This window comes from Macaca thibetana, chromosome 18 (assembly GCF_024542745.1).
Source record: "Macaca thibetana thibetana isolate TM-01 chromosome 18, ASM2454274v1, whole genome shotgun sequence".
Taxonomy (NCBI): domain Eukaryota; kingdom Metazoa; phylum Chordata; class Mammalia; order Primates; family Cercopithecidae; genus Macaca; species Macaca thibetana.
Window position 1 is genome coordinate 28,901,829 of NC_065595.1, and position 72,089 is coordinate 28,973,917.

At 40.9% G+C, this 72,089-nt stretch overlaps 1 pseudogene; it reads left to right on the forward strand.

Moving 5' to 3' along the window:
- The first annotated feature begins 13,736 nt into the window (after positions 1-13,736).
- LOC126941086 (probable ribosome biogenesis protein RLP24) lies at positions 13,737-60,181 on the forward strand (annotated as a pseudogene).
- Positions 60,182-72,089: the final 11,908 nt, after the last annotated feature.

Consider the following 72,089-nt stretch of genomic DNA (forward strand, 5'->3'; position numbering starts at 1 on the left):
TGGACACAGAGTGGGGAACATCACACACAGGGGCCTGTGGGGGATGGGGGTCTGGGGGAGGGAGAGCATTAGGAGAAATACCTAATGTAAATGACAAGTTGATGGGTGCAGCAAACCAACATGGCACATGTATACCTATGTAACAAACCTGCACATTGTGCACATGTACCCTAGAACTTAAAGTATAATAAAAAAAAAAAATGTGTTGAATGAATGAGGTCACTCTCAGTATTTAATAAAAATAAAAATAAATATTGTCTTAAAGATTAATTATTCTGCTGGGCTTCAGGGACACCATCCTTCTATACATTAAGGAATTGTCATCTTACTGCGATTTTGTCTTTTCATGATATAGAATTTTTAAAGGAACCATCTATTACTGAGGGTGCCAATTAATTGAGCTCCAACTATCTGAGGTTTACCAGGTGTACATCGATGCTCTGTTACAGAATCCCTTCCCACTTCCCTGGTCACGCCCTCTCCTACCCTGCCTGATGCCTAATCCTGTCAAAGCCTGACCTAGGTCTATCCTTCCCTGAACACTTCCCCAATCTTCCAAGACACAGGGATAGGTTTTCCTATGAACTCTCAGAGCAAATTTGTTGGCACGATGTACTTAGCAGAAACTACCTTTTGTGTTACTGGAGTGACCAAATTTCTTATCTTCTCTAGTAGACTGGATTTTATCTTGAGGAAAGGGATGATATTGTACATCTGTTATCTTAAACTCTAATAACTGGATCATATCCATTAATATTACTACAAGGCTTCCAAGCTCCTCAGTCAGCTCAGCCCTACAAGTAGCTTCCTCAGAGACAGCCACCATGTAAAACCCAGCCACAGCATCTCAGACACATACCAGTTCTGATATCCTCCTTTAAAGACAAGCCTGCCATCAGTTGTTTTCCTCTGAGCTTTGATCTCTAAGCCTCAGTGTGGATGAGCATTTTTTGAGGCTGCCGATCCAAGCTTTGTCCACCATATAATGGACATGAATACTGAACTGGTGTTGCTGTACTGGGTTCCAGTAAACAAAGGGTATCAGCTGGTCACACCATTCTGACCACGATGAGGACCAGGAAAAAACAAAATGGCAGAATTTATCCCTAAAGCAAGTATGTATATGTGAGTGTGTTTCTGTATGTGTGATTAAAAAAAATGACCCCCCCACACTCCCGCCCAACAGGTTATAATGCCTGTCCCTGTATAGTGTTGCTTGCCAAGGTCCCAGAGGGAAAGAACAAGTTGTAATTGTACAAAATTCACTAGAACCCCAAACATGACAGTACATGAAATCTGCACATGAATTAGAACGTATAAGTCATGTGTGTTCTCCGGCCGTGGTAGCAGGGCGAATTTTTCCATCAATGAAAATAAAAATAAAGCTAAACTATGAGCGCCACCTGGTGGAGAAATTTCTCAGTGCGCTACCCTCCTCCACCGAGGGGCCAGGTGGAAATGCCAAGGGCGGGGTGCGCCCCTGGATGTGATCATCTGCTGTTGCTCATACCCCATCTCACCCAGGACATTAGGCCACTTCCTTGGCGCACAGGGAATTGGGGGTAGTTGCCTGAGTCCTAGCCCTCTGATATGAGCAGCAGCTGACACAAGACAGCGACACAGGGACAGCTGGTGTGATGCTGCTGGCTGGTACAACAAAAACAAAAGCCCCGATGCAAATTCATGAGTGTATGTATCACTCACACATTCATCCACAGGACCCCGACGCACATTCATGAGTGTGTGTGTCACTCACACACTCATCCACAGGACCCTGACGCACATTGAGTGTGTCACTCACACACTCATCCACAGGACCCCGACACACATTCATGAGTGTGTGTATCACCCACACACTCATCCATAGGACCCCGACGCACATTCATGAGTGTGTGTGTCACTCACACATACATATGACCCCGAGGGACCCTTCTCCCTTTCCCATGTCCTGCCAAGGGAGAGGCTCTGTACTCTCCCTTTCTTAACTTTATTGTCTTTTCAGGACTTCCCTTTGCCCTTGAAGGACATTGTGACCTATGTAAATTCTGGGGTGGGACTGGCTGTAAATCCTATGGCAGGGAGTAGCCAGTAAGATCTGTCCTGTTACTGGCAACAGTCTAAGGATCTCCCTGGCGAGTTGTGTCACTCACCCGTTTTGCTTTCTATCCCAGCCAGTGACACGGACTTAAATTTGTCATGCAAGTTTGAATTGCTATTCAAGACTGCAAGAGAGGCTGGAACTGGACTCCTGGGTTCAATCTTCAAAGCGTTTCTGTCTAGCAGCTGCCATTTTGGACAAGCTCCTCGGTGAGGGAATCAATGAGACAGCATTTATCTTCCTGACAGAATGGCCCCCTAAGAGGCTGTTTGTTTTTGTGCTGGCACTGAGGAAGATACAGCTTAGATCCAGGCCCTGCCTCAGTGACTTCGCAAAGGGACAGGTTTTCCTCACCACAGTGACCACACTGAAGCCACTGACAGGGCAGGAGCCTTGGGGTTGCAGGTCCGGCGGCGGGACAGAGGTTCTCAGCAGAGGCCACACTTGAGAGAGCTGCATGCTGTTCAGGCGGGAGCCTTGTCTTTGTGAGCTGGAGCTGTTGGCTGCCTGCCATTTGTACAGCCTGAAGGAGTGTGTGTCTGTGGGAAGTGCATCCGCAGAGTCAGGCAGACCTGGATTGCATCTTGGAGCAGATGCTACCATCCCTGTAACCTTTCTTAACTCACTTCACCTCCCTGGGTCTCCTAGTTACCATCTATACAATGGGGATAATATGGCTTTCCTCATGGGGTTATTATAAGATCTAATGAATACAACAGTGCCTCGCACAAGCAGGACTCAGTATTCATTCCCTACAGTTTTATCTTTGGAAAATAAGAAAACAACTATTTATGTTTGTGTATGTATGTGTTTATGATTTTTTTGCATATAGTTAATAACAATGAAAATGTACTTCTTTGGACATCAGAACTTTTTAAAACTAAAGCACATTGCTTCATTTTAGATTATCTAGAGAAATTAGCACTTAGAGGCCATGTTTTCACAATTTTTTCTTTTAGTACTTTAAAGATACAATATGATCCCTGTGCAACTGGGGTATTTTACAAACTAGGAAATCTTTTTGCAACCAATCTTATTTGTTTTTCAGATAATACTCCGTAAGTAAATAAGTTTTTGCCCTTGGTAATTTTTTTATTTCCTGCAAGGCGGAGTTCTTTTTTCTTAGTAACAGAAACATTTATTAAACACTTAGATGTGGTAGACAGTGTTCTGCTTTTTTGTGTTTTCTAAATTTATTTTAGAAACAAAATTTACTGCCCTTGGTATACAGTTTTATGAATGTTGAAAAATGCATAGTGTCACAGACCCAGCATCACCATTGATAGAGAATATTTCTATCACCTTCCACAAAAAAAAAAATTCAGTCTTGCTGTTCCTTTGTAGTCAACTCCTCCCTCACTGTCAGCCTCTGGCAACCACTGGTGCATTCCCCACTGCTCCAGTTTGCCTTTTCCATCGTGTCATTTCAGTGGAATCATACTCTTTGTATTTTGGGGCTGCCTCTTCTTTCACTTAACATAATGCATTTGAGATTCACCCATGCGGTTGAATGTATCAGTGGTTCACCCCTCTTCATTGTAGATGTCAGAACCATAGTAAGAACCATGTTCCTCCATTCCCCTGTGCCTTTTTCCTAGCTTGGTGCAGAGGCAAAAGCAAACTAACAGAATCCTTAAGAGGCTTATGTACAGGTGGACCATACTGAGGCTCTTTAGGAGATCAAAACAAATGAAACAGTCCTTGGCCTCAGGAAAGTGATCATCCCACTGGCTGGCAGGTATACAGCCAGCTGTATCACATTGGGAAGAGAAACCAGGCGGCCTCCTACCAGTGAGGAGATGAGCACAAGGGTCAAAATAGAACACTGGCGTTTGGAGACAAAGGAAGATCACTAGATGTCAAGGGAGTCTTCATGGAGAAAGAGTTGAGGTGAGCTTGAAAGTAGAGGAAGCTTTGGGCAGGTGGGCAGGACTCCAGGGAGAACAGTGTGTGCCGAGATTGGAGAACAGGGCAGGGAATTCCCGCTTGAGGCAGATAGGATCCGGATGCAAGGAAAGAAAGGCAGTCAGTGTGGCTGGAGCACCAGGAGTGAGGGGAGATTGGCAGGAAATAAGGAGGAACCCAGAGGCCAGATGAAAGGGCCATGAGGCCCCTGCATGGACTTTAGATTTACTTTGAGGCTGAGGGAGCTGCCAGAGGCGTCCAACCAGGGGAGGAGCACATCTAATGTATTAATAAGATCACTCTGGCCATGCCTCTGCACATTATGAAGGAGCCAGAGGCAGACTTGGGACCAAACAGGAGGCTTTTACTTGATCCAAGTGATAGATGATAATGCCAGAAAGTGGAGGTAAAGGTGGTCACAGGTGATCAGAATCTGGATAGATTTTGCAGGTAGAACCAAGATGATTTTCTAAAATAGGCAACTGGAAGTCCAGAATTGCATTGAGATAAGAAGATTCAAGTGGGAAGACTGGAGAGGAAATCCGAGTCCAAACAGGAGGTGCTGAAGAATTGAGATCTGATCCTTACACTGAGGGAAAATTGCTGCAGATTTTTTTTTTTTTTTTTTTTTTTTTTTTTTTTTTTTTTTTTTTGAGACGGAGTCTCGCTCTGTTTAGAGTGATCTCAGCTCACTGCAAGCTCCGCCTCCCGGGTTCACGCCATTCTCTGGAAATGGTGGGCCCGGCTAGTTTTTTGTATTTCTTAGTAGAGACGGGGTTTCACCGTGTTAGCCAGGATGGTCTCGATCTCCTGACCTCGTGATCCACCCGTCTCGGCTCCCAGGGGGATTACAGGCTTGAGGCCACCAATTGCTGCAGATTTTAAAAAGAACTGTGTGTTTTTGAAAAGTCATTCTGGAAATGGTGGGGGCTGGATTAGAAGAGAGCAAGACGAGAGTCAGGGAGGCCAATTAAGATGCTGTAGCCACAGCCCAGGTGGGAAAGGCTTCCCAAGAACAGTGGCAAAGAAAGAAGCAGAGGGGCCAGAATCACCAGGGAGGGAGAACTGGCAGAGCTGGCAAGTAACTGGAGAAGACAGAGAATGGCTTTTAGTTAACTTTGTACTGTGTTGAGTTGAAAATGCCTCTTAAACATCTCTTATGGAGACGTTGGGTAGGTTCAGGGGAGAGGTGAGGGTTGGGAATATCAATTAGGGTGTCATCTGTGTATCAATGAACAAGCACACAAGATGGGTCAGAGAGGGAAGACAGTGAAGGCAGAGTGCCATCAGTATGCCAGGCAGAGGGCCAGGCATGCGGAGAGGGAGGTCTGGGCTTGGAATAGAAGGAAAAGAGATTCTTAAAGGTTGTTTAGGCTGGGCGCGGTGGCTCATGCCTGTAGGGACTTTAGATTTACTCTGAGGGTGGCCAAGGTGGGCGGATCACTTTGGGAGGCCGAGGTGGGCGGATGACGAAGTCAGGAGATCCAGACCATCCTGGCTAACACGGTGAAACCCTGTCTCTACTAAAAATACAAAAAATTAGCCGGGTGTAGTGGCAGGTGCCTGTAGTCCCAGCTACTCGGGAGGCTGAGGCAGGAGAATGGCGTGAACCCGGGAGGCAGAGCTTGCAGTGAGCTGAGATTGCCTCACTGTACTGCAGCCTGGGAGACAGAGCAAGGCTCTGTCAAAAAAAAAAAAAAAAAAAAAAAAGGAGAAAAAACAAAAAAGATTGTTTAAAGGATGACTCTCTAGCCTGAAGGGTGAAGACAAAAAGCTCTAGGTTCAATTTTGGATGACTTCAAGGCTGACGTTGCCTTACCCGGAAGTAATTATTAATGGATTTTTGTTTAAATTTCTCTGCAGACAATATAGATAGAATTGGAGGTCACTATGTTAAGTGAAATAAGTTAGGCAACAGAAAGACAGACTTTACATATTCTTACTTATTTCTGGAAGTTAAAAACAGAAATATTTGAACTCGTGGAGATACAGAGTAGGATTGTTACCAGAGGCTGGGAAGGGTAGTGGGTGGCAGGGTGGGGATGGATGGCTAATGGATACAAAAAAATAGAAAGAATGAATAAGATGTAGTATTTGATAGAACAACAGGGTGACTATAGTCAACAATAATTTAATTGTACATTTAAAAATAACTAGAGAGTATAATTGTATTGTTTGTAACACAAAGGATAAATGCTTGAGAGGATGGATACCTCATTTACCATGATGTGATTATTATGCATTGCACGCCTGTATCAAAGTATCTCACATACCCCATAAAAATACATACCTACTATGTACCAACAAAAATTAAAATTAAAAAAAATAAAATAAATTTCATTGTAGAATTTTTTTAATAACTGATGAAAGTACATGCTTCATATTATCAAAGAGGAGTTTATTAAATATTTTTGCCTTAGTGGAAAGAACCCAAACTTTTGTCTCATGGTATTTTATCACCAAATGTTGATGTCCGTTCAACTCCAGGGCCTGAGAATCTCCTACTCCTCTGCCTTCCTCATGTATCTTGAACAGTTCAAATCTATAAACTGGCTCTAATTGTTTCAAAAGTGGGCAGCATGCAGAGTTGGAATAAATTCAAATTCAAATGTCCAAGTTCACCTTTCTGCTTTAATGAATATGATTGAATATTTCAGCTTTGATCATGATTTGTAAGGCCACAGGGTCATCATCTTAAATATCAGTGTTCTTTGTCCCCCATGGAGAGAGACAGATGACTGAAGATGGCTGCTCCACTGAGTCTAGCACTTGCACGCACAGTTGTGGACTATTTGGCTTATATATTTTTAAGAATTCCCTTTGCTTAATGCAAGCAAATCCTTGTGGTCTAATCATTTCCCGAGGGGATGCAAATTCTTCCAAGTTGGGTCTCTTCCTCTTAATGCAGGAGCCTCCTCAAGACAAGGAACCTTGTCTCTAGGATTGATCCGCTTATCACCACCACCCAGACCAGACACCTGAGAGTCATCTTCTGTCTCTCCAACATCCACTCCATTCACCAGCTCTGCCAGTTCTCCTTCTTCAGTGACTCTGGCCCCTCTGCTCCTTTCTATCCCCCCTTTGCCACTGTTCTGGGGAAGGCTTTCCCACCCGGGCTATGGCTACAACATTTTACTTGGCCTCTCTGGCTGTCATCTCATTCTCCTCTAACCCTGCCCCCACCACTTCCAGAATGATCTTTCAAAAATGCACAGTCCTGTTTAAAATCTGCAGCAATTTTCATTCAGTTGGAGGATCAGGTCTCAAATCCTCAGCACCTCCTGTTTGGACTCAGTTTTCCTGTCTAGTCTTCTCTTTTATCAAAATCCTAATGTGCTTCAGAACTCCCAATTATAAAAATGCTTTCAGTTTCCCTAAACAGCGTCATTCCCTCAGTGCTTTTATACAAATGCTCCCTATGCTTTGACTAAGCTACAGCCTCTCTCATCAATGATCTTCATCATTCTTCAAGATTCAACTCAAGCATCGGTTTCATTGGCTTGTCTTCCCAACTATCTCCACCAGTGCTAGACTGGGTACTTCTATCCTCCTTACTGCCATAGACTATTACCTTCCCTCCATCCCGCCCCTTATCCCACTGAATCATAACTTTTAGACTTATGCCTTGCAACACACATGTGCCCATGTGCACATGCACACTCATACATAATAGAGAATCCTTTACCTGTTTTATTCCATGTACCTAGCATAGCGTTGCATGGTGCAGTAAACATTTACAAACTCTGAATTAAATGAATAAAATAATAAGCTTATTAATGTATGAATGAATCAATTAAGGATTGAGGTTTATTGGGCCCTGACCATGTGAGATATTAATGTAAGGAGCTAAATGCATATAGAAATATATTTCCTCTTTAAATCCTTTAAACAGCCATTCATTTTTTTCCCTCTCCATAAAGGTCTTTCATTTAAAACTTTCCACATAAGAACTTCTATCAATAGAACAAAGCCAGAACCCATGGCAGAGATGTATAAACTCTACCCATTACCAACCGATGGCATTAGCAGCTACTTTTATACCAACACTTTTAACTCTTGGAACAAACTGACTTCAATAATCTTTTCTAATCCAGACTTTTCAAAAGTCAAGAAATCTGTCTAGTACATACCTGTACAGAAGCCTCAAAGGGTAAGTACTTGCCAAAAATCCTCCTTCACCACCAGGGACTATTGAAGCATGTGGAATGCGAGTGCAGAGAAAATAGAACCAGAGGGTCCAGCTCACTTTGGCTCAGAGCCTGACCCACTCAAATGCTGAGAAGAGCTTCGTGGTGCAGTATGATTTAGAGAGGCTCTGGGAAGGCCTTCCTGTTTCAAGATGTCTCCCCACCCAAGGGCCACAATCTTTGATCTCCATCAACAGAAACATGCCCCTTGAGGTTCCACATTTGTCTTTTTTTTTTTCCCCCCCCAAGATGGAGTCTCACACTGTCACTTAGGCTGGAGTGCAGTGGCACAATCTCAGCTCACTGCAACCTCCGCCTCCCGGGTTCAAGCAGTTCTCCTGCCTCAGCCTCCTGAGTAGCTGGGATTACAGGCGCACACCACCATGCCCAGCTAATTTTTTAATTTTTAGTAGAGACAGGGTTTCACAATGTTGGTAAGCCTGGTGTCAAACTCCTGACCTCGTGATCTGCTCACCTCGGCCTCCCAAAGTGCTGGGATTACAGGAATGAGCTACCATGCCTGGCCCACATTCATCTTTCTAATAGCAAGTGTTCCTAGGAGGGGCAGTAAGGCAAACTTCAACCACCCAACACAGGAATCACTTTCTCCAGAATAAGAGGTCCCTCGTGTAGCCCACGGGTACAATGGGAACCTGGAACAGAAAGAAAAGACATAGAAAGGGCAGCGGGCCACCAAAGTTACACCTGACTTACCTTCACAGCCATGCTTGTCCTGGTTCCCTGCTGTCTGTTTTTATTGCTGTGGGTGTCCTTGGATTAAAGAAGTTCTCTACACTGGCCTTTCCACCCCCACTAAACAAAAAGGACTGAAGATTGTTGGTTTTGTTATTGTGGTTGTTGTTGTTGTTGTTATTGTTTTGTCTTGAAACCCCAACTCTCCTGTGACTTCTACAAGGTCCTGGCCAAAGTCCGTGTTTGAATAAGATTTCAAAACCATGTGAATCAAACTACATGAGAAATTTTCCAGCCTTGCTGAAGTATGTGCATCCAATGACGAATGAAATGGCCTCGTGATCCCTTTCAAAGTCATGATTGTTCTCAGAGGTTCCATGAAACTGTCATCTCCCCCCAGAAGACAGAGTAAACCTGCTTTTCAGGAAATGATACTACCCAGTTGATAGGTACATGCAACTCGACTGCAGTCTCCAGGGTGTGCAACGAAGCTGATTTGCACTGATCTCCAATGATGCCTATGAATAATGCACATTTCAAACATGTCCTAAATAACAGTTTAAATAGAAAGAGATGGTGTTATGTCATGTCTTCCAGGGGATGGGTTCAAAGTGCACAGCAAACAAATTAAACAGATGAAGAAAGCAGGGCAGAGGGGGAACTCATCAGAGAAAGGCAGCATTAATGAAGGGATGCACTCAGTGGGAAGAGGCTCAAGGTAGCTGAGGCAGTGGTCTTGCAAAAGGTTTTGATAACAATAAGGTACTAACTGCATCAGTGTGATGTTTGATAAGGCCACCGTTGAAGCAGGCAGTTCTTGACAAGGCAGGATCTGGGGAGGCAGGGAGCACATGGCGGGAGAGTGGAAGGCATATGCTCTATCAGAAAGGATTAAGAGCAACCCCCAGGTGACCTTTAAATCCTAGGAAAAGCCTACCAGCCACTTAGCATGCTGGTATTTCTCCTGACTGCTTGTAGAAGCTATCAAAGTTTGCTGGGTGGCTTGGATTATCAAAATTGGCCCATCTGCTCTCTCTGATGCAAAATCACTGCTCCCGGTGGAAGGCAGGTATGCAGTAGCATCACTGGTGTCACTGAAGCAGTGTGCGGTACCTGTGTTCAGGCGTTTGCCCTGTCAGTATGTATCATGGCTTCCTGCAAGCCCACCTCCAGCCGCCATGAGAGCTAGGCTACCTTTGGCCTTAACACTAACTTGCTCAAAGGCCCACAGATGCTGTGTTCAAGAAGGGCATAAAGAGTAAGCAAAACAAAAAATTATTACTAAAACAATCGTAAAGCAGAGAGCCAAAATGGATTCAGTCACTTTCTCTTTGGTTTTCCAGGTCAGCTTTGAGTTGTTGCCTGTGATGAAAGGAGATAGGGTTGGGTGTCATGCAGATACTGAATGCCTACCTGTAAGCCAGCAGCCTTAGCCAGGTGCCAGGATAGAAGCAGGTGCCTGGCAATGGGTAGAGAGTGATTCTCAAGTGCTCCAGCCAGGTTGCCTGGCCAGGAGTTTAGCACAGGCCAAAAAGAGGAAAGAGTGGCCAAGTACAAAAACTAGATGTTCATTGCAGGAATATCTGCAATAACAGACGGTAGTAGATTCCAAGAGGAGCCTGCTGGGAATCATGTGCCCCTAAACCTCAAAGAAAAAAAGTGGGACCCCTGACATATACCAGAGTTCTGACTCAAGCCTATGAGAAGGCTGATCACTCTTTCCTGAGTTCCCTGCTCAGGGTGTGTCCAGGACCCAAGAGGAAGGCAGAACCTTCCTCTCAGTGCTCAAAGCTGGAAAGCAGAGCCAGGTAGAGAATGACATCTTCTAGAGAGTTCACACCAGACCAAGGAGCAAACGTTTCTGAGCACCTGCCCAGGGGCATCCTTCTGCTAGGGGCTGGAGACAAAGTTCTGAGTCTCAGAAGAATGACATCTTCAAGAGAGTTCACACTGGACAAAGGAGAAAGTGTTCCTGAGCAGGTGCCCGGGGGCAGCACTCTGTTAGGGGCAGGAGATAAAGTTCTGAGTCTCAGGCTTAAAAGCAAGTGAAGGAGACAGCAACAAAACAATACAGAAAATCGCATAATGTTTACTGCAGCATTTGTAGGAGCACCTCAAAAACAGCCAGTCAGGATGCAGGGTTTTGATTCCACAACTATCAGTCAGAATTTCAGTATCCACTAAAAGCCTTTGATTGTGGGTCCCAAGGAAGCATTTGCTGTGATAATGGGTATTCAGACATCTCGATTAATGACTGGCTCCCATGCTGTGCCTAATCCCCATTCTCAAACAGAAGCAGGTGAATTTCTTATCTTCTGGTGGGAAGAGGCAGTGAGGAAGTGACTGATTTGTGACCATTTAGACTTTCTTCATTCGGCTCCTTGTGACGGTACAGACCAACTGAAAAGCACTGTTTTCATTACCTCCCAACTGCCCACATTTATATTGTTGAATTTTTGGATCCCACTCATCTTGTTATCTTGTTTAGTGCATTCTGACTGAAGAGATACCTTGTTACTCTACTTGTGGGTAAGAGTAAGAGAATATAATAGCAGTTCAACAATATATATTTATAACCAAGTGCCCCCATTTTTTTTCTAAGAAAAAATGAATGAGTTACTTTTTAAAAAATTATTAGCTCTTCTTTTCTCCTTTCGCATTTCACCCTGTTCCCTGCTTCCTACTTAGCCCTTTAGAAATGCGAATATACCCTTTCACCTCACCTTCACCAGATATTCCCTATGGAGGACATTCATCTAACTCTGTACTCCAAGAGAGATCGCTCCTCTGGAGTTGACAGTCGATTTGCAGAAGGAAGCATGCCCACCATGGAACTCTCACCCTCCAGGGGAGTGCTGCAGGACTTTCACTCACCAGGAGGGCATGTTGAAAGCATGCCTACTTGGCCACTTTTACAACTTATTTCTTCCCAGGAAGGTGCCAGCTCAACTGCCCAATAGATAAGGCATCAAGCTAGCATGGGGACACCCTGTCCTTGCTTGCTTCCTCCTCTGCCTTATAAAAGTACCCACTTTATGCTCCAAAAGCAAAGTGCCACATTTAAGGCAGGACATCTGTGTCTCTTCCCCTAAGCTAGCTTCAGAATAACTCACATTTTTTATACCATACCTTGCTCTTGTTCATTGGACTCTGCATGCAGCAAGCAACTAACCTGCTGTTCAGTTACATATTCAATGTGAACTGTTAGGCACAGCACTAGGTATGGGTGTGAGCAAGACAAGCAGTCCCCTACCACTAGGAATTCATAGGCCAGAGGCAAAGGCAGGCATGAAATAAGTAATATGAATACAAGTGGTATAGAGAGAAAGCACAAGATGTATGCAGTAGCATTTAGAAGAATAAATAATATTAATCTAACTTTTATTGTCCCATTTTTACTTTAAAAAAAAAGAAAGAAAAAAGGAATCAAAGAAGGAAGGAAGGGAGAGAAGGAGGAAATGAAGGAAGAAAAGGAGGATAAAACATTTTAAGACAGGCATAATGGTAAGTGGCAACTGGCACCTGACATTAGTGACAAAGAGGTAATAGGGTGTGGTGAGGGCTGTGGTAAACCTAAAGCTTATCCCAGGTCTAAAGGAAATTCCTTTAGCTAATTGCTTCCAAGTACAATAGCAGGACTGTTATTTCCAGATCTTCCATTAAGGGGAAAAAAAAAAACAAAACAAAACTCAAATTCTGATTTGTTTTAGGTGAACTCTCCTGAATTATAAATGTTGACTGATATTTAAAAATTAATAAATTATATGCAGGCCAAACCAAACACCTCAGCAGGTGGGAGTCAACCCTTCAGGAGCCAATTTGCAATCCCTGCTTTAAATGCTCTCATGGAAGGGTATGGATCGCAGAGTGTGGTGCCAGGCAGATCCCATTGTTTCAGACCCTGCTCTTTCTCCACAGCACGACAAATGCCTCACACCAATTTCACATTCCTTATGTGTTTCTGCGTACAAACTGCTTTAGCATTTTACCTTAGCTTTTGCTAAGTCAGAAAACTATCTTTTGGGTAGGACATTGGACTAAATAACTTTGAAGGGCGCTTCTGAATCCCATTGATAATCCACATCTTGAAATTAGGAGAATAATGACAGAATAAGGATAAAGCCAAGAATGCATTAAGTGCTTCATTTCCAGTGAGTTCATTTGTGGTATTTGCTTTGAATTACTCACAGTATTGTTACAACGGGTAGCTAGCCAGGCTATGAGGAGGGCAGGAAAGGGCTCCTCCATACCCGCACCAGGAAAGTCAGGTGACCATCAGGTGCGAGTCAGGCGGTTGTTAACTATCTCTATAAAATAATAATTGGTGACAGCCAGCATCAGAGAAAGACAGTCTCCCTATACAGATAATAAAAACACCTATAACTGGTGATCGGCAGCTTTCAGGAGTTGGGTGAGTGAGCTCGAGCATGCGCATTAAGAGATGAAGTGCACATAAACACCATGGAATACTATGCAGCCATAAAAAAGGATGAGTTCACGTCCTTTGTAGGGACATGGATGCAGCTGGAAACCAACATTCTCAGCAAACTATTGCAAGATAGCAAGAACAGAAAACCAAACACTCCATGTTCTCACTCATAGGTGGGAAATGAACAATGAGAACACTTGGACACAGGAAGGGGAACATCACACACCAGGGCCTGTTGTGGGGTCGGGGGAGGGGGAAGGGATAGCATTAGGAGATATACCTAATGTAAATGACGAGTTAATGGATGCAGCACACTAACATGGCACATGTATACATATGTAACAAACCTGCATGTTGTGCACATGCACCCTAGAACATAAAGTATAATTTTAAAAATAAATTAATTTAAAAAAAGAGAGACGAAATGGCAGCACAAGACCTTCTGGGGGCACTCCACCGGAAAAGGGAACAAAGCCTCAGGCGAGCATGCGTACACCTCCTCAAACACACTGCGCATGCTCACCTCCCAAGCACAAGGAGCGCATTGCACATGCAGGCGGCCCACCCTAAGGGAAGAATCATGGGAAAAGTGACACTATATCCTGGAAGTATGCCAATAAAGAACACCCGAAGTCAGAAGGTCAAACGCTGCACTTGACCTCCAAAGTGCCCGATTTTCCAAGTGTACTTTTTTCCCCTGCTCTAAAGCTTTTTAATAAACTTCCACTCCTGCTCTGAAACTTGCCTTGATCTCTTTTTCTGCCTTTTGCCCCTCAGTCGAATTCTTTCTTCTGAGGAGGCAAGAATTGAGGTTGCTGTAGACCTGTATGGTTTGCCACCAGTAATCAACAAAATTGTTGAACCCTAACAGTATTCAATCATATTATTTATATAGGAAAGATTATCACCTGTTCATCTCCCCATCCACTTTTTCCTGATGCTCGTGCTAGAGATTATAGACTTCCCTGATAACTAAGGGCATTTTACTTTGCTGGTCAACCATAAACATCCCCCATAGGGTGAACATGTGCCAAATAGGGCAGGATGTGTGTCCAGAGCACCACATCTACCGTGTGTCAGGGTGGGCTCTGAAGTGGGCATAGTTTTTTCAGAAATTTACCATTTAGCCAGAGAGAGAAACGATCTTCTGATGAAAGTGTTAGCAGAAAAGCCAGTGCTCACTTACGGACAAAATAAAGCTGGGAGAGGGATGAGAGGTGCTGCGGAGGTGGAGTATTTTTCATAGCAGAGGTGGCTTGAACTGGGCCCCTTGGGGAGGTGAGTCATACTTGAAAATACTGAGGGGGGGAAAGCAGGTGAAGTACAAGTCATTTCCCTCTTTTGATTTTTAGGTTTTAACTCCGTTTGGCAGACTGAGAGAATGCAGTCGAGAAAGCTGTGGGAAAGACACTGAAGGGCAGGAAAGGAGAACCCAGGACAACCCAGTCCCAGCCCTGTTTTCTACTCTCTGCCTCAGGCCCCAAGACCATGTGACCGGGGTGCAAATCATGCAGTATCTGGGTAGCAAACAGCACTGTAAGCCAAATAGAATAAGAGCCTCTGCTCTCTGCTGCCTGATTTACATATCTCTGGGCTGCAAGCAGAAGCCCCAGGTCTACAGTGCAAGGCTTTGAAGGTTTCCCTCAGGCACCCTCTATGAGAGGACCCTGCTGGCTGGACTTGGCTCCCAGCCATGGCCAGGCCAAGGAGCAGAGGGGAGACAGGGGAAGGCAGAGGATGCCTAGAAGCAGCCCCCTCCTCCTATTTGCCTGAAGGTCTGGAGGGCACTTTCCAGAACCAGTACAGGCAAAACAATGAAAGTCATCTGCAGGCAGAGGCAGCACAGTGGGGTGTGTGGAGAGTCACAATGGGGAGGCGGAGTGGGGAAGGAAGAGAGAGAAGGCTGGAGGGAGATCCCATTTGGAAATAAGGAGAAGGCTTTGAACTTGCAGATCTCTCCAACTGAGGCAAAACTCACACTAAACCAGCCCCAGCTGGGTGCCGCAGGAGCCTGTGAATAAATTTGAGGGGGAGAATGAGATGACAGTTCCCCCTTCTTAATGCATTCACCCCAAGGTGCTGCTGGGCATCTGTTCCATAATTAACCAGACTCTCCCCTCCACCACCCCCTCCTTCCCCTTCACCTCCTCCTGTGGCTGTTCAAACATTTGTCATAATTATTCCCCCGCCCTACTTTTCCAAGGAGCCCTTTGGAAGGAGTTTGCTGTCTGGCTCTTTTTTCTTCCTCCACCTCCCCAGTTCTAGGCAGGGTGACAGCCATCCTGGGCTAGAAAGGGTTTGTGAGCATCCCACTTCCCAGAGGCCACTGTGGTATCCCATCCTTCTCACCCCAGTCAATCAGTGGAACATCTGTTCTCCCCTCAGTGAGGCTCAGTGGGGCAGGAAAGCGGAAGGGCATAGCAGGGTATCAGGGGGCGGGGGGGGAGGCATTTTCCATCAACATGTGATCTCTACCTCCCTCCCCCATGATCTGATACGAAAATCACAGTAGTAATGAAAACTGATGGGACAATGTGGCACATAGAAAATCCTGAGAACTTCTTTCCAATAACAATATTATATTATGAATGATAATATGTATTTGAAATGGAAGATCACAGGAAGTTGTCTGGTTATCGTTTATTCTCAGCTTCTGTGGCCACATGTAACACATACTGGGCATTCAATACATAATTGTTGAAGACATGGATCACTGCTTTATCAAGTACTTTACAAAAGTTGTCTCTACACACAATACTCACGAGAAATAAGTAATAGAATCCCCACTTTAAGGTGAAGAAAATTGAGGCACAGAGAGGTTGAGCAACTTCCCCAAGGTCACACAGCTAGTAAGAGACTAAGTCATGATTTGAATACCACGCCCACAGTCTTTCTGTTATTCTATGCTGTCAGGCCACTTCCTTGCATGAAACACTTCAAGAGGAGGTCCCTGATAATGGATTTGCTGTTTCCTCTAGCTATCGTATCATTTTACTGACTCCCACTTATTTTTCAAGTTCAAAGACTCAGTGAAGACATCTACTGATGTGTCTTTTATTGATGAATCTTTTATTACCATGAATCATAGTTTGCTTAATTCAATATCACTATTTCATGTCACAAATACTTAGCACATGGTAGATATTCAATAAATGTTTTTAAATTTCTATTTTACAGATAACATTCCTGAGATTCAGAGATGGGACTAACTTACCCAAGACCATACAACTGGGCTATGTAAGAACTACAACTTAAATCTAGAGCTTTTGACTATGAGTACAGGAAGCTTTCCAGTAACCCATCAACCACTGAGCCACTGAAATGATGAGAACATAAATTCATTCTCTATTAACAAATGAAGTTTATATAATTATAGAATTGTGGTGATTTCTATTTTTTTTCTGACAGCTTCTTAATATATATGACCAACTAATAATCATAAACTTGAGTTATTTCAATTTTTATCATAATAAAAGTAATATGTTTATTAGAATATTAGAGAACAATGAGAAAAAATTAAATCAAGAATCTCAAACATTTAAAATTAAATAAACAATTCCCTATTTACTTCAACAGTTTCCCTATTTACTACTTAAAAATCATTATTTAATATGCCTTGATAATTATTTTTTAATGACTAAAAAATATCTGCCGTATAGAATGTCAATGAATCATTGCCCCCCAATTGCTGGAAAATGTTTGACTTAAAAAAAAAAAAAAATCATACTACAGGCCAGTTGCGGTGGCTCACGCCTGTAATCCCAGCACTTTGGGAGGTTGAGGCGGGCAGATCATGAGGTCAGGAATATGAGACCAGGCTGGCCAACATGGTGAAACTCCGTCTCTACCAAAAATACAAAAATTAGCCAGGCGTGGTGTAGCACGCCTGTAGTCCTGGGTACTCAGCAGGCTGAGGCAGAAGAATCACTTGAACCCCGGAGACAGAGTTTGAAGTGAGCGGGATCACACCACTGCACTCCAGCATGGACAACAGAGTGAGACTCTATCTCAAAAAAAAAAAAAAAAAAAAAATCATAATACAAAGCACATTGTTTTCTTTCTGAATTTCAGAACACTTTTTTGGAATAGTTTTCTAGGAAAGAAATTATTGAGTCAATGGTTATGAACATTTTCAAGGCTGTTAACATAGATTGCCAAATTGCTTTCCAAATGAGTTGTACTAATTTTTGTTCCCACTAACAGTGATTTGGATATTTCCATCACTTTAAATTTACTAATTTATTTAAAACACACACACACTTAATCACAATGTTTGGAATTGCAATATGAAAGAAATTTTAGAGATGATTTAGCTGGCCTCTTCTACTACCTCTTTTATACATTAGGCAACTGAGGTCCAGTCAGTTCAACGGCTTGCTCAAAGTCACAAAAACATAGAGGGTTGAGCTGAGCTAGGGCCAGGTCTTCTGACCCCTACTTCTCTGCACTGTCTCCCAGAGATCTGAAAATCATTTGGGAGCCTATTTATCTGCTCAACAGAAGTGTTGCAGAGTTGCCATCACATGATGTCTTAATTTGGATTATGCCTTCAAGGGAAGCAGCTCTTGAAATATCTGAACCAGGCAAGTAACAAATTTCCCCATCATGGTGAGAAAAGGGTATTTCCTGATAGCACTCTTCTATCTGCCAGGGTTCTGCAGGGAACCTTGTATCTACTTATCACTTCTTGCTGGCTCAGGCTTCTGGAACTCTGTTAGCCCTGCTTGACACGCACCTTGGCAGCTTTTACTGCATCCTTCCTGTGAGCTTCTGCTTTCCCTGTCCCTGCTCAGCATGATGGCAGCCTACCTCATTTTCAACCTCGGGCCAAGCAGAAGTGTTGCTCCTGCCCATCTGCCATGTTGGCCAAATTTCCCTGATTGCTAAGTAATTCCGGATCTTCTCAGGAGGGCTGAGTGAGCTGCAAGTTAAGCCTCTCCTCCAAGGCCTTGCCTGGCTCTCAGTCATTATCAGAACTATAGCGGAGGTATGCAGATACTCTTCCTCCACCAGGGGCCAGATGCCCACTTTGGGCTGGTTGCTCCCTCAAAATGTAGCCTGCACAGCTCTATGGGAGGCAGAATGCATACATCACCCACATAGCATCCTAGGTGACTTTAATACCCAGCCTCTAAACCACGTTATGCCATGGCCATGCAAATCCTTCTAAAATATTGCTCACATTGACTTGTTTCTACTTAGAAACCTATCCATTACTATGAGTCAAAATGACTAACTTGGCTTTTAAGCCCCTTCCTATATGTAACGTTTGTCTCCCACTAGTTACTCCTAGTTCATTGTATGCCAGCCTAGAGAGAAAAGGCATACAAAGAAAGGGGAGAGAGGCCGAATGACATGAGAGCGTCACAGGCAAAGTGAGGATACTACTCAGCCTGATTGTAGAAGAGAAAGCCTGTTCTGGAGATAGTAAGGGGGTTGTACTGTCTACTTTGCCTAGAATGTTCTTTCTCATCTTCTCCCTGGTGGACCACTCATTCTTCACAGCCCAGTTCCTAAGCCACCTCTGAAGCTTTCCATAACCTACCCTGCCTCCAAACTTCCATTGCTTTCCTGACTCATCTTAAAGTTCCCAGTCCATACCTCTGCTATGCCATTTTGCACACTAAATAACACATTTTGTAAATGCCTTACTCTCCCACCACTAAATATGCATACTTTTTTTTTTTTTTTTTTTTTTTGAGACGGAGTCTGGCTCTGTCGCCCAGCCTGGAGTGCAATCTCAGCTCACTGCAAGCTCTGCCTCCCAGGTTCACGCCATTCTCCTGCCTCAGCCTCCTGAGTAGCTGGGACTACAGACGCCTGCCACCACGCCCGGCTAATTTTTTGTATTTTTAGTAGAGATGAGGTTTCACTGTGTTAGCCGGGATGGTCTTAATCTCCTGACTTTATGATCCACCCTCCTCGGCCTCCCAAAGTGCTGGGATTACAGACGTGAGCCACCACACCCGGTCTATGCATACTATTTTTTTTTTTTAACATGGGCCTATGTCTGTTTATCTTTTTTATCCCCAGTGTCTAGTACTTCTCTTGCAATGGGTGGATGACCAAAACATGTGCAAAAATAATGAAAACAATATGTAAGTCAGGATTATTCCTGGATGGAATGAATGAAAGAGTGAATGAATGAATTAGTTAGAGAGGTATGACTGGAAAAGACTTGCTTGAGGAATTCTCCAGGCATTTGTTGTAACTGTGCTACCTGGGATGGACACAGATATTGGTAACATAAATTGGCACTTTTTAAATAGGATATGGGCATGCAGTCACGTGACTGGTAGCTTTGCAGAACATTAAACATGGGATATAATAAATAAAGATTGATCAATAAACAAGCTTGACAGTTTTCTTTAGAAGAGCCTGAGACTAAAATTGCAACATGTAAGCTCTAGAGCCTGAATATTCTATATGCCCTTGGCCAGTTAGAAGCAATTCTATTTTTTTCCATAGCACAGCACACATTATGGACCATAGGTGGTCATTTCTAGGAACCTGTGACATTCCCTAGCCAGTCTCCTATCTATTAAGGAGAGGACAGTTTGAATACAGAGCTGACCATTCCATAGCCAGGAGAAAATTCAGAGATTAAGGTTCCATACATCTCTTGACCTGATCACTAGATGATTTGCCAGCACTAAAAACATTCATGGCAGAATTACGTCTGGTCAGGCATTTGAAGAAGTCTTCATACACTGTAATTTAAGGATCTTTGGGAAAAATGAGACACTGTCATTTAACATAATCTTTAAATCGAACGGAGTCATTCTTGCCAAGTGGCCTAAGGGCTGCTGGTGGAACATCAGTCAGTTTTTGCCCTTCTCTTTTAGACGCATGTCTGCATTTTGTAATTGAATCTACATGTGGCACTTGGGTATTTTTAAAATCTAGAGGTTGGAAATACTTATTGGAAGAGGCTGGTTTACAGGTTGGGGGCTTGGCATTGGCAGCAGCTAAGGGACTCCGAGAACATGGCAGAATTAGGGTTGGCCAGAGGCAGAGGGAATGTGGAAAAGGCCAGGTTTGGCTTAAGAGCCTAGCGTCAGCTGCTATAACCTGGCAAAGGGATAAGTAATTTTTTCACAGCCAGCAGTAAAATGAAACTTATGGAAACAATAAAGTTAATGTTCTGTTAGCCAGTAAGTCAAATTGGAGAAGATTAGATTTTTCCAACCATGCCTGAAAATCAAGGTAGTTTGGTGGTCTAAGGATAGCCAGGAAATTATTGATATTTCAGGCTCAGAGTTAATGATAAACATCAAAGATTGGCAAACTACGGCCCCAGGTCAAATCCAACGCAATGCAGATTTATAGATTCACCAGGAAAGAATGATTTTTACATTTTTAAACAGTTGAAAAGGAAAATCAAAAGAATACTATGTTGTGACACATGAAATCATATGAAATTTGGATTTCAGTGTCTATAGATAAGGTTTTCTTGAAACTCAGCCACACTTATTTGTTTAAGTAGTATCTAAAGCTGCTTTTGTGCCACAATGGCAGTCAAGAGACTGCAAAAGAGAGCACATAGCTTGCAAAGACTCAAATATGTATTTACCATCTCGTCCTTTTCAGTAGTTTGCTGACTTCTCATATACATGGTCAAATTAGATAAGCTCAGGGCCCATTCCTGGTGAGGTGAAGGCAACCTGTAACACAGCACAAGCAACAAAGTTTCAGGTGAGAAAAGAATTTAGAAGAACCCTGGTTCAGCCTTCTAGTCCATAGAACGTCCTGCAAGAGCCGTCCAGGCATGTGGACTAACAATTTTAGGAATCTCAGCTCATTCTTAAACACCTTCACTCTACCTATTCGAGAAAAATGTTTCTAATGTTGAAAGAAAACAATCCCTACCCCCATCCCAGCATGGGCTTTTTTACCTATAAATGTTTTCTACACTGAAAGGGCATTAATCACAGTGTTTCTTGGTCAAGGAGTGGACTCCTACGCCATTCCATGGCTTAACACTTTATGTCTGAAGGAACTTTAACATTCATTGTCTAATTCTGCCCTTAAAACATCTTCCCAGGAGCGGGCCTGCATAATTATTCTTCATACAGATGAAGAATCTGAAGGTTGATGTGTTGCCCCACCACAAATTCACATGTTGAAGCTTTAACTCTCAATGTTATTTACTGTACTTGGAATGCAGCCTTTAGAGAGGTAATTAAGGTTAAATGAGGTCGTAATGGCAAGGCCTTAATTCAATAGTACTGGTGTTTTATAGGAAGAGGAAGAGACACTGTAGGGCTCCCCTGACCCGCGCAGAGAAAAGACCATCTGAAGACCTAAGGAGAAGGCACCAGCTACAAGCCTAGAAGAGAACCTGCATCAGAAACCAACCCTGATGGTACCTGAATCTTGGACTTCTAGCTTACAGAGCTGTGAGAAAATAAATGTCTCTGTTTAAGCCACCCAGTTTGTGCTATTTTCTTATGGCAGCCCTCACAAACTAATACAAATAACAAGGTTAAATAACATGTTCAAAACGATGCAGCTTCCCAGCAGCAGAACAGAGACCAATCACTCACTTCAAAAATATTTATTAAACACCTACTAAGTGCAAGGAGTCTTCTGGGGGAGATAAGGATTACTCAAAGAATCAAAGCAATACAAATTTTAAAAGAGCTACCACAGATACATGGTTCACTGAGCTGTAAACAAGATGAAGTGATTTCTTCAGGTTGGTAAAGGAGGCTACCCTAAGACACAGATGAACTGAGATCTGAAAAGTGAAGAAAAGTTTATTAACCGAAGGAGGAGAAGAGTGAATTTCTAAAGAGAGGCCATGTGCAAAGATCCTACAGTAGCCAAAAGCATGTTGTGTTCAAGGAAATGAAAGAAGGTCAATGTGACTGGAATAGAAAGAGGTGTGAATAGCACACCATGAGGCTGAAAAAGCAAGAATTGGCCAGACTTCTTGTGGCCTTGTCAGCCATGTTAAGTGATGGTGTCTTTATTTTAAGAGCATTTGGAAGTGTTAAAGCACTTTCAACATGAGAATGACTCTTTTACAATTTCCCATTAGAAATAAAAACTCTGACTGCAGTGTGGAAAACAAGAGGTTGGAGAAAGTCAAGGGGGCTACAGGAAGACCAGTTAAAAGACGATTACAGTTGACAAAATGAGGGATGCATGTAGCTTGGACCACTAAGGTTGCTTTAAAGACATAGAGAAGGAAATGGTTACGAGACCTATTTATGTGGTAAAAACATTACGACTTTTGATTGATGGAGGATGGTATCAAGAGGAAGATGTCAAGTGTGACTTCTTGATCTCTGTACATTTATTAGAATGGAAGAGGTGACGGTAACATTTACTGAGATGTGACATAGTACAAGAAAATGTTGATGCCTTTCAGTCAAAGACCAGCAAGTACAGGCCTGCAGCTGAATAAGACTGGGCACGCTGACTTGTTGCAACAAGAGAGAGTGCACACAGTGGGGAAGCATAGAAGATCTCAGAAAGAGACTGTTAGGCGGGACTATTACAGAACTCAGGCTTCTTTTAGGTGATTTGGAGATGATACAAGGAAATGGGAGTTCGCTCTGCTTTGAATGCTGTCAGGAAGCAGAGATATTTCTATAATTGGGTATCTTCATAATTCTTACCCAGATGGCTGAATGAAGCTAAAGTTGTGATTATGATTGGTAATGACAAAATAGGCATGTGTATCCAGGAGGAGGTGATGTTTGCTCATTTTTGTGTTAAGGACAATTATGCTTTTGGATCGTGTTTTTGTCCTGTCTGAGTGGCCTTACCTGATGTTGGTGTGCTTTGACATTGTTTATGTGCCACAAGGGAACACCACAGCCTAGTTGTAAATGCAGGAAGTGCCTAGGAAAGTGACAGCCTAATGCATAAAACCAGGTGAGTTCCTTGCTGTAAGGGCTACTTTTCTCATTCTCAGGCCCTGCTTTTGGCCAAAGGCAGAAAGGGGGGCCTGATACTCATCTAGAATATTCATGTCTCACCATTGCTGAGTTTTTGCTGGTTAGGTGATTGTACCAGCCATGTGGTCTATACCCCACAGGTATGGGACCAGGTTTGTTCCCTTTCTTGAAGGACAAGTTGCTTATCATCTGACAAGACGGTGGTTGCACAGTAGCATTTATGACTCTGGGCAAGATATATCAGCCCACTGCAACACAGGCAATTACCCGAAACAGAAACAGAAATGGTTATTAGTTCTTGTAATAGACCCTGAAGACAGGGCCCTAGATTACCAAACCTAGGCAATGAAAACATGTCTCAAATTTCAAATGGTCTTTTCTAGAGATCCAAGAGGCTTTTTTCTTAGCCTAATTATAGATTGTTCTTCCTAGGTGCAACTAAAAGTGTTTGCTACAGCATAAATTTCTCCCTGGCCAGCTAAGAGGAAATTAAGACTACATGATTACTCATGACAACATTAGCTAATGAATCTAAATGTAAACTGTTTAGTTGGGCTTCCAGAGCAGAAGTTGTATAACTCATGATATCCTATAGGGTGATAGATAAGTTCAAGATCACCCTTTTTATGGGCATGGTCTAGAGACTGTTTTCTGTAACTGCCACTGTATCATCACTTAATTAGCATCCCCTGCAATGCTCTAAATTCTTTCCTACCTTACATCTAGCCATAACAGAAAAGTCCATCATAATGTGCTTCCCTTTTCCTTGAAAAATATATGGGGATATAAAAATTACAGTTGTTCCTCCTTATTGGATGGGGATTGGTTCCAGAATCCCCCACCCTCTAACCAAAGATACCAAAATCTGAGGATGCTCAAGTCTCTGATATAAAATGGTGTCGTATTTGCATATAACCTATGCACATCTTCCTTATACCTAATACCTAATACAATGTAAATGCTCTATAAGTCGCTATTATACTGTATTTTATTCATATTAATTTTATTGTTGTACTATTGTTTTTTATTGTTTTTTCCCAAATATTTTCATTTTATCCCTAGTAGCATCTGTGGATGTAGAACCATGCATACAGAGGGCTGACTGTATATATTTCAAAAAGTTTTATTTATTTCACTCTTATTTACTGAGCCAAAACTATTGAAAGACAACAGACCAAAAATACTGAATATAAAAATATATATATAGTTTCTTCTTCATTAAAGATAAATAATCAAGTTGAGCTTCCCATGAGTGCAATGGTTTCCATCCCATGTAGAGAAAACGCAGACTGCATATCATGGCCTATAAGGTTCTCCATGATCTGACCTGGTTTCTCCCAACCTTACCCCTGACGCAATCCTCCATATTCACAACACTCAAGCCACATCACCCTTCTCTCGATTGCTTGACCTATTCCAGTGTTCTTATTCCTGTCTCCAGGCTTCACACACCCTGCAGGGAATACTTTTCCTCTAGCATTCACAGTGCTGATTCCTACTCATATATTACCCCAGCTCACATATCACTTCCTCCAAGAAGTGAACTCCCCCACCTAAATCAGTACCTTCAACTCATTCTTCCTCAGGTACTTCAGTTATCACAATCAGATCTGATTTATAACAATCTATAATCTATAACAATTTAAATATTGGGTGATAGATTATATGACCCCATATTTATATATTAGATATTAGATATAATAGATATATATTAGATATTATATATTCTATAACAAATATTATATATTATATATAGATTATATATTATATATTATATATAATATGTATATATTATAATATTATATAATATATAATATCATATTATATATAATATATAATATGTATATATTATATTATATTATATGTATATATTATATTATATTATTATATCTGATATATATCATATATAATATATTATATATGATATATTATATATAACAATATATAACATATATAATAATATAATATATACATATTATATATAATAATATAATATTATAATATATACATATTATAATATTATATATCTATTATATCTAATATATCTATTATAGCGAACATATAATATGTATTATATCTAATATATATAATATCTATCACCTGATCAGATCCAATCTGATCAATGTCTGTCTCCTCCCTCTAATGATAAGCAAACTTTTTCTGTAATGGGCCAGATAATATCTCAGGCTCTGTGTGCCATACATTCTCTGGCAACTACTCAGCTCTGACATTGTAGTGCAAAGCAATCATAGATAATATATAAAATAATGACCATGACTATGTTCCAATAAAATTTCGTTTAAAAAAATAAGCAGCAGCAGTATCTGGCTCATGGGTCATGGGTTCACAACCCCTGCTCCAGACTGACTATAACTTCATATAAGCAGAGAGCATGTCCATTTTGCCACATTATATGCTTAGTATCCAGCACAGGATAAGTGCTCAAACAAATACTTATTGAAGACATGCATGAATTTGTTATAGCAAATCCCTAGAACACTGCAACAATGACTTTAAGATAATTCCTCTACCTTCTTTCCTGTCCTTCCCCAGTTAACTCTGAATACTCAAATCACGACCATCTGTCTCACCCATTGTTTTGATCAGATTACTTCCCTGCTGAGGAGCTGAAGTTAATTTTCTATTGCATTGTGCATAAAATTTAATTATTTTAATCGCTTAGGAGAGCATTTGCTGTCATAGAAAAGGGATTTGATCCTGAAGTCAAAGACATGGCTTAGAATCTCAGTTTTACCATTTACAAGTTTTATGACCTTTGGGTTAAACTACACAGGAGATATTTAACTCATGTAATGGAAAATCCAGAGACACAGTGAGAATCGGAGCATTTAATCAAGAGCCTAAATGGTGTCATTAAGGCTCTATGTCTTTAGGTCTCGTTTCTCTGCCTTCTGCAGTGTCAGTTTCTTTGCCAGTTGGGTTTATCTTATAAGATCAAATGGCTACATTCGTTTCAGGCTTCATATCTGCATATTACACCAACCTGAGTATTGCAGAGAAACGGAGATGCTTCTTTCTGAGAACCTCCCAAACAGACCTCTCTCTGTGGTTTTTCCTGCTTAAATGGACCATTTCCCTATTCTTGAACCACTCTCTGAGGCCAAGGGGAATGCCATGAGTGGCTTAGATCTGGGTCATCAAAATCAGTCACTAAGGTGAAGGGCATGTCCTGATTGGCATGGATCTTTCAAGACCCAACCCTGACACTGGTGTTCAGTCCTTATAAGTGCATGGCCCTGCAAATAACAATCATTTCAAATTAGTTAACTTCTCCTGTTCACACTACCTGTATGTAAAAGAAAAATGATACCAATTCTGAACTTATTACGATAATTAAATGATTAAATAGAGTGATATACATACTATATATGTGTGTGTGTATTGCATTGCGCATAAAATTTAACTATTTTAATCACTTAGGAAAGCACTTGCTGTCATAAAAAGGGATTGCATCCCGAAGTAAAAGACCTGGTTTAAAAATCTCAGTTTTATCATTATAAAATGTATGACCTTTGTGTTAAAATACACAGGGGATATTTAATTCATGTAATAGAAAGTCCAAAGACACTGAGTTTCAGAGCATTTAATCAAGAGCCTCAGTGGTGTCATTAAAGGCTCTATGTCTTTAACTGTCTTTTTCCTGCCTTTTGCATATATAACCCTCTATACTGCAGGGAGAGGGAGAGACAGCAAGAGTAAGCAAGCTTGGTGCATGATGGATATCGCATAAACGGTGTTACTTCCTCAGCCCTCTTTCTCTCAAGGTGCTTCAAATGACTTCTACCCATTGTGTCCTGTCATTACCTAACAAGTCTGATTTGTTTAACTGGACCCTGATTCACACTCTGGGTATGAAAATCCTAAATTGTAATTAAGTGTGTAGAAACTTTAAAACCAGCAAAAACACCACTCTTCCTTCAAACCCATGACCTTTGTCATTATTCCCAATATTATCCTTATCACCACCACCACTGACATCAGTAGAAATCACCAATTAAGCAAGTTCTTTGGCTTGACTAAGTCTGATTGCAGCTACCTGTTGAATCTGGTGTTTTTGGAGGATTGGGAGGGACTGGGCCAGCTTCTTTGGTAGCCCCTTGCCAGAGAAAGGAAAAGTCGTCAGGAACATAGTGTGCAAGCAGGAGAGGGAAGAGCAAAGAGGCAAAATGCTACGTATTTGTAGATTGACTAGTAAAAATCCTGACATTGTAAAATGCTTATAAACACTTGCTTTACCTTCCAACAGAATGTCAAAGTGTTATCTGTGGAAGAAAAATTCTCCTGTGGGCAGATGTATGGGAAGACATATGATGGCACATTTCAGGCTGTTACCCCACTACTCACAACCTGCAGCTTCCCAGTGGGCATCATCCTAGGCATCAACCTACCTCCTAGTAAATCAGCCAAGCTCAGCCCCTCCAAATCTTATTACAAATCCATGGCCTGCTGTGTCCTTTCCTCTGGCTGTAGAGGAGGTGGGGTGAGTGCAGGGAGGGGCTGTCAGTGCCAAGAAAAGCAGGCAATGGTCCCCTTGTTGAAGCTGGGCTAAAGCAGTTTCAGTGCAGGATGAATTTTGCTAAAATTATCCCTGTTGAAATTATATATTCCAGTTTAATGTTTCAAACCCCTGATTGATTGCTCAAGTTTGAGCTGTGATAACAGTGGTTGGTGCTCTTCAAGAGGCTGAAAATGCCAGCTCTTGGGAAAATGACAGTTCTTTGAAAAATAATCAGGTTCACGGCACATCTCTCTTCAATAGAAAGATTACCCCTGGGTTCACAAAATTATCTATGATGGCCTTTTTCCCCAGCACTCATGGTCCTTTACTACTAACTAGAGATCCTGTGAAAAGAGAAGAACCATTTCATTTTAACTTCCTGTTGATGTCCATTATTCTTTCACTACTCCCCTCATCACAAAGGATATTTTGCTAGAAAATAAATTCTTTCTGTATGGTTTGAACATTTCTTTCCTGGAAAGTATAGGATAGGGTTAGATGACCCCCTGGTGTTCCTTTGTATCCTTGGAATTTTGTGAGTCTAGGATTCCTGGTCTGGAATTGTCAGAAATATATTGTATTATGCCGTTTCTGCTACTTATGAAATTAATCAACATTGATGGCAAGAGCTACAGAGAAGGAAGATGAGCAATAATAGAGATGCTGCTGCTGCTGCTAACATGGGGGTGAAGAATTCTTCCTTGGGGGGCAGGAGGGCAGGTTTAAAGTGTAATAATCTTTTAAATTTAATTTCCAAAGAACCTGCTGACCTTTGCTTCCTCTTACTGAAAGTTAGAAATAACAAATTAAAAATCCACAAGGGTAGAAGTGATGGCATTAAGATAAGAGTGCTAGCTTTGAATATTTGTAAACTATGGCTTAGATCCAGGACCTCCAGGCCTAAGATAAATATAATACGTTTGAAATCAATTAATTAAAGATCCAGTATTTTTTGGCCCCTGAAGAAAAGCCATAGAAGTGATTATTTCTTGTAAGTTTCCAAGCTTTTAGTCTTCTATCAACTCCTTAGGATAAAGTGAGCATTCATTCCCTCCAAACACAAAGGCTACAATCCATGTAACTGAGTTGACGATTACACATGGGCCCATGTAGATGTATTTATGACTGGTATGATATACAGCTCTTTGTTTCAAATATTAAAAGCAAGATGATTCTGGCACATCATAAGTAAGTACAAAGATAGGCTTATCTAGCCAAATGATGAAAATAAATTTAATAATAAAAGCCCACCAGGAAAAAACAGCTGCTCATCTGAATCTAAAGGAAACTTTTCCTGCCATCTGCTGTTGTTAGCATTTTATATTGCCATATTTGCCTGCTCTCTTCCAGAGCCTAGCAGTGCTAAGCACCTCATATTGAGTAAGCAACTAGGCAGGAGAACAGAGCAGTTAGAGGGATGGGCATGAATACAAAAGGCACTTCCCTATCTCCAGACTCAGAGTGCCATTTTTACCAACAGAGTAGACGTCAGCAGGGCAGGTATCAAAGCAGGACTTCTCCAGGAAAGCTTTCGTCATGGGACTGAAAGACAAAAAAGAACTATGGAAGTGAAGACTTGGGTGAGCTCAGAGATCACAGGGGCCATCAGATAGAGTCACTTGGCTACACCAGTCTCCTACTGCCCTCCCCACAAGTACCATGCAACATGAAACTAGTTGGGTCTAAGGCTGTGACAGAGAGGGTCTGCCGAGAGGAAGAACACATGCATGAAGGCATTGTCAGCAAATGCACTGAGCCATTTATAAACATTCCAAAGCCTGGGACAGTGTAGAAGCACATTAGAGGAGAAACAGGATCTTCATAAATAAAGAATCAGGCATGGCTTGGACTGTTCTCCCTGCTAAGAAGGAAGGAAAATCCTACCATGGATTAGGCTCAGTCCCCAAAGGGGCTGCAGTATGGCCATGTTTCTCAGAGGGAGAATAACCAAGCTGTGAAAAGGGCTCAGACCTTCCCCAAGAAAGATGGTTTGGACCCCTGTGAAGACGTTCCATGAACTCCCCATACAAAATAGAACTCCTGATGGGAATCTTGGCAGAAAACTTTCAACCAGAGAAGGCCTGATTAACTGCCATCTTTGGACACCTAGTAGGGCTCACACAGGGCCCATAGCAGGGTTTCTCCAAGACCTGTGCTTAGCAGGAGCCTAAGTCAGCTGGAAGAACAGTTGAAGATAGGCTGGATGAGCCATGTCTGCATGTTCTGCGCCTGTCCATGACATACAGCTGTGTCTGGCAAAGAAGAACCACATGTTGACAATAAAAACTGATGAGATTGTTGGGTGATATTGGTCCATGAAGGGATAGGCTAGTAGTTGGCACAGCTCCATCCAGATGGTCATTATAGAAAGATAGACCCTGATGGCTGCGGCGGAAATTGGCCTGGAGCATGGAGATACAGTTCTTAAGGTTTTCATTTTGGTTTGTTTTGGTTTGTTTTTTGTTGAGAGGGAAAGTGGGAAAGAGGGTTCAGGTATATACATAAAATGAAAGCTATAGGTCAGCTTCTCCCCTGAAGAAATGCATAGGTATGTGATTTGGCTTCAAATCTGGGGAGCTCACAGAAGCCTGAAGTCTGTGTGTGTGCCCAAGGTTAAGAATCCCTGCTCAGAGATGTTTTCTGATAGAACAGATGAGGATATATATACATATATATATATACACACACACACATACACACACCATGTTCTCACTTATAAGTGGGAACTAAATATTGGGTACTCATGGGCATAAATATGGTAACAATAGACACCAGGCACTACTGGGAGAGAGGGAGAAGGGCAAGAATTAAAAAAATATCTGTTGGATGCTATGCTCACTACCTGGTTACAGGATCAATTGTATCCCAAACCCTAGCATCATGCAAGACACCTATGTAACAAACCTGCACATGTATCCACCAAATCTGAAATAAAAGTTGAAATTCAAAAAAGGAAAAGAAGATCTTAAGAATCCAACCAGACTAGGTGGGGTGGCTCACACTTGTAATCCCAACATTTTGGGAGGCCAAGGCAGGCAGATCACTAGATCAAGAGATCAAGACCATCCTGGCCAACATCCTGTCTCTACTAAAAATGCAAAAATTAGTTGGACATGGTGGCATATGATTGTAGCCCCAGCTACTCGGGAGGCGGAGGCAGGAGAATCACTTGAACACAGGAAGCAGAGGTTGCAGTGAGCCAAGATCATGCCACTGCACTCCAGCCTGGTGACAGAGCGAGACTCTGACAAAAAAAAAAAAAATCCAACCAAATTTCAAGGCCAGTTCAAAAAGGTACCAGAAACAAACTGATCACTAGGTCATTCTGTCAATTGATTAAGGACCCAAAGGGGTGGATGGAGCTTAGAGTGTCTGACTGACAGAAAGAAGGGATAGTACCTCCTTTGGCTCAGGCAATTCTGCATGTACTTTATACCACTTAATGCCTCTCAATGATTCTCATATTATTGATGAAGAAATCAAGGTTCAGAGAGTTTAGAGAACCTGTACAGGATTGTAGAGCAAATAAGGAAAGGACCCAAGCACAAAATGCAGGCAAGTTGACTCAACACTTAGACATTTTTTAAACTCACACCACACAATCTTCCCTTTATATGCCAACCTTGGATTACACAGAGAAATAAATTCACTCATTGTTTTTTAAAAAACCAATCTGAGTATATATTGCCTTCAATAATCTAGAATAAAAGATTTATTCAGATGCAACGAAGAGAAAGAAATACAAAATATCACGTAAATGAACTGGCAACTTGTAAAGCTTAGGCCAATGGGCAGTGGGCAACCAGAACAGGACCTTGTCACGCAATGTGGAATAGCCAGAGAGGCTTCCAAGGGGAAATGGTGTTTTGAGTCAGCTCTAAAACCCAGCAGAATCCTGAATTGACTCAACCTTATATAGAACCTGGGTTTAAATAGACTAAAATATTCTAAAAGTTAACCTCAAATATTACTTTTGATATGCAAGAATATTTATGGAAGGCAGAAAATGGAATTCTTGAACACAGAAAAGTTTCTCAGTTCTTAAACCTCAATTCCTTGACAGTCTTTGATAAATAATAGCTAATTTCATTGAGCACTTATTATCTGCCAGGTACTGTATTAATTCACTTAATCCTCAAAAAATTAATGGATTGCAATTATTACCATCCACGTTTTAAAATGACATTAACTTGGCCAAGACAGAACAGGTAGGAAATGGAAGAGGCAGGATTTAGACCCTGATAGTCCAGCACTGATGGGCTTCTTCTAACTATAGTCCATGTTGACAAATTGGCGTGGTTGGGAGTTTGGGGAACCTGGGTTAGTATACCACATTGACAGGGCCAAGGGAAATCTAGAAACATTATATGTGACAAAGGACTTGCTATGCACTGGGGTGCACAAATTATTATGTTGTGAAAGTAAAAGTCATCAGATTATCAGTTTTTGAGTAAACTACCTGAAACCGAAGGAGAAGGAATATCTATTTAACAGATCTTTCCCTCTGGCAAACAACTATGTTCCCTGGAGAGGGGTTCTCCCATTTGAAATCATGTTTATTCCAACCCTGAGCAGTGTTTTTTTCTTAGAGTCCAGCAAATAGTCCTGAAGGGAGCTGACCTTGTTTTAAGGGCCTCTCTTAAATCAAGGGTCTCTTGTTTGTTACATTCCCTACTTTAATCACACTTTAATCTTTGAGGTCCTACACTTTCAAAGCTGGATTGACTTACAAAAAAAAAACAAAAGAGAAGAGAAAGATTTATAAATATGTATAAATGCCTACTCCATGAGCCCCAAATATGAGACAGATCTCAGTTAATTTAGAAAGTTTGTTTTGCCAATTTAGAAAGTTTGTGACACAGCCTCAGGAGGTCCTGATGACATGTGCCCAAGGTGGTCAGGGCATAGCTTGGTTTTATACATTTTAGGCAGACATGAGACATCAGCCAATACATGTAAGATGTATGTTGGTTCTGTCCAGAAGGTGGGATAACTCAAAGCAAGGAGGGGGCTTCCAGGTCACAGGTAGGTGAGAGACAAATGGTTGCATTCTTTTGAGTTTCTGATTAACCTTTCTGAAAGAGACAATCAGATATGCATCCATCTCAGAGAGCAGAGGGGTGACATTGAGTAGAATGGGAGGAAGGTTTGCCCTAAGCAGTTCCCAGCTTGACTTTTCCCTTTAGCTTAATGAGTTGGAGGCCCCAAGATTTATTTTCCTTGTTCACGTTTTCCCCCTTTTCTTTTTACAATCTTTTGGAGAAAGAATTTAAGAAGAAAAGGAGTCTCTGGTCTCAGGTTTCATCTGATCTCTCATGGTTAGGACAGTTTTTTCCTGGACAGGAGGGTCCCAAGTTATTAGGAAAACTCATTTTTAGCAGGTTGTGAAGCCTTATGTCTTATGAAGAGAAAATAAGCATGGGAAAGTAGATAAACAACAACAAACAAAAGAATAATCCTGGAAAATCGATATAGGCCACATTACTCTGAAGTCCATACATCAGTAGGCAAGAATGAGAGTTGGCTTATGTATGTAAATAGGTTGCTATTATTTTCTTCTGAAGCTTAAGTTGTCTAGTGTCAGTTCACAGGGCTTTAAGAAAACACAACTTAAAAAACTGGAAAAATTCCCTTTGAAAACTGGCACAAGACAGGGATGCCCTCTCTCACCACTCCTATTCAACATAGTGTTGGAAGTTCTGGCTAGGGCAATCAGGCAAGAGAAAGAAATCAAGGGTATTCAGTTAGGAAAAGAAGAAGTCAAATTGTCCCTCTTTGCAGATGACATGATTGTATATTTAGAAAACCCCATTGTCTCAGCCCAAAATCTCCTTAAGCTGATAAGCAACTTCAGCAAAGTCTCAGGATACAAAATTAATGTGCAAAAATCACAAGCATTCTTATACACCAGTAACAGACAAACAGAGAGCCAAATCAGGAATGAACTTCCATTCACAATTGCTTCAAAGAGAATCAAATACCTAGGAATCCAACTTACAAGGGATGTCAAGGACCTCTTCAAGGAGAACTACAAACCACTGCTCAGTGAAATAAAAGAGGACACAAACAAATGGAAGAACATACCATGCTCTTGGATAGGAAGAATCAATATCGTGAAAATGGCCATACTGCCCAAGGTAATTTATAGATTCAATGCCATCCCCATCAAGCTACCAATGAGTTTCTTCACAGAATTGGAAAAAACTGCTTTAAAGTTCATATGGAACCAAAAAAGAGCCCGCATCTCCAAGACAATCCTAAGTCAAAAGAACAAAGCTGGAGGCATCACGCTACCTGACTTCAAACTATACTACAAGGCTACAGTAACCAAAACAGCATGGTACTGGTACCAAAACAGAGATATAGACCAATGGAACAGAACAGAGTCCTCAGAAATAATACCACACATCTACAGCCATCTGATCTTTGACAAACCTGAGAGAAACAAGAAATGGGGAAAGGATTCCCTATTTAATAAATGGTGCTGGGAAAATTGGCTAGCCATAAGTAGAAAGCTGAAACTGGATCCTTTCCTTACTCCTTATATGAAAATTAATTCAAGATGGATTAAAGACTTAAATGTTAGACCTAATACCATAAAAACCCTAGAGGAAAACCTAGGTAGTACCATTCAGGACATAGGCATGGGCAAAGACTTCATGTCTAAAATACCAAAAGCAATGGCAGCAAAAGCCAAAATTGACAAATGGGATCTCATTAAACTAAAGAGCTTCTGCACAGCAAAAGAAACTACCATCAGAGTGAACAGGCAACCTATAGAATGGGAGAAAATTTTTGCAATCTACTCATCTGACAAAGGGCTAATATCCAGAACCTACAAAGAACTCAAACAAATTTACAAGAAAAAAACAAACAACCCCATCAAAAAGTGGGCAAAGGATATGAACAGACATTTCTCAAAAGAAGACATTCATACAGCCAACAGACACATGAAAAAATGCTCATCATCACTGGCCATCAGAGAAATGCAAATCAAAACCACAATGAGATGCCATCTCACACCACTTAGAATGGCGATCATTAAAAAGTCAGGAAACAACAGGTGCTGAAGAGGATGTGGAGAAATAGGAACACTTTTACACTGTTGGTGGGATTGTAAACTAGTTCAACCATTATGGAAAACAGTATGGCGATTCCTCAAGGATCTAGAACTAGATGTACCATATGACCCAGCCATCCCATTACTGAGTATAAACCAAAAGGATTATAAATCATGCTGCTATAAAGACACAGGCACACGTATGTTTATTGCGGCACTATTCACAAGAGCAAAGACTTGGAATCAACCCAAATGTCCATCAGTGACAGATTGGATTAAGAAAATGTGGCACATATACACCATGGAATACTATGCAGCCATAAAAAAGGATGAGTTTGTGTCCTTTGTAGGGACATGGATGCAGCTGGAAACCATCATTCTTAGCAAACTATCACAAGAACAGAAAACCAAACACCGCATGTTCTCACTCATAGGTGGGAACTGAACAATGAGATCACTTGGACTCGGGAAGGGGAACATCACACACCGGGGCCTATCATGGGGGGGGGGGGAGGGATTGCATTGGGAGTTATACCTGATGTAAATGATGAGTTGATGGGTGCTGACAAGTTGATGGGTGCAGCACACCAACATGGCACAAGTATACATATGTAACAAACCTGCACGTTATGCACATGTACCCTAGAACTCAAAGTATAATAATAATAATAATAAAAAAGGAAACCCCACTTAGTTTTCAGTAATTTCAAATTAGAAAAAATTGGGGGGAAAAGGAAAATATCGCGAGAACCCACTCCCGATGTTTACCGTGGGATCTTTTCTATTTCCTAAGTGTCTTGGCTGGGTTGGGAAATAAAGGGAAGGAGCACAAGAGAGAGAAATTTAAAGCTGGGTGTCCAGAGGAGACATCACATGTCGGCAGGATCCATGATGTTCCCTGAGCCATAAAACCAGCAAGTTTTTTATCAGCAATTTTCTAAAGGGGAGGGAGTGCACGAATAGGGTGTGGGTCACAGAGATCTTATACTTTACAAGGTAACAAAATATTCCAAAGCAAATGGAGGCAGGGCGATATCACAGGACCACTGCATGACGTGAAATTAAAATTTTAATGAAGTTTCGGGCACACATTGTCACTGATAACATCTTATCAGGAAACAGGGTTTGGGAGCAGACAACCTGTCTGACCAAAATTTATTAGGCGGGAATTTCCTCCACCTAATAAGCCTGGGAGCACTACACGAGATGGGGCTTATTTCATCCCTTCAGCTTCAACCATTAAAGCAGCACGCCTTAAAGGGGCCTTATAGACATAAGCCTACCATCAGGGTGCATTCTCTTTCTCAGGGATGTTCCTTGCAAGAAAAAGAATTCAGCAATATTTCTCCTATTTGCTTTTGAAAGAGGAGAAATATAGCTCTGTTCTGTCCGGCTCACTGGCGGCCAGTTCAAAGTTACCTCTCTTGTTTCCTGAACATTACTGTTATCCTGTTCTTTTTGTGCAGTTGACACAATTTGTGCAGTTGACACAATCACAGGGTCCTGAAGCGACATTCATCTTCCTCAGCTTATGAAGAAGATGATGGGATTAAGAGATTAAAGTAAAGACAGGCATAGAAAATCACAAGGATATTCACTGGGGAAGTGATAAGTGTCCATTAAATCTTCACAATTTATGTTCAGAGATTACAGTACACAGGCGTAAGAAATTATAAAAGTATTAATTTTGGGAACTAATAAATGTCCATGAAATCTTCACAATTTATGTTTTTCTGCTGCGGCTTCAGCTGGTCCCTCCATTTGGGGGTCCTTGACTTCCCGCAACAGGAAAAGAAGAAAAAAGCAGAAAAAATTTGAAAACATTATTTTGGAGACTTGTAGCCAGGTAAAATTGGAGTTCAATCCAAACTGTAGAAAAATAATAAAAATTGAAAAACATTAGGCAAGACTAGAATCAACAAAAGGTATACTGTAGTTTTGAAACATAATTTTTTCTCTCTGATTTCCCATTTTAAAGTAAAATTATGGTAGTACCAATTTGCTTTATTATACTTGGCCAGATTACTTCTATAAAGTGCAGCAAGAATAATTACTTTTCACATGGGCTTTTTAAATTGGTTTTGATGGAACTTTGTTCCATAGAAGGAGTCTCAGATGAGACTATTTTAAAGCTGAGCCCAGCTGTGGATTTGTACCATCAAATACCTATGAGTTGGGTGAATTCCTCTCTTCTTGAGGTCCCAAGATGACTTGGGTCTCCTTGGCCTGTCAGAAAGCAACATTCTTTACTTAACCTGTGTCAGGAACCCTGTACCAGGACAAGGAAAAAAAGGTATGAGGCCAGTTTTCCCAAGGGGAAAACGCTTTAAGTTTGATTCCTTAAAGGAAAGCACACTATTCCAGCGAAAGCCTTGGTAAAATAATTAGTTTCTCTAATTGTGTCTGTTACAAATGAAAACAGATTCTTATTGCACTTATGTAAATAACTATATTTCCGTAAGTTAAGAATACTCACACAGTTTCCAAATTCTGGTAGAGAGAAACAAATAAGCTCCAAATTTTGTTCATAGAAGTACAGTGTACCTAATTGTTAAAACCTGTCAATACCTCAAAAGAAAAGTTTCTCTGATAAATGAAAAAAAGGATCAGCCACATTTTAAGCAAAAAGTCAAAAGGATTTCTTCAGTCTTCTATTAGTTCAGTCTATGCAGTTAACTCCTGTTCTGCTTGATATTCATGAATATTTCAGCTCTCCATGATGACAGAAAGTTTTCCCTCTATTCTGCTGTCAGAATCTCCAAAGTTATCGGAGATTTGCATTCAAGAACACCTATTAGAGTTTTATAGCTGATTATAAAACCACTGTCTAAAGAGGACCAAAAAGAGACAACAATTGTCCATGGATGACAAAAAGTTTTAGGGCAGCTATAGCCAAAGACACATTTGACAAGGTAATTTCTTACCTCTGTGGTACACAATAATTTAACATGTGTTATGTTATACAACAATTATAATTATTGCTGATAATATATACTAAGTCATATTACAATTATAGGAGTTTCCCATAATTTTGGAACACATACCAATAACATATTTATACAAATACAGCCCAAAGAAAGCCAAACACCATTTCCTATTTGACAATACTTCTTGTATAATTTTTATACCAAATAAGCCAAATATGTCATTTTTGGATTTTAAAGAACCTGATATTTTAAAGAATTAACTAGGTCTGAAAGAGACATAATTTATAATTTGATTTTGGAAAGTTTGTTGAATATCAAAGGTATAAAACACTTGATACCACAAAATAGGATCAAAGGTCATTGTCAAATAAGTCATTCATTTAACCAAAGTGATAACTCAAGGATTTCCAAAAAAAGGTGAAAACTTTCATCCTTTCAGAGAAGAGACAAATTTCCAAACAATAAGCCCTGATAAAACAGCATTAAGCCAATTAAATTTGTTTTTCAGAATGTTATAAATAATCTATAAAATTTTAATCTTAACCATAAGATATAACTTCCCTAGGCCTTTTATAACCTTAAAACCTTTGCTAAGGAGTCAGTTAGTGCTTTAAGAAAACCTTGTTAATTTGCCACAGGGACCCATATGCTGGTCTTACATCAATGTGCCTTTGACATTAATGATCAATTTATAGAGAATCAGAACTTATTTTGTCTCTCAAAATCGACCCTTACAATCTCACATGCCCACCTCTTCCACAGTATTCCCTGGGCCTCAAGGAGTTGAAATAGCTTTAATATCTGACCCCATGTCTCAGGAACACATTTTATTTTGATTGGCATCTTCTATCAGGCCTAAAGATGAAGCATTAGTTGCTGTCAGTTTTTAAGATTTAGCAGGACTTGGTGTCATTTTTAGACCCAGGAGTCGAAGCCTTGTAACTCAATGTCACAAAAACTTTAAAAGCACATACAGAAAGATATACAGTGTAATAACCTTAATTTAAAAGAAAAAAGTGTTTTGGCTGGGTGTGGTGGCCCACACCTGTAATCTTAGCACTTTGGGAGGCCTAGGCAAGCAGATCACATGAGGTCAGGAGTTTGAGACCTAAGTGGCCAACATGGTGAAACCCTGTCTCTACTAAAAATACAAAAACTAGCTGGTGTGGTGGGGTGTATCTGTAATCCCAGTTACTGTAGAGGCTAAGGCAGGAGAATCACTTGAACCCAGGAGGCAGAGGTTGCAGTGAGCCAAGATCTTGCCATTGCACTCCAGTCTGGACAACAGAATGAGATTCCATCTCAAAAATAAATAAAAATAAAATTTTTAATCTCAGTTGATTTCTAAGTAAACTAAAATTTAATAATAATGGCATAGGAATGATTTCAATAAAATGCAAAATCTGTTAGGCCAGTTAACAAAAGGCAAAAGAAAATGTTTTCTGCAGTGCACAGAATATTATGTTGGAAGAAAACATTTCCTTTAGAGCTTTAAGAAAACTTTGTTAGCATCAGGCCACAACAAACAGAACCTGAGGAAAAAAACTTACATGAGCTGGAAATGAGTTGAAGGAGAGCATTACTATTTTGCACCTTTTAAAAGGGGAGAAAAAAACTGAAAACAGTGAGATGCAATAAAAGTTGAACTTTGGGTTAAAAAAATTAAAATCTCACAGTTTGTTAAATCAACACCTTAAGAAAATTTCATTGTTTTAATCAATTCTTTAGTGTATAAGTGTTTTTTTTAAACATCAAACCCAATCTCTAGAAAGACCATTATAATTTCCCTTTAATTATAGACAACCTGATCATATAAAAGTGTTTGTTTTTTTAAAAAAATAAATCCTCCTATTGTGACTTACACAGACCATTCATGACATGCTTTGACTTTCTGGTTTGTCCTGAACATCTCTCTTTCTTAAATAATCAGTCATTTTATTCTAGGGCTAAATTTACCCTACAAGATTCTTTCTTATATAAAATTATTTCTCTTCAAGCTTTCTCGACAAAATCTACCTCTTTACTTCTATAACTTTCTTTCCATCTTTCTTATTTTTTGGTTCCTTTTACCTTGTTTTATATATAACTTTTAAATAAGCTTTGAATTAGGCAAAAATCATGCACCTTTTTCAAAAGGATGCTTTTTTAAAAAAAGAATGTTTTGCTACAATATATTTTATTGGAAAGTAACCAAATAATGAACTAACTTTAGGAAAAACTTAATTTATATGTAAGCTGATAACAAAGATGATAACAGTCCTTTCCCAAAACAAACCCCCTTCCTGCCCGAGGACTAGACTGTCTAAAGCCACAAGATTAGAAGTTATGGTTATTTTACTAAACAATTCAAGATTTAGCTGTTTTCATTAGGCCAATATCATTGTCTTATTCATTAAAAATTACACAAGCAAAGATCCTTCTGTTTTGGGCTGGGTTTACAGTTTTGTAACTGCTATGCCAAATTTTGACACCTTGCAGTATTTGGCAGGGATAAGTGTGAAATTGCTTGATCAATAAATAAATACAAAAATATATGCTGGCAATTAAGACATTTCTAATATTACTTGGCTGATAATTTTAAAGCTATCTTATTTATTAAAGTGTTTACTTAGTCACATAAACTTGAAAAAGTATTTGACTAGTATTTCCTTTTTTTTGATAAAGTATTTGATTTAAATGCTTTTATTTTTCTTTAAGCTAATTAATTAGAGCTATTTTATATATATTTTAGTAGTGAAACACTGTGTACACAACACATAAATATATAGATATATTAGGCATACTGATAGAAGTGCATCTTATAGATTCATAAGACCTCCTTTTTTTTCCTATCTTAGACTTGCAAATTCTTAATAACCTGTTTCATTACCCTGGCAGTTGTCAGCTATATGGCCCTAAATCTGCATACTGAAGCAAACAACTCTTAGATGAAAAATCAGATAGCAAAATTTACATCTCAAGGTACAAAGAGAAAAAGTCTCGTGGTGCTAGAAGGAGATTAAAGATGGATGTCAATTAAACATAAAATTATAGAAATCTATCATAGCATTGTATAAGGAGACCAATTTTATTTAGATAGGGACTACCTACATTTTAACCAGATCTCTGGGCTCTGGGTAGAGCCCACACTGAATCCTGGGTCTCTAAAGAGGGAGAATTAGTATGAGAGTAGACCATGTGATGCTTTCACAGTGCACTTAAAAAATTTTTTTAAACAAAGACATTTCTAAGTGTCAAAACTACACTTTTCCTTAAAAACCCAAGAATAGTCTTTGTTGGAATAACATTTTAGTCAAAAAAAAGGTCATGTAACACAACACAAAAGCAAACCGTTTAAGAGTTGAGACAAGCTTGTCTATTTATACTCTTGGGGTTCCATAAGGAAAAACAGAGTTTTCTCCCCAAAAGGGAGCCTGGCGCCTTCTGTTTTCTTTAAGGAATTCCAGGCTATTATAAACTATTTTAGGTCCCTTATGCAGCAGAGGATGCAAGAGAAAGGAGAGACAGGATAAGTAAATGAAAAAAACAGAATTCTGTCAACTAAAAAGAAAAAACTTTTGCTCAAAACAGGACAAGGTCCTAGGCGAGAAAAAAAATACACATGAAGGCCTTTTATATACAAGCACACACACATACACATGCACATCTTGGATGTTAGCTTTAAATTAAGCTGACTTTTAACCATTGAGCTCCTTTAAACAAATCTTTTTAAATCTTGTTACTATATTTCAGCTAGGACAAACTGCTGCTATTTCAGAAGTACCAAGTATCAAACCAGAAAGGCTTGATTTAGGAACCAAAACCAGGTTTTCGTGGTGAAAAAAAAGAAGGCAGAACCTTAGCCATGAAACTGCAGCATGGGGTGACAGTCATTGCTTTTTCAGTTAGGCCAAGCTAGCAAACAGATGGCCTTGTTATGTAAATAAAGCCCCGTAAGTAGTCACAATAAAAAATATTTCCTCTTTTTTTTTTTTTTTCCTTTTGCTGGCCATTTTCTCCCCTCACCACACCACCTTTGTTGTGTATGTGGGAATTTAGCCAGTTCAGAGGCCTTGCTCCCCATAATTTGGAACTTCCCTTCAATTTGATCAAGTTGGATAGAGTTGATGAAACCCAATGGGAAAAAGACTGAAACAACAAAAACAGACACAAATAAACAACAAAAAGAACCAGTTAAGCAAAACAAACAAATGATTGCACAACTTGTATGATTACTGAGCATTCTAATAGTAAGGAGAAAATAAGATCAGCTGGTTTTTAATCTTAAAGTCAGCCAAGACAAACCCCAGTTCAGTTACTTTAGCCACGACAGACCCCAATTCAGGAAGGGATTGGTGTCAAGCTGAAGACTACTCTCTATCATCCTAGAAGCAGGAAAAAAACAACAACTCATCTTCTCTGTTAGAAGTTAGCTCAAACTTCATAAAGGAAAAGGAGTTACCTGCCTTCTATCATCGTGGAAGCAGGAAAAACTTCCCTTTCTTGTGTTGGAAGCAAGTAAAACTCCAAAAAAAAAGAGGAATTGTACAGCAAAATAAATTTTAGATCTCAACCAAATTTGGGGAGCTTAGGGATTCTCTGGAGGGATGTGCTCTCAGCCCTCAGTAAATTATCCTATTGGTTTGAGCCATAAAGTTAGCTCATGTCGGTACCAAGCATCAGTAGAAGATTCGTCAAAGGTCAGGGCCATCTCTACTCAGATTCCCTGTTGTTACCAAATGTGAACCCCAAATATCTGAGACAGTCTCAGTTAATTTAAAAATTATATTTTGCCAAGGTTAAGAGTGCATGCCCATGACATAACCGCGGGAAATCCTGATAACATGTGCCCAAAGTGGTCAGGACAGAGCTTGGTTTTATACATTTTGGGGAGACATAAGACATCAATCAATATATGTAAGATGTACATTGGTTCTGTCCAGAAAGGTGAGACAATTCAAAGCAGGGAGGAGGTTTCCAGGTCACAGGTAGGTGAGAGACAAATGATTGCATTCTTTTGAGTTTCCGATTGGCCTTTCCAAATGAGGCAATCAGATATGCATCTAGCTCACTGAGCAGAGGGATGACTTTGAATAGAATGAGAGGCAGGTTTGCCCTAAGCAGTTCCCAGCTTGACTTTCCCTTTAGCTTGGTGATTTGGGGGCCCCAAGATTTATTTTCCTTTCACAATCCATATGTACATGAAAATCCATCTTAGAGAATGGTGCACACCTCTGGTTCCATAAAAGGACAGGGGCTTGTGTATAGGCAGCTCAGACAATGGCTCCAATGATTCAGCAAGATTCACCCCAAAATTGATGGTTGATGCTTAGCTGCCTTTGTGGTCCAATCTTCTACAGTATAATGACTCGAAATCCATCACCTCCAAAATGTCCATGTTTCTCAATGGTATGATATGAATTTACACTTTTTGGTCAACACTTTTCAGTGATTTTCTTTCGCTCATTTTCCATACGCTTATTTATCTCTAAGGTTTTCTCAGTGTTCTTTTATATATCCTGACTTACATACATAAAAATGCTAGTGCTGCTGGCATTCTCAACTCCATGTTCATACATTCAAGTCCTTGGCATGTTAATAATAAGAGCAAATGAAGTGCTGGATATATGCCAAGTGATGGTCTAAGCAACTACATATATTTACTCATTTAAATTTTTGTGACAACCTCATGAATTCAGATTGTTTTATAAAGAAATGGGAACACAGAATGTTCCAGCCATTGCCCAGTGTGTATTGGCCAACAATATATTTATACTTAAACCCTAATGTCTCTCTTGTAGCTTTAACTTATTCACATTATATTACTAACTTCTACACATATACTAGTACAAATGTTAGGGCAAGAAAGTTTCCCAAAATATCAAAAACATAAGGCAGTAATAATAATTGCTACCATTTATGGAGCTATTGACATTTCATATACCTTACAGTTTCAATGGCAACCCTGCAAAGCTATACAGTTGACTGTGTTTTTTTAAAACCCTGTTAGACAAGTCAGATAAATCAAGTAGATTTTGTAAAATCATCAGGAGGTCTGTAGAGATTTGAACACAGATCTGATCTCTCACTACAATTCATCACCTTACTATTAACACAGTGGGCACAACCAGCCTAGTATAGTCAAAAATCCACTTGGATAAAGTATAATTATTTTAGAACTTCTTTTTTTAAAAAATTGTTTTTTAGATGGAGTCTTGCTCTGTCACCTAGGCTGGGGTGCAGTGGCATGATCTTGGCTCACTTCAACCTCCACCTCCTGGATTTAAGCAATTCTCCTGCCTCACCCTCCTGAGTATCTGGGATTACAGGCACGTACCACCATGCCTGGCTAATTTATTTATACTTTTAATACACATGGGGTTTCCCTATGTTGGTCAAGCTGGTCTCGAACTCCTGACCTCATGATCCACCTGCCTTGGCCTCCCAAAGTGCTGGGATTACAGGTGTGAGCCACTGAACCTGGCTTTTTATTTTAGAACTTCTAACATCTGAAAAAAGAAGTGTTGCTCACAATTAGACATGAACTCTAGGCCTTAGGAAAAATGGTTTCTAAAAGTTCAGAGAAAAGGTGGGTATCACTCCTGACACTATAAAAGTTAAAATGTCTGAAAGAGGAAGGAAGGTTCCCAGAAAAGAATTCAATCAGAATAATAACAAATGACACTGATCATGAAGGAAAAAACGAAGCTTTTTTTTAAAAAAAAAAAAAGAAAAAGAAGAAGAAGAAGCAGCTCTACAAATATATCTCTAATGATCTCATATTTTTTTTTAAGAAATGCCCGAAATAATGAAAGGAGGCACATATAACAAAGCAATACAAACTAGCCATAATGATACTATGAAAAAATGGAGCCCAAACTGCACTGAGACTTAACAGGACAGTGTAAGAGCACTAAAAGAGGGCATTGCACTGGTTTCAGAGCAGAAAGAAGAATGAGGAATGGAATAACCCAGTGCTTAGGGGCAAATGGTGTCATATTGAAAGCAAACAGAGAGAAACAGGACAATTCAACTTCTATATTGCTTTCTCTATCAAAGAAAGCAATCTCCAAACTGGGATGGCTAGAACAAATACGGTTAGTAGGAAATTGAAACCTGAGATAGGTAAGAAGACAATAAGAAAAAACCTAGCCACTCTAAATGAGTTCAAGTCCACAGAACCAAGTGAATGACTTTCATCCTACTCCACCAAAGAAAGGTGTGGACTGTGGAGCAGCTGCAGGGAGAATTGTAGGATTAGGGAGAACAGGAACATGCTCCAGTTTTTTTTTTTTTTTTTTTTTTTTTTTTTTTTGAGACGGAGTCTCCCTCTGTCGCCCAGCCCAGGCTGGAGTGCAGTGGCGCGATCTCGGCTCACTGCAAGCTCCGCCTCCCAGGTTCACGCCATTCTCCTGCCTCAGCCTCGCGAGTAGCTGGGACTACAGGCGCCCACAACCGCGCCCGGCTAATTTTTTGTATTTTTAGTAGAGACGGGGTTTCACCGTGGTCTCGATCTCCTGACCTTGTGATCCGCCCGCCTCGGCCTCCCAAAGTGCTGGGATTACAGGCGTGAGCCACCGCGCCCGGCCTATGCTCCAGTTTTTTAAAAAGCATGGAATGGTTGTATTACATAAAGTTGTAAAATATCAATGCCCAGCAAAATTTTAAAAGTTTAAATATATTTTAATATTTAAAAGATAACTACTAAACAAAATTACTTGTGCCAACATAATTCTTATAAAATAAGCTTTACCAAACTAACTTTGTTTCCGTGTTGAGAAGTTACCATGGGACGTCAACACAGTTTTCTGGGTTGCAATTTCAAGAAGTCATCCTCAAACTATCCCTATGGACAATATAGATACACACAGATTGAAAGATGGTTAGATAGTGAAGAGTTTCTTAACTAGTTGACTATCTGGAGATATAGGCTATTTATACATTCAATTCTGTCCACCTAGGAAGCAGTGTGCAGTGATGGAGGGGTGCTCTTCTTGCTCTGGAGAGACAGCTCGTATATTTGGCACATTTTTATTACTCATATGACTATATAGAAATTAGACACATGATATTTTGATGCAGTCATTTTGAAGACAAGTTGACAGCCCTAAGAAACAACTTAATGTTAAGAAACTATTTAAAGTAGCAATTAACACAACTACACACAAACTTCATTCCTGATCTTTATTCCATTTCTGAGCTATTTTAGAAATGCAGTCAGGTCAAGCCCAGGAATGGGACAGGGCTCTGAGATATCCATTACTAGAGGATAAAAAATGATACATTTTAAGAAATATTTTGATATAAAATATAAGCTATTTTGAGGCATCCATTTTGATATGACCAAATCAAAATAACCACATCAAGATGACTGCGGGAAAATCCTTTTCCATGTATTTATCTGCATCACAGATTTTAAAACTCCACTGCAATAAGGACAAATCTCTCCAGCATATCACCATAAGTTTACTTTCTAGGTTGGCCATAACTCATTATGCTTCTAATATTTGTGAGGATAGAAAGATGGAGGAATAGGTGGTATGCTGGCTGGAGGGTCAGTATTTGATAGCTCTCGCCTAAGCCAGATGGTGTCTTCTCACACATAGGGAAGATAAGTAAGTAGACCACATGTCATTCCAGGTTCTTTGGTGCAAGCAACAGAAATAGACCCTGGCTAACCAAAGCAAGAAAAGATTTTGTAGGAAGAAGACTGTGCAGTGAATGCAACAGCAGAAAAAGTGAACAACGAGATCCTGAGAATGCCAAGAATCAGAGTAGCTTCAGGATGTCAGTAGACAGCCCAAAGACTGCATCTGCAGGGAACTGCCATATACAGCTTCAGATCCACCATCCATCTGTCCCTCAGTGTTTCTACTCAAGTTTCAGAGTTTGTCTCTTGTGCCCTCCCGTGTGATCAGGGCTCCTGGAGTCATGTGACTGAGAGACAGCCACATGGATGGAAGCGGGCAATTTCCCCAAGGGAAAAAGAAGGGCACCATTACCAGAAGAAAGAGGCAGTATGCCAGGAAAGAGAGAAAAATAATACACAAGTATATCCACTAGAGACTTGTACTTCAGTCAAACACTCATTTTCAAAAATACAGGTTTTGCCTCACCTGCTTCATGTAAATAAAGGATGTTGTTGACTGCAAGCTCAGTAACTGCGAACAGTGTTTATGCCACACGTATTTGATTTTAATAACACTTTACTGTCAATGCAAGGGTGAGGCTAGCTACATCACTTGGCTTTATTCCGGTCTTATGTAGAGTCTAGTTTTCAATGATTGGTTTTACACTTTGGGAAGAACACTATGAAGGTATTTGTCTCAGGCCCCATTCCCTCTTTTCTGTCCTCTTCTCTGTAATCTAGAGGCCTTGGGACTCTGGAAAGTTAATTTCTGCAAGTCTCTTGCCAGTGGTTTTCAGTTAGGGTCTGCCAATGGAAAGCACAGCAAGAAACTGGAATATGGGAGGAGGGAAGAAGCAGCTCTCTTCCTGAATCCATGTTCTCTCCACATCCTTCCAGCAGCAGGTGGCAGCTCATGTCCAAGGTCTTTTGGCAGTTTCCACGTCTGCATGGAAAACCTCTTCCTTGGAGCCAGTGCCAGCCTCACCTGCTGAGATGCTGCATGTTAGTGATGCCAGCAGCAGCCACGGTGGTCCCAGCATTAGCCAGGCAGTGCCCCTTCAGATGTCCTAGCACCAGCAGCTCAATACCCCTTGGCAATACCAACGCTGTCCATGGTACCTCTGCCACAGTTGCCACTCTGCTTTGGGTGATCCCCACCCCCACCCCACTGGGATTCCAGGCAACAGGACACTTCTTATTCATTCTCCAGCTGTAGGAATGGAAGTCACTTCCTGAACTTACTAATCTTTGGGTTTTCTCACTTTTGCCTTTATTAATTTTTTAATTACTATTATTAATTAATTAATATAATTGCCTTATATTAATTTCCCTTTATTGGAAATATTGAGAGTATTTATAGCTTCTTTTCACACTTGAAATGTGCATTTTGTACAAAGGAAGACTTAAAGAACGTGATAACTGGCTTCAACTATCTGAAGGGCTTTCATCTGAAAAGGGGACTACATTTATCCCAGTTTCTTGCTGTGCTTTCCATTGGCAGACCCTAACTGTGTAGCTCCAAAGGGTAGAAATGGGATTAGTGAGCAGAAGTTTCAAGGAAGGGGTTTCAGCTCCAAATAAGGAACAGTCCTCTAAGCACTTGAACTGCCCACGATGGAATGTACTGGGTTCCTTCTATTGAGGGATAGTCAAGTAAACAATGGGTTTCCAGTCCTCAGAGACGCTGGAGGGGAACCTACCGGAGTGACAAGCTGGATCAAATCAACTCTCACAGGCCTTAGAGTTCCCCAGAAGAACTATAGACTTTAATGAGAGGTTTGATCATTTTCTACTGGAGCTGTAACACAAAGCTAGGATGTTTAGTGACCTGCAGAAAAACGTAACATTTATCTTCTGGGGTCTATCTTGGTCCCAGACTAATTTAAAACAATGACTCTTATCCCCAAACTGAAGAAATTCAATCTCTACTATTTTACACCCCACTGAAAGTTGACACCAGTTAGTATAAAGAAGCCCCTCATTTGCTTTCCTTTCTACTCCCACTAGGTCCATTCTCTGTGTCTGGGATTTATGCCCCGAGAGCTTTAGGGAGTTGGGGACAAAGATGACTGCAGTCTCTAGCTAATGGAATCAAAGTGCTCTAGTTCTCTGAAGAGAATTGTTCCTCATTGTGAATCTTGCTTGATGGATTCAAATCTCTGAATTCTTCTATCCCAGCCCAAGGCTTCCCGTCTCAGCCTTGGAATTGCAAGGGATGGGTAGGCAGTTGTGAGGGAACCAGACAAGATGTCAAAACCTTAACAAGATTATCTTCCTGCCATCACGAAAATCCCAACCACCCTTCCAATTATTACTACAGCTGTCAACAAGTATTGCACATCTGCAGAGCTCCCACCTTTCTGATGTTTGGGGCACATGTGATGAGTCTCAAACCAGCTGTTCTCCATCCAGTAGTTTTCCTTTCCCAGTATAAAATGACCTTGAGTCTCACAATGGCAGTTTGGGGGTAAAGGGGACAGAGAAAGCCATTCCCTCTTGGGTACAGTTCAACAAAATAGAGAAACATAAAATTCTAACTTCTAATATTCTCAGAAAATGGTTAAGTTCTGGCAAACTGAAGAAAGCATTCTCACATTTTCATTGTCAAGACAGGAACATTGGACTGGAGAGGAAATGCGATGGCTTAATCCAAAGCAACATACCACAGATATAACAGGACCAGAAATGAAACTGGAGTTCATTTTGACCCAGTCCAGGGAGTACCCCTCCCACCCCCACCTTATCGCTTCAAATAATCCTACATTACAAAAGAGAAAACTATGGAATTCAGTGTTTCAGTGTCTCAGTCTAGGTGCTTAGCAAGTGAAGGTTCAAACTGACAGCAGGATTTCAGTGACCTGGAAATAGCGTCTTTTGCAATCCAGCCCCTTGTAGATTTTATTCTACTTCCTCTTATTTCATCCCCAAATTCTTCCTATTTGTCCCATGTCATGGGGTGCCTGCCCAGAAGACAAAGAGAAAATACCCCAAAAGTGGAGGGCATACCGACTTGTCTACGAGTGCTCAACTCTCTGGGCACTTGTCATGGTTTAGGGACAGCAGGGTTAAAATACCTACATGCCTGGAGGCCTCAAATTCCAACAGTAGTAAACAATAATTTTGTATACAACATCGTCTTTCTAAAGCTTTGCACACCCACCCTCCCCACCCCAAATTAGGACTGTAAGACCATGTTCTCTTAATGAAAAACTCTCGATTAGTTCCTGAACTGAAGGAGTAAGTCTAGGCAGAGGACGGTGCTAAAAGGGAAGAAATGGGGATGAATCCAGAATATCATGGTGTGGCAGGAGGTGTGTGCATAGGGGCTGGTGTTTTCTCATGGGGGGGCCCACCTATGGGATCGAATCCCTCCAGGAGTAAGGAAACCCCTTCATCTTCCAGCCCCTGAGATTTGAATTGAATGTTTATCCATCTGCTCTGTTTCTTCCTCAGATCACTCTCTCACTACACCTCATATCGTTCCCCTCCCTGCCCCTTTCTGTTCTTCAACCCTCTCTCTGCCCACCCCACCCCCTCCAGTCTGAGGCAGCCACCTGGGGACCCTGCTATCCAATAATTAGCCAGGGCAGCTGCTAAACCAAACCAACTCCAGAGATCCGCAGCTGTCAGAGCGGAGTCCTGCCTGGAGGAGGGGGAAGCCAGGGGAGGCCCGCCAAGCCTTCTCAGGTGGCCAGATGACGCCTAATTAGCCCCCCTGCTCCGGAGGCCTCACCAGATGGGCAAATGCCTGGAAGCCTTGGGGAGCCAGCGAGACACTCTGGGAACTCCCGGCGTGCTGATTCCTTTCCAGCTGCCTCTTGGGCAGTGGGGGAGGACGGTTAAAATAGTAATTGGCACCTTGGGTTAAGGGGCCTTGCCTTTCCCTACCATGAGGGAAGATGCTCTGCTTCCCCGTGGGCAGCCCCTTACTCACCCTTCTCCACCAGCCTGGGTTCTGAGTTGTTGATGCTGTTGATTGAAAATGTGTGCTTTTAAAAAACAATGCACACCAGAGGAGTTGGCACTGGGAATATTTTTCTAAATCTAAACTATGTGCACCATGAATTCATGAAAAGCAAAATTTAACTAGGAGGGAAACTTGAGGGAAATACATAGGTTTCATTCTTTTTCTCTCCAGCCTGCAAAAGTGAGCAGCAAACAGTGTGGCAGAGGAAGGGTGAAGCAGTTAATAACTTAAACTTGACAGACTGCTATTTCTGGGCAAGGAAGAAGTTGGGAACCAAAAAGTAAGGGGAAGGGGCACACTGCGGAAGGCACAGGTTTTATATTTCAGAGTGTGACCAATGCCCGCAAGAGAATCCTGTGGTTCTGCTAATCAACCCGGCCACTGCACCACTGGCTACCCACAATGTGGCCATATCTACAAGCAAAGAAGGTCGTCAGGATCCACGCAGGAGAGCAGAATCTTACGGTGCCCTCCTCCCATTGTGCTCTGTCATCATTAGAAGGAGTTTACCTTTCAGGACCCAGCAAGGCAGGACTGGAAAAAGTGGGAATGAAGGTTGCAAACACTAAGGGGGAAAAATGCAAGAAGCAGCACTGAGAATGTGCCACACGACCTCTTTGCCCTTCCCTTTTACTGGCTTCCCTAACTCTCCTTTTGTGTGACAAAGGATGTCTTTGCCTTTTGATGAAGACAAAGACATCTGCGGTGTTCAAGCTCTTGACTCAAACATCCTTGTTGTAGAAAAATAAAGGTTAGGAAAACAGAAGATATCTGCCTGCTACCACAGCCCTCACGCCTCGGTTTGTGATACCCTGCAAGCGTCCATACGGATTCGGAGAGGCCGCCCGTGTGTTTCATCTGGTGGTTTCCTTTTTTAAGGAGTCGCAAAGTGAACTCACATCAGAATTGGTTACCTTATAATCACCCTCTAGCCCAGTAATGATTGTTTTCTAATTAAAATATGAGGAAAAACTTTCAGAATAAAATGCAATAAGACTGAGAAAATAAGCATACAAATAATTCATTATAATATTCCTTATTTACCCTTGTGATCAATGTCCCTTATTTATGGGACCAATGTGAGGATGGATTACATTTTTGGCCAGCAGAGGACCAAGCTGACAGCCGAACGTCTTTGAGCAATCTCAGCTCTCTGTAGTTTCTGGAGTATAACATATTTTCTGCCAGCTTTGGCTGATACAGTGGACATTAATTGTTAATTCTTCAACAGCCATCTGCTGAAACGCAGATTCCCTGCAAATCTGGGGAAACAGCACCACCTAGCAGCCTTTGCTACAAATGCTTCAAAGCTGGGTTCATTGTTGACTGGGCTAGGTGGAAAGAAGAGACAGTTCTTTTGGGGTGGACTAAGTTGGAAAGATGCTCCCCACAAATCCACCTCTGGTACCTGTGAGAATAATCAGTTTGCAAAAGTCTGGGCTCCATTTTGCTTCAGGAAGGCAGCTCAGCTTTCTACTCCAGATGGATCAGCAGAGTTTCATAACATTACATTAGCATAGAGCATTTTATCCAGAAGACACCGTGGGGCCAGAGGTTTAACAGATGGGGAAATTGATGCGAGGGAGAAAAATGTATCTCTTCAAGGGCACACAGCTACTGTGTATTTAAGTCAGGCTCAGAAGCCAGAACCAATTCTACCATTCCCAGAATAGGAACAACTATTTATCAAAGGCTAGCTAAAGATGAAGGCAGGAATAAGACACAGAAGTTAGAGCATCCATCAGTAAGCAGAAGGGATGGGTATCTTTCTGAGTCTATAATATAATATCGGGGTATGGCAAGATGCACATTACACCCAAGGGCAGATTTTGACCTATGTCTAGGACACAGGCACATGCTATGAACAAATCTTTGAGCAGCCAAACACTGATTTGGACTTATCTTAGTCTGCTTAGGCTTCTATAACAAAATACCTTAAGATGAGTAATTTATAAATCATAGAAATTTATTGCTAATAGTTCTCAGGGCTGGCAAGTCCAAAATCAAGGCATCAGCAAATTTGGTGTGTGGTGAAGGCCTGTTTCTCATAGGTGGTGCCTTCTGTGTGTCCTCACATAGTGCAGGGGGAGTGGGGTTTGCTCAAGCCTCTTTTATAAGGGCACTAATACCATTCACCAGGATGGAGCCCTTACGACTTAGTCACTTCCCATATGCCCCACCTATCAATACCATCACATTGGTTATTAGATTCCATCGTATAAATTGGGAGAGATACCAACATCCAGACCGTAGCAGGACCGTTCCTCAACCCAGCTGCCCTGTGCTCTGACCAGTCAAATTTTTCCCACGGAGAACAACGGTGGCAGGTTTTAATTTTAGAAACAGAGGTTTTCAGATTTTTCTCCTCCAAAGGGTCTTTGTAACTTTAATTTCAAATGTGTCAGACTCTCTTTCTCTCTGTCAGTGAAGGAATAACTTGTAGACTCCTCCTGTCGAAGCTGGAAGAGACCTCGGGGAGACTTCAGCCAGCAGGGCTCACCCCTGAATACATATTTGAATCACCAGAGGAGATATAAAAACATCAGTGCCTGGCCCCCACCCCAGACCAATTAAATCAAAATCTCTAGCGTAGGGCTTAAGTATTCATCCTTTTTAAGTTCCCTGAGTGACCCCAATATGCAGCCAAAGAATCAGTGACTTCAAACTCGACTTCTCTTCTTAGAGATGAGTAAACCAAAGTTCAGAAAGACAAAGGAATGTGCCCAGGAAGCCATGTGGAAGTGATGGCAGAACTGAGACTGGTTTTCTCTTCCTTGCCCTTCGCTGCCTGCTCTGGTCTACACCAGAGTCCCTGCCTCAGCCTCAGTTGTGTAGCATGCTAGGCCCTATGGGCAAGCAGCAAGACAACCAGAGTGGGTTGACCTCTTCACACACAGCCCCTCAGACATCACCGTCTGTGTGTGACCATCTGTGTATGGGAAGTACCCTGAGCACTGGGCACCCAGCACCTGGGAAACTGAAAGATGATGGGCTAAAGGGTTCTAACCAGTATGGGACCTCTGCCCACACTGATGACATTTCCTTTCCAACTCTGGCTTCTGAAACTGGAGAAATAACCCAGGGTAGATTTGTAGAACACTCCAGGTCCAAGAGAAGAGAAGAACCAAGAGAAGAACCAAGAGAAGAACCAGAGCCAAACTCCACTGTTCACATAACTGGCAGACAGTAGTGACAGTAGCACAGTTTGGGGTCTCCAGTGTCCAGGACTTCCCCCAAAGTCTGGTTATATTTCCTTCCCTCATTAACAGTCACCCTAATAAACAGCCACAGGTCCTTGCCAGAAGGTTGGGAGGACAACTGACAGTGTACATTGTTGGCTATGTGGCAGGATCTCCTTATGGAGACTGGTCCTCCTCTCTTCCAGAGGTGCTGAGTCTGTGAACTGGTTCAAATCTATGAATTGGGTGAGGGGCTAGGACCTACTATTGTGGTGATTCCATTAGCCAGATCTAGAGCTTTTCCATCTATGCAACAGGTGAGACTGCTTTAGTCTGCCCATCTATTTCTGCTCAAGGAATATCATGATCAACCGCCAAGACAGTGATTTCTGTGGGTCATACTTGCTGGGCGAGGTGTCAGAGCCCTAGCATTGGAAAGTGGTCATCTCACGGGTTAATAAGAGAATTTACTGATGACAGTATAGGTTTGAAGAAGGAAAGTTTTATTAAGAAGAAAGAATGCTGCAGAAGAGTGCAGCGGGGCTCCTCAGAGAGACAGGACTGAGTGAGCCTGCGGATTTTTCCTTAAGCGTATTTATGGACCTTAAAGTGGGAGCTAAATGGTAGTTTGCATGATAAATGATTTCATTTGTAGACATTTTGGTGCCTTAATGTCAGCAGGAGTTACACAATGAGTTTCAGCAGGCATGGATTCTAGAGATGTATGGAAATTCTAGTTACTTATAAATTTTAAGTTGAAAAGAGGCCTGGAACCAGGTGCAGACTTTAGATAATAGGGAGGTCTAATTACTTCTAAATTCCTTGAATAAGCAGTCTTCTGGCTCCAGATAGCCTGCTTGATGGTTACCAGGTGGTTTTTGCTCTCCTCAATACTATTCTGATGACCACTTCTGCTCTGATAACCTTTACGGTAGCCACACCCATCTTGCCTTTGGCAATTAAATAGTGCCTCTTGGTCCCTGCCAGCCCCTCTCATCATCACCACTACAGTCAGAGTCCTATCCAATGGCAGCCATGCCCAGTGCCACTTCTGGCCCACTACAGAGCTACTCAAGGATGCTGGGCTTCCTCTCACAAGTGTGTCTCAGCAGCCTTGGGAAAGGAAGTGGCCTCTGGACCCTCTGTGGGGATGCAGTTGGGGAGTGGGTGAGCCGGTCTCCTACAATAAATCTGTTCTCCCCAAGCCTTTGGATACTTCTGCTTCACTGACGACATCCAACATTGTCCTATTTCCACTTGTTGGAAAAGTCTGGTCCAAGAGCTGTTGCTTTATTGTCTTCGTGACAAATCAAAAACACCTGAGAGTCCATTTTGTATCCAAATCACATCTCCCTGGCTGTTTCTCAAACTTTAAAATAATTCAAACATCCCATGTTAGACAGAGTGCCCCAGGTTTTATAAAAATGCCTGCTCACAGGCCATGAAATAAATAAAGGCATCAATACCAAACATTTAGAAGAGAAGGGTAACTCAGGCAATCTTAGCATAAGATCCTCTAGGGTGAGGTCTGCTGTGACCAGGAGCATCCTGGCAGGACTTTAGCATGAAGATTCCAGCTTGAGCTCCCCTGACCCACCCCCGAGTTCCACCTTCTTCCTTCAATCAGGGAAGTTTAAAAAAGGAAGGTGAGGAATTTGGGCCTCTTGGAGCGGAAATAGTTCCAGAGCCTGTAACCCCTTCACCCTTGATTTTAACTTTTGACATTCCTGAGAGTAAAACACAGAGGTTTTAAGGGGTAGTGGTGTTAGTGTCACGTACAGGAATCTGCATCTGACTCCCCACTACACCTAGGGGTGACCTTGCCTGCAAGCCATTTTTTTTTTTTTTTTTTTTTGACTTGAGTGTTTTGGCCAAACTAACACAGGCTGTCAAATGATTCATTCTGGGAATCTTTTAAAACTGTGAGTCAGATCATGTAGTTCCTCTGTGAAACCTTGGGTTGGCTTCACATTTCACTCAGAATAAAGCACATAGATTATTCCACTGGATGCAGGCCCTTGGTGCTCAGCACCCCTTCCCTCCCTGACTCATTTCCTACCCCCAACCCTCCCACCTCGGCCCCTGGCTCACTGCCGTCCAGACACACTGGTCTCCTTGCTCTTCTTCAAACACACCTGGACCCTCGCACTGGCCTTTCCCTCTGCTTAGCGTGCCCCTCCCCCTGACCTCTTAATCTTTGCCTGAATGTCACCTAAGTGCCACGCTGATGGGCCCATTTTAAAGGGCATACCCCGCCCCATTTCTGCTGCTTTTTTCCACGGCACATGTCACCTTCTAATATATTGTACACTTTATTTATTTTGTTATTGTCTGTCTCCCCCACTGGAATGAAAGTTCCAATAGGGCAGACAGGTTTATCTCTGTTGTCCCTGCTAAATTCCTAACCCCTAGAAAATGTCTGGCATGGCAGGTGATCAATAATGATCCATGGGGCCAGGTGCAGTGGCTCACGCCTGTAGTCCCAGCACTTTGGGAGGCTGAGGCGAGTGGATCACTTGAGGTCAGAAGTTTGAGACCAGCATGGCCAACATGGTGAAATCCCATCTCTACTAAAAACACAAAATTTTCCGGGAGTGCTGGTGCGTGCCTGTAATCTCAGCTACTCAGGAGGCTAAGGCAGGAGAACTCTTGAACCCGGGAGGCAGAGGTTGCAGTGAGCCAAGATGGTGCCACTGCACTCCAGCCTGGGTGACAGAGTGAGACTCCCTCTCAAAAAAAACAAAAAAAAAAAAAAAACCCAAACAAAGAAAAAACAATAATGGTCCATGGAAGAGCTAGTTGTGTGGCCTGTTTGCCTGCTTTCCTTCTCTACCGAACCGGAAAAATCTTGCTGTGATTAATTTGATTACTGTGTTTAGAAATTGTCCCAGCCTGGTAAAACATACAAACCCAGCAATTAACATGGCTACATCATTTCTTTTTAAAATTATTTCATTATAAACACACATGGGTGGTTAAAGCGAGACGTTTTCACTCCACCTAAGTTTGCCATATGTTTCTTGTAAAAATAAGTTAATCTTGTCCCGCTGATAATGGGCTTCATCATTTGCTTGGGGGAGGCTTCAAGTAAAATGATGATTGTAACGCCTTGCACACTAAATGTATAATGACTTTACAAAAGTGGCCCGCATTTGACCACACAGATAGGCCTTGAGTGAGAATTCTATACCTGAAGATAAGCAGCATTTCTTTACAACAAGAGGAGGACACACTTCCCAGGCCCTCATATTAATGTTCTTTTTGCCAAATGAAAGCTTTAGCCCATGAATTGCTTGGTTTCTACAGTCTATGTTGAATTGAGACAGCTTTGTTATATTCTGGAAATTGATTACAAAGTAGATACATTGATGAATTGGAAAATTAATTGGATCAAAGTTATTCTTTATTTGCCAGATGCTGACTTAGACCTCCATAGACATGTTGAATATACGAAGGAAACAGTTGGGGACACTGTAGAGATAGGAATTAGGGGGCACTGGATGTCAGGAAAGAGGGACTCCAGCCAAGCTTCAGGGATAAGGTGCACTGAGGGCAAGACCAGAGGGAGGAGGAAGCCACGCACGTGGAGAAGGGAGAGCACTGCGGAGAGCACACAGGCAAAAGCCCTGAGGGGGAAATCAGTTTGATGCCTCAGCCTCCTTTTTGACTTCTCTCGTTTCTCCCCTTGGCTGGAATCCAGACTCCTCATCCCGGCCCAAAAGCCAGCCTCCCTTTCTGGGAGATCCAGGGACTTCCCAGCCCTCGGTCTGACTGGACATCTCAGAGTAACTCTGCCCCAAAAACTGTGGTTTCCATGGGCTCTAAAACTAGTTCTCCAGGTAAACAAAACTGCTTTGTTCACCCACATACAGGAAACTGCAGATTCCTGGCCTTTCAACACAGGTTTTCCTCTGCCGGCAAACTCCAGCATTCAGCAGAGGTGTTGGCAAGACTCCATCTGTTTCCTGGCAGAAGCCCCAAACCACCCCACCTCACAGACACAAAGGAGCTCAAACCATGAAAGGTAAGGAAGAGAAAGGTAAGGAAGAGCGGAGCTCCATGAAGGACAAGCTGTGTGTGTTCATTCTGTTCCATTTCTCACAGGCTTGGTACATATCATCATGAATGAGCAAGCTGTACTCCCACCTCCATCCTCATCCCTGCCATGTGGGGATGGAAAGAGGGGAGTCCCCTCCTCCAGAGCCAGGCTAGGATTACAGATTAGGGACATGAAGTCCAGGCCAGCCCCCACTCTGCAGCAGGCTCACCCCACCCTGGAGGGAAAGCATGACGGGTAGTGGGAGAAAGAAGCCAGGCCGTGTGCCCAACAACTTTTCCAATGGCCAACAGTGTGCAGGCTATAGGCTCTGCTGAAATGGATCCAGGTTTGTGAAAACATGAATGTTTTTAACTATTGTTTTCAATTTATCTCAGCCTCAGTTCTAGCACTTCCCAATTCCGTGCTCATAAGCAAGATTGGCTACTTATTTGAACAGAAATAGCATACAGAGGAAATTTAAAGGATTCTAGAAAGTCAAGGTGAACCAAAATCTCACTGAGTTATCCACTGCCCTCTCTCTGCAGTCTTTTCCTATTGTGGGGCTGCTGTATGCATTGTGTCAGGTACCTTCTACTTCTAACTTTATTTAACTGTCATGGCAACGACATGAGATGAGTCTTAGTGTTCACATCTTACAGAGGAAAGAACTGAGGCTCAGAAAGGTAGAGACACCTGCCCTAACTCACACAGCTGTGAAAAAGCTGGACCTGAACAAAAGGAGTGTATGGTTTTAGGGTGAAAATAGACTGTTCTTTGTGAAATCCATGCAAAGATGCCTGAAAGAGGAATAAATATTTACTGGATAGTTGTGGATGATTTAAATTTTGTAATCCACCCTCTTAGGATGAAAGCACACGGTATCAGGATTGCATTATGTTCCTGGTAGGAAGTGGGTCAACAGAAGTAGGAAGGGTGCTGAAAAGATGCAAGCCCAGAAGAGGTCTTTGCTGACTCCATGTGTTTGTTTGCCCCGGGCTGCCTGAGCTGGCTTTTCATCTCAGGGATAAGGTGAGAGATGCCTGCATTAGTCAGCACTTGCACATAGTCCAGCTTCCTATCCTGCCTGGCAACAGGCTGGCCTGATGCATGAAGTAGAAAGCCACCCAAGCAGTGGGAAAGGAAGGAAACCAATAGGCCTGCCATTAACAATCTACCCACCCCACGGCTTGAAATTTCCGCTCATTTCACAGATGCAAACACAGAGGCACAGAGGGAAAAAAGAAAAAAAACTGGTCCAGAAGACATCATCAGTCAGGGAGGAATCAGGACTAAAAAGAATGGAGCAACTCACCTAGAGCTCATCTATCCATCCATCCATCCATCCATCCAGATTCATCAAAACAGTGAAGTCCTTGCAGTCATGGAGTTGATGTTCAAGTGAAGGAGGTAGATTACAAACTAATAGATATACAATACAGTGTAAGGTGATAGAGAAGAATATAAATGAGTCAGGGGAAAACCTCCCTGGGGTAACTTTGAGCAGAGACCTGAATTAAGTGACCAGCAAGGGCAAGGTTACTAAAGAGGAAACATAGTTGGGGTGTGCAGCAAACATCAAGGAGGCCAGAATGCTTGGACTGAATTCAATCTCGAGAAACAGCAGGGTAGAAAATTATGTTGGTAGAGAACTGGTGCTGGATTGTAAAGAAACTTTATATGTGAGGAACAGGAATTTGGATTTTTTAAATAGTAATATACAGCCACTCTCAAGTTCGCCTTTGGTCAGTGGAAACCCACATGGGTTCAACATGCATATCAAAAGTGTTATTTCTGGCCGGGAGCGGTGGCTCACGCCTGTAATCCCAGCACAGCACCTTGGGAGGCTGAGGTGGATGGATCACGAGGTCAGGAGATTGAGACCATCCTGGCTAACATGGTGAAACCCTGTCTCTACTAAAAACACAAAAAAATTAGCCGGGCGTGGTGGCGGGTGCCTGTAGTCCCAGCTACTCGGGAGGCCGAGGCAGGAGAATGGCGTAAACCCGGGAGGCGGAGCTTGCAGTGAGCCGAGATCGTGCCACTGCACTCCAGCCTGGGCGACAGAGCGAGACTCCGTCTCAAAAAAAAAAAAAAAAAAAAAAAAAAAAAAAAAAAGCGTTATTTCTATTCAGGGCCCATCTACCCTGGCCACGGCTTGATGTTTGTCCAAAATGATTGCCAGGTGTTCAGATTTTGTAAATCTAAATGTCATAAAAACTTTAAAAAGAAGCGCAATCCTCGCAAAGTTGGGTGACCAAAGCATTCCGGAAAGCAGCTGGTAAAAACTTACAGTACATAATTCATTTGAATTTGAAAAATGTAGAAATGAACCTATCACATACCAGCAAGAGCTATGGAATAAAACTATTGATGCCACGAAGAGAGTTGAAGAGATCAAACAGAAATGCCAAGCTAAATGTATAATGAACAGATTGAAGAAGAATAAAGAGCTACAGAAAGTTCAGGATATCAAAGAAGTCAAGCAAAACATCCATCTTATCCGAGCCCCTCTTGCAGGCAAGGGAAGCAGTTGGAAGAGAAAATGGTACAGCAGTTACAAGGGAATGTGGACATGAAGATGCTTCCTAAACATCTCTGTAACCATTTCTTTTATGTACACTTGAAAATGCCCTTTGGAGACTTGGAACTGCTAAATTATTAGTTTATTTTTTACGTAAGATCACTTAAATGAAAAGAGATTAACATATATCTTTCCAAAAAACATCAGATATACAGATGTTAAATTGCATCTCAGTGTTAAATCTTCACTGATAGATGTACTTACGTAAATCATGAAAATTCTACTTAAAACTATAGAAGTGAATTGTGGACATAAAATGCTTATGCCATTTGGATAATGGCACTAGGCAGCATTTGTATAATAACTAATGGCAAAAATTCGTGGCTAGTGATGTATAAAATAAAATATTCTCTGCAGTAAAATATTCCCTTTATTAATGTTATAGAAGGGGGATACAACAAGGAACTGACAATTTGTATGACAGTGTCAAATATTATTTTGATTTTAGTATTTCCTGTTTGGTTTATTTGCATCTTAGAAGAGCATAATGACATTGTTTGATGAAACCTAATTATGCTGGACTGTTTTGACCTGGTTTAACCCTTCTGATAGGTAGTTGAGGATGAGAACTGAATAATCTTTGCCTGGAGTGACCCTACACTCTAGAATTTCCAATTTGGAGAATACTCAGTTCTAACCTGTGATTCCTGGTAGAACAAACTTTATTTTTCTAGCCGAGCAATGATCTAGAAGGAGAGGAATCCCAGTGCCTTTTAAAAGCTATTATGTGATTTTCTTTTTAAAAAGCTCCTGTTTTTGGAAAGTAGAATTTATGGGTACAGCATTTGTTCATTTTTTGCACATAAAATAATACCATTTAAAAAGTAAATAAGAAAAGTACTATACAGCCATGGAAGAGCTAAAACGAACAGAATGTCATGACCTCCTTTATGTTCTTCTTTTTAAATCATTTTGGCTACCATATGGGAAGAAACCATACAGAAGGATAAGTGTGGAAGATGATGTTGACTGGAACTAGGATGAGGATAATGAAGAACATGAAAAGAGGTTAAAGTCAGGTAGTGCTATAAAGGGAAACCCAAAATGCTTTGCTGATGGATTACAAATAGGATGCATGAGAAACATACTATTCAAGAATGACAACATGGCTTTCAGCCTGAACATCTTACTGAATTGTGGTTGCCATTTACCAAAATGGAGTCCCTGACATAGATGTCAGAGTCTGTGTTCTATTAAGTTCTCAATCTCTAGCCCACGGTACAGTCGATGTCACATAGGAGGGGTTTAATGAATTTAAATGATCAGATGAATGCAGTGATTAGTACATGCATATATACACAAACATGAATTCAACTACCCTGCTTCCCTTTGGCTTTTGCTGTGGTTTTCAATTATTTTAGCTTTTTTCAAATGAAATCTTAATTGGAACCAAAGTGTAAAACAGGCAAATTGCAAAATTTTACTAATTAAAATTTATAATTTGAGTTCATTTGTGATATTTGCCTATTATAAAGTCAATCAGTGAAGCCAGATGATTCTGATGAGCACAGACATTGAAAACTAAATGTTATGGATGACAGTTGCAGTTTTCTACAAGCTCTAATTTCCAATATATTTCTATTTTGTTTGATCACACCTTATAAAGAAGTGGTTACAAATGGCAAAATTTCAAATGTGTTGTGTGCCAGTTACTAACGCCTTTGGCTGTATGTCAGAGTTAAATGTCAGTGCTTAACCATAAGGGTATTTATTACTGATTAACAAAAGCCGAGAAATACAGAGAAGTGTACCAATTAGAAACAGCACTTAGAAGACTTGAAACAGTGCTCCAAAATAGACAATCTGGAACTAGTTCAATAGCTCAACAATGCCGTAAAGGACCAAGGCTTTCCACCCTCCCATTCCATCAGCAGGCATCCTTCCATCCCTGGAGGGCCACTTCATGGTCATTGATATGGTTTGACTCTGTGGGAATCTCATCTTGCATTGTAATCTTCATAATCCCTACGTGTCAAGGGAGAGACCAAATGGAGGTAATTGAGTGATTTCTCCCATGCTGTTCTTCTGATAGTGAGTGAGCTTCTCCAATGCTGTTTTTCTGATAGCGAGTGAGTTCTCACAAGGTCTAATGGTTTTACAAGGGGCTCTCCCCCCTTCACTTGGCACTTTTCCTTCCTGCCACCTTGTGAAGAAAATGCCTTGCTTCCCCTTCACCTTCTGCCATGATTGTAAGTTTCCTGAGGGCTTTCCAGCCATGCCTATCTGTGAGTCAATTAAACCTCTTTCCTTTATAAATTACCCAGTTCCAGGCAGTTCTTTATATCAATATGAGAACGGACTAATACAGTCATGTTCATTACAACACCACAGAAAGCAGGAGCAAAGAGGCATCCAGGACAGAAGGAAACGGTTTCTTTGTAGACAACCGTCTCTTTTTATTAGAAAACATCTCTTCCAGAAGACTCCAACAGAGTTCTCTTAAGTCCAATCAGCCAGATCTGGGCCAGGTGCCCACTCTCAGACCTTCACTAAGCTACAGGACCCTCTGCTTAATAGCTAAACAAGACCAGAGAATAATTTCAAGAAACTTTTTAACAACTTATCTGGAAGCTTGAAAGGCAAGTGGCAAAAACATTTGGTGTAAAGTGGAATAAACACTCCTTCATTTATAAAACTGAGTCATTTCCTGTTGTTGACAGTGGCAAAAGGCAATTTTGATTGGAGTTTTTCTGAAGATTTCAGAAAGTGGAAATATAAATTGATTGACACACACACACACAAATACTAAAGATTATGTTTTCCCATTTTTCTTCTCAGGATCCCACTCATGGTGGTCCAAATCTCTCTTCTCTTTCCCTCAAGCCCTCTTTAAGATCATCATTTTCTCCTGACTCTTCCCCTCCCTCAACCTCTTTCCAAAATCACTGGCATTGATTTCTCCATCTGCTCACCCCAATCTCCACTATCTCGATGTATGAAAGGAGTCATGCAAACGTGGCACTTCTCTAAGGGTGGAGAAGAACACGGCCCATGGGATGCACCCCTCCTTCAATATTTTTAAATCTGTCACATGATAACAATGAACCGTTCTCATTGCCCCTCACAGATACCGGTCAAACCAGAAGTGTCTCACATTGGCAATAAGTGCAAAAAAATTACGTACTCAACATTATCAATATGTAGTATGTTATGAGTGAACCCACTATCCCACTGACTACAGCAACACGACATGAACAGGCTCTGAACAATGAGCCCAGGACCCTACCTGGCATCTACTTTAGTATGACCCACATATGCGTTAGGGCTAAGCTCTTTTATACAATTTTCTGTGATTAGTTAGATGCAGTCCTCAATTTTTTGTAAACTGGTAGTATTTTTTTCCTCAAGTTAAAAAGTATACCAAGTATGGTAGAAAAAAGCTTTATCCTGAAGGTTGCACTGCTACACACACACACACACACACACACACACACACACACCCCACAGAAAGAGAGAACCTGACACAAAGAAAGATAGTAGTCACTAATATTAACTTTAAAATAAAAAATATTCACTGGGGGTCTTTTTCTTTAGTCTATAGTTTTTAGATGAGTTAAGGATACACTGTTTTTTAAATCCTAGATTCATCTCACAGCCGGGTAAGCATGAGTTGCACCTAGTTTTTCACATTATTTTTCTAGAGACCTTTGTAAATATGTAAATGTATTAACCAAAGAGGAATGTCACGTTAACATGTTAGCAAGAAAGACAGGTTCTCCAATAAATTCCCAACCCTGCCTGTGTACAAGGGTTAAAATAAAATCAGGCAATTTGCTCTGTGAATTCCATGCAGTTGTCCGCTCTATAATAGCCGTGTTGATTCTCTTTCCACTGGAATAATTGTAAAAGGTAGAAATTCAGCAAAAAAGACCCTGTGCCTGAGTGTGGAAAAGACCATGTCCAAATCAACAGAACACCCCACCCGCCACCATGCACAAGTTATTTGAAAAAGGTATTTCCTGGGATGCTGGTTGTATATCTCAAAGGCAACGACTGGGTCTCTCTTTCTTCTCCACCTTGGACAAGATAACCTAGTAATAATAATAATACCAATAAGGCAGAGTGGCTGAACTATAGGAGAGTCTCATTTTCAGTTCAATTTTCGGCATCAAAAGTTCAAATTATGAAGCATCACCTCTGATGAAATTGAAAACTGAAAGATTACCTGTGATTCCAAACCAACCTGAATTGAAATTTTCTGCCTTAGAAACGCTTCAGAAATTCTTTTTGCACCTTTGACTTGAAATAATAACTTCATTTTAAAATAAAGTAGCTATAGATGTTGAGGTTGACTTGCTTTTAATGACTGTGGGTTTTCTCAACCCAAAACAGGACAACTAGCCTGGCCTTAGTCATTGCACCAAAGGAGGTAATTAACTCCATGGCTCCTGTCCTATCCCTATTCTTTGATATGGATGACAGATAGGAAAAGTTATTTGCAAAAGCAACTCCAAGCCCCAATTTTCCTATATCCCTTAAGCCACCTCTATACAGAAACTGGAGATGCTTCTGTCCAGCCCTGCCTTGCTCTCTGCCCCCTTAGCTGAGCCACTTGATGTCTTTGCAAGCTCAGACCTTACCCAACTCTCTAACCCCAGTGGCTCATCAGGCAAGGGAAATGTATGATTATAGATGTTCTGTCAGTATCTGCAGTTGGTTTTGTTTCTCTTAATCTCCATTTTCTACTCAATTCATCTACAGTTACCTGGTTCATAGGTAACTGTATTCCAAGACATAGCAATAAAAACTTCATGCAATGTTTTTCATATTTTATAAAGCATTTTTCCTCTTTTTATTTTTTATTTTATTTATTTATTTTTTGAGATGGAATTTCGCTTTTGTTGCCCGGGCTGGAGTGCAATGGTGCGATCTTGGCTCACTGCAACGTCCTCCTCCTGGGTTCAAGTGATTCTCCTGTGTAGCCTTCTGTGTAGCTGGGATTACAGGCACCCACCACCACACCTGGCTAATTTTTGTATTTTTAGTAGAGATGGGGTTTCACCATGTTAGCTAGGCTGGTCTCAAACTCCTGAGTTCAGGTGATCCACCCGCCTCAGCCTCTCAAAGTGCTGGGATTACAGGCATGAGCCACCATGCCTGGTCTTTCCTCTTTTTATAATCATATATCCCAAGAGTTAGAATTTATCAATAAATTATGTTTTTCCTCATACTTTAGTTCTTTAGCTAATGGTTTGTTTATTTAACATTTTCAATATGAGTTCCTAGTTCATCAAAGAGCTGCTAAAATGCAATATGGTTTTATCAGATACCATGCTTTGGGAAACAATAAGAGAAAACCCAACTCTAATGATTTAAACAGTGAACAAAATGTATTAACTCCCATAACTGGAAGACTGAAGACAGATTAGGACACGATTTATAGCTCCATCCATTTCTTTGAGGACTCAGATTTCTTTCTTCTCTCCATTCTGTTTAATTCAGCAAGTTATCTTGTAAACCTCATGATCATAAGATGGCTACAATAGTTCCAGGCAGCACAGTTTGACATGACAACATCCAGAAGCAACAGAAGCAGCATATAAATTACTACTTTGCCCCCAATCTCCAGTTTTCTTTTTATCACCTGGAAATTCTTTCACAGGAATCCCAAAGCTGCTTCTCCATCACTTCTCATTGGCTAGAAATGCATCACATTCCCATATCTCAACCAGTCACTGACAAAAGGGAAATTAGACACCTAATTACCTTAAGGCTAGTTGTATTTACCCTGGGTTGAGACTGTAACATAACTTCCTTTGAAAAAAACATGTACAGAAGAAAATGAAGTATAAAAAACAGCAAAGAAGAAAGAGAGAAAGGCAGATACTTGGGAAGGCAACCAAGACTGCTGTAAGTTCCATTGGGGACCAAAATGTAAAATAAATAAAAACACAGTCACCAATTACTCTATACCCAAAGCCACTATTTGATGTGGTCAGAGTTACTACTCAGAACTGCCTTCCTAGGAAAGATAGAAATGTCAACAAAGCCATAGAAATTAATCTAATAAACAGCATTAAATTTTTTATTGAGTATCATACACACTTCTGTATTTTAAAGTACCTTACCCTAGAAGATTTTTGAAATATGAGTGATTCTTTATCATCAAACTTAAAATTAAATTACCACCTAGGACACTAGATGCAGTTCATCTCCGTTGTAGAGTGGTTTATAAATGCATTAGCATTACCTAAAGATAGATAAATAGATAGATAGTTAGATAGATAGATGGATAGATGATAGATAGATAGATAGATAGATAGATAGATAGATACATATCCACTACATAATGAGACACTAAAACTACAGTAATCAAGGCCATGTGTTATTGGCATAAGAGTAAGTAAGGAGATAAAACAGAATAGAAAGCCCAGATACAGACCCACATATTTACAGCTGGTTGACAGTCAATAGGTGAGGCAAGGTAATCCAATGAGGAAAGAAAAGGTTTCATTCAACAAATGCAGCTGGAAAAAAATGAACTTTGATCCCTACCTCACAGTATGCACAAAAATTTATTTGATAGATCATAGACATAAACATAAAAGAAAAAGGTAAAGCTTCTAGAAGAAAATGCAGGAAACTATCTTTATCACCTGAAGTTAAGCAAAGATTTCTTAGACAAGTCACATATTTCAAGAAAGACTGGTGCAGGAATGTTGAACAGTTTTCTTCATAATAACCCTAAACTAGAAACAACCCAAATATTCAATAACAGGGAAATAGATAAATAAATGTGATATATTAATAAAATAAAATATTAACCATTCATGCATTCAATACTTGAATGAGTATCAAAAACATTATGACAAGTGAAGGAAGACAAATACAAGCATATGTATGCTGCATTATTCTATTTAAGATGTTCAAGGACAGGCACTACTAACTCAATGGGACATAAAGAGCAATTGGTTTCCTCTAGGCAGGCCATTGACTGGAAAGAAACACAAGGAAACTTGAAGCAGTGATAGAACTGTTCTATATCCTGCCTGGGGCTCTAATTTCATGAATGTATATAGGTATCAAAACTTATTGAATCATACATTTAAACTCTGTACGTTTTTGCTTATCAATTATATCTCAATGAAAACAATATATAAATGCATGAATACATGGGTGCTGAATTGTAAATTGTATTCTTCTTTTGTCTACATTTTAGGATTTCTGAAATAATGATGTGTCTTTTAATTATGGCCTACAGAAACTTTCTAGTCATTCAGCATTGAATTTTTAAAATAAAAATGGTATTTATCTAGAAAACATTTTAATACAAATAACATATAGGCAGAGACCCTAAATGTACAGCTCACTGATTTTTTATAAAATAAATTCTCCACATGTAACCACCTCTCACATCAAGATATAAAACATCACCAGCACCACAAATCCTCCCACTGACCCTAAGTAGGGGAAAAGACATTAGGAAAAGGTTGCTTGCACAAATCTGGAGAATGCAATTAAAAGCAATAGAATTTTCCAAGTTTTCATAATAACCCCACGAAAGAGCTATCACTATCTCTAGGAACACAACTCAGGAAACTGAGTTGTGTGATTAGCAAAGTCAGAATTCAAAACCAGATGGGTCCAATTCTAATACCTGTGTTCCTTCCATGTAAGTCAAGCAGAATATAAAAGATGCAAAGAAAAATTCATGCTCATTGCTCATTAATCATCAAAATCTATGCTTTCCAAATACATAATCTCAGTAGAATGTCAGCTTTGTTTACAATACATGTTTTATAAAAGTATTGTATAAATATATTTTTTAAACATATGTTTACAACATTCTGTGTGAGGACTAAGCTCCAATTTTATTTTTAATCTTGCCCAAATTCCTGTCTAAAAGGTCTGAGGAGTCATGTCCTACAAACCATATATTCTCATCAGATAGGTTTTATTTAGCCCTATATATTGTGACTTTCTTTCCAACCTGACTCTGGCATAACATTATGAGACAAGCAAGAAAATCAAAATATTTTGCCCCAAAACATGTTTATTTGCCATATGTTGAAATGGCCCTGCAAAGCTGTCCTTTGTGGGGGAAAATGTGCATCTGTAAAGAATCTCTAATAACATAGTTAAATCATTTTCTTCCAGGCCCTCCCAATCCTGAAAAGATTAAGTCAGCGTCTAGCATCTTTTTAAAGTTCTGAATTGGAAACTTTTGTCATCTATTGTCTCTAAGGTCAGCCACTATAAGACTTCAAAAGAACCTTGGTCTCCACAATCTTTTATCTTAACCTGAACATTTCTTTTCTATTGATCCTAGGTCTTTAGATAAACTCAACCAATTGTCAATCAGAAAATGTTTAAATTTACCTATAGCCTGGAAGCCCCCCTTTGCCCACCTTCTTTGAGTTGTCCTGCCTTTCTGAACCAAACCAGTATATTTCTTAAATATATTTGATCAATGTCTTATGCCTCTCTAAAATGTGTAAAACCAAGCTGTGCCTCAACCACCATGGGCACATGTTCTCAGGACCTCCTGAGGGCTGTGTCAGGGGCTGTGGTCATTCATATTTGGCTCAGAATAAATTTCTTTAAATGTTTTACAAAGTTTGACTCTTCATTGACACATGTTACCCAAGCAAGGCAGGGATAGAGCAACACTTTACCATGAGAAAATGGAGAAGTTGAGCTAGCCTCATGATCACAGAGCTAGGACCAGGATGGGAATCCCCTACTCCCCGGGACTGTAATTATATTTCACAGTCATAGGAGAAATTAGCCAAGCACACCCATCTCCTGTCACCTGTATCTCACCTCAAGTCTGAGCTAGAGATAAGTGGGTAGGATGCAGGGATGTCTTGGTCCCCTCTCCACCGCTTACTCAATACTACGTTCCCTTTTCTCAAACAAGCAGCAGAACAGAACCGGGGAAAGAACACATTTTTTTCAGGATTTTGTGTTTCAATTGATTACTCCTCCCCTAAATTTATGAATTTACAAAACACCATTGCTTAACCTCCCCTTCCCCTACCACACACACATGCAAAGGAGTAACCAATGATAGAAACTTCTACTTAACGAGGGAAGGAAGAAATATTTTAGAGATAAGTCTCGGGCTACACAAACCAAGCTGTTGGTAAATTCTAAAGATTAAAATGTCCAGCAACCTAGTAAGTACTACTTGTGCTGAAACAGCCTCTCCATTTAGAACTGAGATTTTCTTTGAACCACATCACTCATGATAAGGATAAAGACTTCCCAGTCCATTGACTAACAAAGATAAGCATTTAAGTGGCCTAATTATCCCTGAAGTGGCAAATCACCCTTACAAGAAAGCTAATGCTTTTTGCCAACATAGCAACGATCCAACTGTTCCTTTGTCTTATAATGATTGGGTTAGCAAGGCAGGAAACACCTTTAAAATCAAGTTTGTGTACATCTTGATTCATTGTAGCTGTCTAAAGTAGAAACAGTTTTCCCAACTAGGGGATAGAAAGTCTTAGCTACTTGGACAGCTGGCAAAATAGAACATATGTTTCAGATGCATGGCCAAAAAACCATTTATTTCCCAGGTTTTTAATTAAGTATAATAATATCTGAAAAATAAATAAGTCTCCAAGCTGCAAGCAACACTGGGAAAATGAAGAATGAAGTTCTAGGAGAGTCTGGCTGCCTTGAAATTGTTGTCTCTGCTGATGGGAAAGTCCTCTGCTCAGCAGGGAGCCAGAGAGCAGGCCAGAGGCAGTGTAAGGATAGAGGTATGCCATCTCTAAGCCTCCATATGCTGAATCAATACACTGGCTTTCAATAGGGCCTCAATCTTAACAGAAGGCTAAACAGAGGCATGTAAGAAAATACATTTAAAGCCTAAAGTTACTAAAAGGCTAGTTCCTGCAGAACTTAGACCAAAAAAAAAAAAAAAAAAAAGAAGTACAATCAATGAATTTCCTTCCATGTCTCCAACTTCCTTTCTCTTTAAAATAAACCCGGGAAGGAATCATTTTGTAAAGTGAAGACTTCTCTGTGATATGAGTAGTTCTTTCATTATTATGCCTCATATGTTTGAATTTTTATGTATTGACTTTTTCATAAGGCTGTACTTCAGAAAACTGAGAATAAAAAACATCATTATATGAAGCTTAGGGAGTCAATAGAAGCCAAAGAAAAACTGCACCAAATTATTCGAAAGTACTCTGATAATTCCCTTTTCATTTGGTCACAGACAATGAACTCTTCATTGAGTGGAGGAGAAGGTTCCTGCTGGAAAACAGTGGAATACAGAGTGGCTCCCCAGAGGATGTGGATCTTCACAGGGACCTTGAAGAATATTAGGATTTGATAGATGTTTCAGCCCCTCTTCTAAAAGGATTACTGCACCATCTTTTACTCCTGGATTCATAATGTTGAAACAACCTTGGTGAACCCCAGTTCCTGTCACACAATACTCCCTCACTGACAATAAAAATCATTTTCAAATAAATGTTGACTCCTTTATGAGAGTCAAAATCACATCTGCACAGTAGAAGCCACAAGAAGTTCTGGAGTAATAAAGCTGTTTACATTGTTTGATGCACTATTTCCAAAACATTTCACCATGGAACGCTTTTTTATTAGATTTATTTTATTTAACTCTTCAAGTGTAACACTTTTTGGAAAATGTTGATCTACTTAGAAAAATGTTGAAATAGCCCAACTTCCTCATTTAGTTGGTGGGGGAAAAAAGTTGGAGCCCAGGCATGAGAAGGGAGTTTCTCAAGATAATCCATCAATTAGGCCAAGAACCTGATGGGACTTACAGCCAAGGTTTCTCTCCACTAAGTAATCCTTGGGCCACATTCATAAAGGAAGTCTACCTGGCTTTTGGCATAGGAAACAGTAATATGGGAGAGTATTTGGCAGTGTATTCCCCTGTGGGAGGGGTGCATGTCACAAAGCAAATCTGCTGATTAATTTTCCAGCCAGTGCCTCTCCTCTGGAAAGAAACGCCCTGGTTCCATTCCAGTGTCTTTACAGGTTAAGTCAATGATCAAGAAATAGTGGCAGGTATCTGGCCCTCGGTGTCACAGGAGGTGAGTTCTAGGAGTTGATACCTAACCTGAGAGCAAGTCTGGTGTAGAGCAGTTTGGTCCCCAGACTGTCTGACTTACTTAAAGGAAGCCTTAGGCCACTAATGACCACATAGTTTCACCTTTATTTATACAGATTTGTTATCAGGTATTATTCAAGAGCCCTAGGAAATCCAAAGCTAAGAAGTTTTAGTCAGTGAAAATTAAACTGAGGAATTAAACACAACTAAGTTTTCTTTTTTATTTTTAAATTAAACATGAATACTTTTCAAAGTTTATGTTGTTATTTCAAGCCCAAAGAGGAATTATCCAAATTTCTTGTATATGAAAGGAAAAAGGGTTCCGTGGTCATATGGTTCAGCGCCATCATTTCACAAATAAAGAAGCTGAAACTCAGATAAATTGGTCACATAATCTGTCAATGAAAGCTAAAAGGTATAACCAACAGAGACTTAGAGCCTAGAAATTTTTTCTCCATAAGCACTGCCTCCTGAGAGTCATGGAGAGTTAAGCACAGACTGGGCATGGTGGCTAACATCTGTGATCTCAGTACTTTGTGGAGGCTGAGGCAGGAGGATTGCTTGAGCCCAGGAGTTCGAGATCAGCCTGAGCAACATAGTGAGATCCTGCCTCTACAAAATATTTTTTTAAAATTAGCCAGGTGTGGTGGTGCACACCACTAGTCTGAGGGACCTGGGAGGCTGAGGTGGGAGGATTGCTTGAGCCCAGGAGGTCGAGGCTGCAGTGAGTCATGATCATGCCACTGCACTCCAGCCTGGGCAACAGAGTGAGACATGTCTTAAAAACAAAAACACCCTGGCAGCAGGACTCATGTTACTGATCTTGTATTTGTCATGTTGCTGCCTCTTTTTCTTCCTCTTCTTTTTTTTTTCTTGATTCCTAGTGTGTTCACTTTTTCCTTAGAACTAAACTTTCAGGGTTCAAAATTTGCCTGAAATGTTTAAACAATTAAA